Here is a 72,089-nt window from a genome sequence, read left to right as displayed (position 1 = left end):
AAGCAAAGGCACATGTGGTTGAAGAAGTCAACCAACAAGAAGAAACAAATCTTTGTTCTAGTCTCAGTATAAAAGATGTAGATGAGGAGTATGCTTTTTAGATTATGTCATGTATGTGGTTGAGTCAAGACTTATGTTGTTCCAACTAGACAAGTTGTAGAGGACAATACACTACCCTATGTTGTTGTTAAGGGGGGGCTCTTACTCATTGTGTCAAGGAGGTTTGTTAGACTTGATTTATGTTTTGTAAGAAGTTGGTCTTAAGGGGGGATTGTTGGATAAATCTAATCCCAACTCCTTAGTCCAAATTAATATGTGGTGGATAGGCTAGTGGTCAGTGGTTGTGGTGTGTAAAGCCTACAAATGGTTGGTGCATGTTGTTCATGCAACTCATGCAACTAAAAATAGGGTAGAGGAGTCTCTAAATAAGGTACAAGTCATGATCAAGATATTATGTAAGTTTGGTTCATGTCTAATCACAATTAGTGTCTTCTTGTGTTAATCTCATATCAATTTTCTGCATATACCAATTTTTGTCCCTCATCTTCATGATGTCTTGTACAATCTTTGATCCACCTTGAGTATGTTTTGATCAATCTTCATAGCTTAGTTATCATATCCAACACTTGTTTCCTATGTTCAAGGCCTCCTTAGCCTAAACGGCAAGGTCCTTCTTCAGCTTCTCCACATCCTCGTGCGCTTAAACCATGTCTTAGTTAGCTGCACACAAAATAGAGAAAGTTAGGTACTTTTTATCTTATTAATAAGATATTGCAAGTACATTTGTTCTTAGATACCTACCCAACTTTTAAACCTTTTGCCATAAGCACCCTCAACAAGACGCTTCATGTATGTCATCACATAAAAGCCACAATCAAAGGAGTTTGGCTGTAGTGGAACCTAACAATGAATTGTGTTAGTAACAACGCTATCTTAGAATAGATGTGAGCTCACGTTAACAACAGCTTCAAGTTCTTTGCCATACTTGTGGTGTCTCTAATGGTGCTAGAGTCTTTCTAGGACTCTCCATAAATTGTTTCAAAGAGGGATCCGAACAATTTGGAGCTTGTTAACCACATATTGGTTAACACATTCCTATGACAACTATGTCGGAACACTTATGTAATGGACGCCCGTGCTATATTGTAAATCCCTTTATTTGATGAGAGAAATGCCCTAAAGATGCTCCTAAGTATTGAGCTTCAAAGGACATACAAGAGGATCTTGGTCAGTTGGCCAAACCATAAAGAAAAGCCTTGTAACTATGTTTTGGGTGCCCCGGGTCACTTACTCCCGACGAGCAACTATAAAAGCCAAGTTCTCTTGTTTGTAACTCATTCTCCCATTTATGCAAGACAAGTGGAGTGTGTCTCTCTCTCCCTCTCTCTTGCAACTCTAATCTAGCATGTGTGGTGTGCTTAGGGTTAGGGTTTGGAAGTGACTTGTTCCCTCTTGCTTCATCTCTCTCTCTCTCTCTCTCTCTCTCTCTCTCTCTCTCTCTCTCTCTCTCTCTCTCTCTCTCTCTCTCTCGTTATTAGTCTAACCAACATGATCCTCTTTCGTGGAGATCCCACACGATCTTCGTGATGAGAGAGCTTGCTCACCTGTCAGATTAGAGCAACCGCCTCGATGTGACACCACGAGTGCAGGAGGATGGCGATGATGACGAGCGGCTATGGTGGAGCTCTTGAGCCATACTCGAGCTCGGCGGATAGGGAACTTCCCACAACACAATTAGGGTAGGGTTTCCTTAACATTTTTGGTGCCGCTCTGCTGCCGGGCAGCGCCATCCACTACCTATCTACGCCATCTTTGATTCGAACAGGTAGGCTCTTTGGCATGTGATTTTTTAATTTTTGTTGTATTTTGATGTTTTGTTTGGTTGTTTTGATGTTTTTGTTAAGATTCATGTATAGCTTTGTGTTTAGAGTAGGATGATCGCTTGTTTGAGTAATTAAACTCGTGATTTAGGTGATTAGAGAGCCTAATCAAGAGAGCCTAATCGTGATTTAGGTGATTAGAGAGCCTAATCAAGAGAGAGTAGGATTATCACTTGTTTGAGTTAAAAAAACTTATGATTTAGGTGATTAGAGAGCCTAATCAAGAGGATTTTTATTTAAACCTAGACTCTTTTTGTTAATTTTTAGCTTAATCTTATTTTTCTTGCTTGATTCCTTTGCTTAGGTAGGTTAGCATTACTAGAGAGAACACTAATCAAACAAAAAAACCATAAATTATCTCTTAATTTTTTACTAATTATCACTAACCTATTGGTTAGTGTGATTAGTGAACTTAAATTAGACTAATTGAAGTGACATTAGTGTTCTAAAAACTTGCCTTGACTCAAATCTATGCATAGTTCACTCCAATTAGGCCCTAATTAGCAAGAATTAGCACTAATTTGGTCTCTTTTATCTAATTTTTCCACTTTTGACTGGATTAATTAGTGACCTAATTAGTGAAATTATTTTGGAATAATCATATCTTTGGATTAACATAAACATTGCTAATCCACCTATCAAATCTCCATGCTTAAACTCCTCACCAATTAGGAGTAATTTGAGGGCAAAGAAGAGGATTAACGAGTGAATAATAGTGGGATTAAGAGAATTAATCTTTAAGCTAGAAGACCTCTAAATTAGTCAAAATCCACTAATTTAGAGGTAGTCTCTAACTTTAGCTCGATCCCACCCACCTAGCATTAAAGAGGGGGTCTTAGTTGTCTCCCATTCACTTCCCTCTAATTTGAAATTCAAATTCAAATCCAAAATTTCAAATTCAAATTTGCCCACGGCCATCGTTCCATACTTGCCACACGACCGTTTTCCAACCTAAAGCCACGGGCATTCACTTGTAAGTGTACGACTGTGCCGAACCCCCCAAAAAAACTTTTTTTTTCAAAAGAAAAGTAAAAAAAATTCGGATGGTCGTTCACTTGTGAGTGTACGGCCATACCAAACCAAAAAAAAGGCTTAATTTTTTTTAAAAGTTACAAGAATTTAAACGGCCGTTCCAACCTAAAGCCACGGGCGTTCACTTGTGAGCGTACGATCGTGCCAAACCCAAAAAAAAGTAATTTTTAATTTTGTAAATTTTTTTTAAAATTTCCATATCTTTAGAGGTGCTTTTGGTCTAGCTCCCTGACTCACTAGGGTCATTTTTACATGCATATAAAACACCTCAAAAGACCATTTTTTACCTTAAGGATGCGTTCACATGCAAGGCAAAAGTGAGCTAAAACTCATATTTCGGGCCTACGCACGCACTGTTGAAGCTTCTTTAACCTTACCCGCACACCATGAACACCTTTAGTTCATGGTCGAATGCCCCCAATGCCTCCATTCCATTCGGCGGCACCCTGGCCTCAATTGCTCATTCACATGTGGTCGCCATGCCACCCATACTTAGCCGGGAGGGCGAAACGATCTTTGAAGAGTCCTCATCTAGTGAGGACTCTCCCTACATGCACCCCAGCGTGGATAGACGCCCCGAGCACATTCACATATCCTCTTCTCTATCCACCACACAGATCTATTCCCACCCCCCACCGTTGCAACACCTCCCCTTACGCCACAACTTGACATTCCAAGCTTAGCACAAGCTCTAGGAAGGGGAGTGTCACAACACTTACACCCACAAACATCACATACAAAACCTATGTAAGTAAAAATTTTCAAACTTCTGCTAAAATTCCATGGAGTTGGAGACCCCATATACCACATCGAGGTCTTTAATCAAATCGGTCAGGCATTTGAAATTTTTGACGATGGAACCAAAGTCCATCTCCTTGGACTCAACCTTGAAGGCAAGGCCGTGCAATGGTTTCAATCCTTGGACCCTCAGCATAAAAGTGCTTTCAACGCAGTGAGGGAGGCCTTCATTCTCGGATTTGCACCCTACGGGCCCAAATGGAGCCCCATCATCCAACTGTTCCAATTGGAACAAAAACCAGAGGAAACATTAATCGACTACATCGCACACGTCAAGTACCTTGATTCGCGTTGCGAAGAGAGGAAAAATTTGAGTGATAAGAAATTAATGGATTTCTCTTGGGCTTGCACAATTCACAGCTTCACGACCACATGTTGGTCAAGGAGCCCTCCATCTTTGATTAGGCGTGCAAATTGTGATCTTTCTCGATGACAACATGCGAGAAAGCTGTTCCATGCAATTGGCCACCGCACTGATGCCACCCCACAGCTCATTTGTAACATTACCTGCCTCTTCTCTCGGGCCCCAAACCTTATTGGTGGCACCACCACAAACTCACGACTCACACATGGTGCCACCATGACCTTCTCTAGTGCCCATCTTTCCACTCCAACTGTTGCCTCTTCAGGCAAACCCCATTGCTTATGGAAAGATCCCAATTAGGTCCATAGCTACAGCTACCCTCAAGCTTCCCCAAGGCAAGGTAACAGTTGCGCTAGGATGGGGAGTGCATGATCTTCTACCCCCACCAACTGCTTCTACAAAGGGTACCCCCCACAATAACTGGTAAGTCTTCCACTGCCCTAGAACTACCACCAGAACTCAACCCACCATGAATATGGATTGGATTTCTGACCGATAATAGTCTACAATGGTGGCAAGACCACATATATCCTATGCTCCACCCCAATCTCATATTCTTGGAGGCATGGAAAGCTCTTGGAAAACCCACACTAACAAAAGAAAACACTTATATTCAAATTTCACATGAAATGCGTTTAATGAGTGTTGGGTCTTTCATTCCTAAAATTTCTATTGAAAATAACCAGTTGGAGTGCAGATTTCATATCATTGATGTAGGGGCACTCTAAGGCCGAATTATCATTGGAAAAGAGTGGATTGATGCCACTCACTGTCAAATCAATTGGCGTGAAGAAATGGCTACCATGGAAATCAACGGCAAAAAGGCCATCGTCCTCTTGTGTCCCTAAGAGGAAATCATCCACACACCCTCACCTTAGACTGCCCTACCACCTCATGCCCCCTCCTCATCACTGGCAGTCTCCCCTATTCCCCCACCCCATGCCTTACCTAAGCTAATCGATCAGCCACTATCGACACCATCCACCAATGACAATCAAGCCTCGTTCGTCGACATTGCCCCTCAACTCTACAATCTCGACCACCCCCACTGCAAGCACCTTGACCTCGTATCTTTATCATGACAATCAATGGTGGGTGCCAAAGAATCTTCTTGCCGCTTAGGGATTCTACGATGGCTACACAAAATATGGATCCCAAACAACCATCTCTAAAACCTAAGCGCAAAAAGACAACTAAGCCAACACGCACCAACCCTAAGACAAAGCTTCAATGTTGGCTAGTCCCCAACCACCTGTGAGCACAAGGCTACTATGAAGGCAACAATCGCCTCTGGCTACCCAAGCATGCTGCTTGTGCTCATCCACCACAACTTCCCAAGAAGCCACGACAAAAGGACCCATAACCACAAGTTCGGCAACCCCAAGCACAACGAAGCTAACAATGCTAGGTGCTTACCAATGTACTCAAAGCACAAGGCTTCCATAAAGGCAACACATGCCTGTGGCTTCCCAAGCCACAATCAAAAGCCTCTTCTCCACGTCGACAACCACCTCATAACTCAAAGTCTCATCGACAAAAAAGCTGGAAGCCTTGCCAACCACGAACCTTCATCACTCATCAGCGCTGGTGGGTGCCCAAATGTCTCTTAGAATCCCAAGGATTCCATGATGCAAATTTTATCATTTGGCTCCCAAGGCATACCCCTTAGCAGTTCATCCAAACCACACCCACCACATAGTACCTGCCCAATCGAAAAAGATGGTTTGGTGACCAACAGGCATGCAAGTCCCCTCCTCCTCCACAAAATCTTCCGGACTTGCCCATATCCAACACATGGGCACTCCAAAGATTAATTTGCCCAACCATTTTAACCCACGGAGCCTCATCCACAAAGCTCCACCTTGCCCCTTGACTTCATCACCAAACCAAGGGACAGTGCTACACATGGCTGAGCTTATCCAACCACTCAAAGATAAACTCAAAGGTAGCTCACAACTCTAGCCACATGGGCCACTCAATACAAAACCCTCTTTAGGGATGCTGACCAATAAACACATGTTAAACAAAAAACAACCCATGCACAACACCTGCAAATCTCACTGGGCTTTGTCCTATGCACACACACCGCATAAATCTTCATCATTAATAGCCATCCAGGTACATCTCTAGATGGGGGGACCATGGTGGGCACAATCCTAGTCAATGGTACAACCCATTGCCTGGATCTTCTTATTCACCCCTAATGCACTTGAATAATTGCGCTTCATGTCTAATCAATCCTAACCAAATTTTCTTCTTCGGCTCAACACCTATGGATCCTCGCCATTGACTACCACTCCTATCCACCCAAGATCCTAGAGCTCCAATGGCTAACCAACACGATCCTCTTTCGTGCGGAGATCCCACACGATCTTTGCGTGAGAGCTTGCATCACCCATTGGATTAGAGCAACCGCCTCGGTGTGACGTGTGCGGGAGGACGGCGGTGACGAGTGGCTATGACGGAGCTCTTGAGCCATGCTCGAGCTTGGTGGATAAGCAACTTCCTACGACACAGATAGGGTAGGGTTTCCTTAGTAAAGCCATGATTTGAAGTGCCCTAAAAATAATGATAACAATGATAAGAAAAGCAAGAAAGCATGAAATAAGACAAAATATAATAACTTCCCTTGCATTGGTCTTACCTATGGATATTAGGTAGATACTGATGAGGCAAAGATCTCGACAAGGAATTAAAGGAAATCTTCTTTGAGTTGGTGTCCAGAGTTTCCAATATTCCTATACTGCACAATTGTGATATATACCACACTACAGTTGCCTTCAATATTAGTCAGCTCCATCTAAGCTCAAACTTGAAACATTTTGATGCATACTATCAGACAATGTCATGAGCTAACATGTAAACCGACTAGTAGGCCTTATCATCATGTCCTTGAGTACTCCTCATTATTCTGGATGTAGACTTTTTTTCTGTGGAAAGACCCTTTGTATGTCGGTGAATGATTTTTCATAATCTCCTCCATATATCACTTTCATATGTACACGTTTATGAATTGTTTTGTTTTTGTTTTGTTTTTGAGCTGGGAGGTTGCAAAGGAATCACCCTCTACCACCATTTGCTCGGGGAAAAAACCTGTTACCACCATGTCACCATGTACACGTTTATGAATTCCAATGTCCCAACTCAGCACAATTATCTCACATGTAACCCATACTACAAGTGCCTTCCATGATCCTCCCATGGCAATATTACAAGTTTTTTTATTGTGTTATTATATAGCACAAATAATACCCAATGATCCCTTCAAAGAGAAAAGAATTAAGACTTAAAATCACACAAAAAGATATGACTTTTTGCAAGAACACAATTTTTAAAACATACCTACAAAACAAGTGTTTTCTCACATCCACACACCCAAAGTAGTTTTGAACCTTTTTGCTATCTTCATGGAGACCTGACTTAAGAAAGTCATACCACAAACTGTCAAAAAACCAAACCTTTTCAAGCACGTCTTTTGTTAGTGTATTTTCCAACCACCTCTGCAAATTTTAAAAAATACAACGTTTGTTTTTGAAATCAAGAACAACAATGCTATTCTAAAATGGGCATGCACGAAAAGTAAAAAGAAACCCACATAAAGAATAGGTTCATGGTCTTAGTGGATGCTTTTTCAGTTGTTATTGAGTCGACAAGGTTGATGTCAACCTCAATGAGCAAGTTAAATCTTTGAGACATAATGCATAAATGGGAAAAAAAGTGTTGTTTCTAAGAATCAAGAATAGAGGTTTCCCAAAATAGTTCTATCACACTATGGGTGATTCAATTTTAAGAGTCATTTAGGAGACCACGTCCCCTGCAGGATAGAACTAGGTTTTACCTATTAATTCAACATGTACTTCATTTGTGAATCGGCTTGCCCAATTGGTCTCAGAGCACTTGTTTGATCTTTAGAAGAAAAACATGTGGGAGAAAGTCCTCGTCACATACTTTCACAATGATCTTGCCATAGGGACACGCCTAACATAGAAGCTGAGCCTACATAGAATGCCCTCATGGACAGAATTTCAGCCATTTATATGATGGTGATTTCATGGTTTGATGCTTATACATGGTGTGATGATGTTCAACCATTCCAAGAGCTGAATGCTACGATTTCGAGGATGAAAGCAATGGGTGGGAATGGTTTGTAACAAAGGGGTTATTTCAAACCATGGATATACTTGTTAATAAGGGGCCATGGGCCAAGGAATAAGTGGGAACTAGGGACCAAGGGCCTAAGGCTTGGGCCTAGGCACATTTTAATAAGTGTGAACCCACAACCAAGTATAAATACCAATTATAATACTAATGTGGTAGCTAATCACTTTTACTAATCATAATTAATCCAAATCTTGGAGATCCCAAACTTTCCATGGATTCTTGGCTACATTGAAGCAAACTTTCCTCAATCTTATGCCCATCTCAAGCTCTAATGGGACGTCTTGTCTTGCAGTTTTTTTATGTTAGTGGGGATTCCATGGCTTGTTAGGAAATGGAAGAGAAGGAATGGTTCTGGAGGAACATAGATGCATGTGAACTCACTTCCAACATCAATGGGGCTCCTAAAACTGGTCATAACAGAAAATTCCAGCAAGCATGTTTTTCATAGATGACCCATTCATTGACCTCCATATGCATCCAATAGCCCTTGGAAACCATCCAACATGGAGATGGGGCTGCCAAGTAATCTCCTCAAGAGGTAAACCCTTCCATTTGACCAATTACTCCACCATTGTACGGTTGTAAAGCACTCTTTCCCTCTTGCCCACAAGATTCTCGAGCACAGACTTTCCTCATTCATGGGAGGAAGTTCATCCATAACTTGCACATCTGACCCCAAGTATGCCTTCAAGTTAGAAACATGGAATACATCATGGATTCGAGTAGTTGAAGGAAGAAAAAGTTGATAAGCCACTTCACCAACTTTCCTCAACACTTTCTATGGCCCATAATAGTGGTGTGCAAGCTTTGTATTTGCATTGCCTTTGAGTGAACCATATCTACTCTTGGGAATCCTCAAGAAAACAAGATTCCCCTCCTTGAATTTGAAAGGTCTTGTATGGGCATCGCTATAGTGCTACATCCTCTCTTGAGACTTCTTAATGTTGTCTTTGGATTGTTGGAGTAGCATATGTAACTTTTCCACTTCTTCTTTAGCACTTGGATTCACATCATCATGCTTGAAGACCATCATGGAAAGATTGACTTTGTATCCATACATCGGTTCAAATGGAGACATCCCCATCCTAGTATGATAAGTGTTGTTATAAGCAAACTCCACCAAATGCAACCACTGATCCCAAGCATGTTGAGTCTCAAAGCAATAATGTCTCAAGTAGGTCTCCAACCATTTGTTTACCCTCTCGGTTTTACCATATCAGTCTCAAGATGATAAGTGGTAAAAGGTTCCAATTTTGTTCCCATGCTCTCAAATAGTGTGCACCAAAAACCACTCATAAACCTAACATCCCGGTCATTCACTATTTGTTGTGGCATCCCATGTAACTTGAATACATTCTTCATGAATTGAGCTACCTTAGCTACCGTATGCTTGATGTTAGTGGGTATGAAATGGATTGCCTTTGTTAAGCGGTCCATCACCACATAGATGCTATCCCATCCCCTCCTAGTAGTAATAGGAAGATCGGTAATGAAGAATGGGTAAGGGCTAAAGTAAACCACCCTCCTTATGTGTGGGATCCTTATTCATTTGATATGCAAACACTTTGATACATATTCATGCACGTCCTACCATAACCCTTTCCAATAGAACCTCTTTCTCACTCCATCATCATATGTCTTAAACAAGCCCATGTTACCTGCCCCATGAGTGAAGAATGCATCTTATCCAACACCTTTTGCTTGAAAGCTGAGTTGGGAACAAGATAGACCTTATCTTTGAAGTACAATAGGTCATTATGCATGGTAGAATGAGGCAAATAATCACATGCACCATGCTGTAATTTCTGCATCATTTGGGCTAAATCCTCATCCAACAAATATTCCTCTTGTAGATCCTTTATCCAATCCTTATGAAGCTCCGATATGACTGCCAATGAACATTCCCACATTTTACATAATGGATTAGCAACCACATTGTCCTTCCCTTTTGTGTAGGTGATATCAAAATCATAGTTTTGGAGCATAGCAACCCATCTTCTTTTCTTTGGCAAGAGTGTAGGTTGACACAAGAAATATTTGAGCACCCTATGATCACTACACACATAGAACTTGGTCCCATAAAGATAATGATGCCACTTCTTGACTACATGCAAAATCACTATCATATCTTGATCATAGACATGCAGCTACATCTCTTTGTCACTCAACTTTCGACTCTCAAATGCAATCACCCCATGATCTTGGTATAACATGGCCCCGATTCCTCTTCCACATGGATCCGCCCTCACAGTAAATGGTTTTGAAAAATCTCAACATACAAGAATAGGGAGGACTGAAGTAATCATTCTTTTGAGCTCTTCAAAACTCTTATGAGCAATAGCATCCCAAAAGAAAGCTTCCTTCTTGTCTCACTGGGGTTGCAATTTGAGCATCTCTCTCAATAAACCTCCTATATAGAAGGATGTGAGACCCACCAATAATCCTCTTAATTGTGTGATATTGGAGGGCATTGGCCAATTTTTGATGCATTCCACCTTCTTAGAATCCACCCTAATACCAGCCTTGCCCACAATGTGTCTATGGTATTCCACTTCACTCGCCATGAAAGTGCATTTGCTCTCTTTGGCATACAATTAATGTGCCCTTAATGCATCCAAAACCTCTCGTACATGCTTTAAGAGCCCTTCTTTGCTTTTGTTATACCCCAATATATCATCAAAGAAGACCAACACTGATTTGAAAAGATAGGGCTGCAACACCTTATCCATCAAATCTTGGAAGGTCACCGGAGCATTGCATAAACCAAAAGGCATAACCATATAGTGAAATAGACCCCTTTCGATTATAAAAGCTATTTTATGCTCATCTCCCTCCTTCATCCTTGTTTGGTGGTAGCCCGATCTCAAATCAATCTTGGAAAAGTAGCATGCACCCTTGAGCTTATCCAAGATATCATCTATCCCTTCGAATAGGCTATCTATTCTTCATGGTAATCTTATTGACATCCCTATAGTCAAAACAAATGCGGAAAGTGCCGTCTTTCTTCTTCACTACTAGTAGGACTAGTGATGTAAATGGAGAATGACTAGGTTTTCCCGACCCATGCCAAATAACTCTCGCACTTGCTTGGCCAGTTCATCTTACTCAATCTTTGAACGCCAATATGGTGGTTTGTTCACGGCCTTTGCATTTGGCTCAAGCTCAATAGCATGGTCCACTTCCCTCTTTGGAAGTAGGAACTTTGACATGTCAAACAGATTTCGATACTGTTCTAAAAGCTTTGCCATATCACTATCCACAACTTGCTCATTGTTTGCATTGACAACATCATTGGAAAGTTGTAAAACATATATGTGGCCCACTTTCTTCAATTCTCTCTTACGTTGTGTGGCATTAATGAGTGTTAGCTTTGAACCATTAATTTCTCTCAAAGTGGCCATCTCCTTGGCATGCATGAAACTCATGAATCCCTTTTGAATATTCATGGCAATTGTCCCAAGAGTGGACAACCAAGCACATCCCAAGATGACATCAATTGGACCCATTTCCATGATTAAAAAATTTGCTTTGCAAGTGACCTCTTTGTCAAACATGAAGTCCACATCCCGGCACACATTGCATTCTGGCACCATTAGCCACTTGAATAGCATGCATGGAAGACAAAGATAAGGGTTGTAATCTCAAGTTATGTAGAGATTTGGCATTGGAAAAACTATGTGTACTCCCACAAGAACATATGCCACCCTTCCATTGATGTAGGTCTTCAACCTCAATGTATTTGCATTTTTTGCATCCCACATAAGCATCATGTGATAGAGTGAAAATGATGGCATCCTTGCATGAATCATCCAGAGCACACATAGGAGAAGGTAGTCCATCATCATACTCTTCATGATTCCCACAATGATCACCATCGGGGTTGGAAGGAAACTCACCACCAAGATCACAATCCTCTTCATCCTCAATGGTATCATTGCATTCCGCATAATCTTTAAGTTCATTATTCTTCTCCTCTTCCATTTTGGTAAGAATGACATTAAGACTTGTACCTCTCACCTTGCAAGTCTTTGCATGCTCCTTATCCCATTTCTCACCACATTTGAAGCATAGCCCCTTGCTTCTTAACTCATTTAAGCAGTCCTATTTGACAGACTTTGTCTTGTTGATACCCACATTCTTTCCATCACCACTCAAAGGCTTTGTAGATCCACTACCGAATTTGAAGTTATGTTTCTTGGTCCAATCTTTTTCATAGACGGTAGGGTATCTAGGAATAGCCATGGTTGATGAAGCATTTGGGTTTGTTTTGACCAAAGTAGGGGGTGCTTCACTCTTCTTTTGGTCTTTTAATCCACCTCTTGAAGGGTATTTCTCTACATAAATCTTGGCCAACATCATTGCCTCTTCAAGGGTGGTCGGCATTTGTGCTTTGACATCCGCTCCTTGACAACCCTTTGATATACTTCACAGTCTCATAACCGGCATCAAGTCCTTTGACATAGGGCATAACTTTCACAAATTTATGATTGTAAACGGCATCAAGTCCTTTGAGCATAAGTTTCAAAAATTTATGATTAAGTCTTGCACACTATTGGATTGAGTAAGGTTATCTCATTCGGTGTTTTTCTGAGCATCATGTAATTTAGACATAAAAGCATCTCTCATTTTCTCCTTGAATGCATTCTAAGAAGTAATGACATAGATGTCCTCTTGTGTGTTTGAGCATATCCTTTGGCAACTAATCATGCCTTGTACTTGCCAATAGACCCATCTAAATTGTGCTTCACTTTGAATACCCATTTACATCCAATTGCCTTCTTATCCTTACGCAATGGCACCAAATCCCATGTCATGTTAGCATCTAACACAACCATTTCCTCGTCCATGGCATCCTCCTAATTCTTATGTCCAAGTGCCTCCTCAAAGAATGTGGGATCTATCTCTTAGATAACTCTAACCATATATGCATAATGATGAGTTGTATATCTATCATATCTCAATATGTCAATACGATATTTGATCCTTGTAGACTTGCGTACTCTTAGATCACTTTTTGGTGTCTTCAAAATTGCTTTTTTCATTTGTACACCATGCGTAACCTAAAATACCAAACTCCTCATCAAGGCTCTATTCTGAGCCATTAGAGTCACCATCAAAGGAATGCCTCCTCAATACATCGAGCATCACAAAAGGTTGATCCATATTCTCTTTACCCTTGCGTGAGACATGAGAGCTTGCTGAATTTTCAGCACCTACATTTTCACCAAATGATGTGGGAGACTTCATGACATTGTATCTCCACCTACTTGACCATGGTCTAATAGTAGTTCCATTGCTAGGAGACTTGTAAGGCCCACTAACTGCCTGTTATTGTTGTTCTACAAGTGGCATAACCACATTGTTCTCTGTTAATCCCATTTTAGATTAACAAACATGATCCTCCAATTGAGGATATTAATAAGTGTCATGAAACGGTACTACAAAAGTTGTACATTATGAGATATTGGCTACCCAAGTCCTAGTAAGTAAATTTTGGGTGCCCAAGTGTGAATAAGGGCCAAACGTATATAAGGCATTTTCTCATAATGGAAAGACACAATCCCCTTTGTGCTATATAGAGAGCTCTCCCTTATGTCTTGAGAGAGATTGAGAGAGAGAGAGAGAGAGAGAGAGAGAGAGAGAGAGAGCATTCTAGCATTGTTTCTCTTTTATGATTGTGTGATTCATGCTTGTATGAGAGAGTGATTGCCTTATGCGGTGACGGTGTGAGCGACTCTACGGTGACAGCGTGGAGGTGGAGCTTGGAGGTTAGAGCTTAACAAGCAAGCTTGGAGGCCTCAAGGGACTCAAGTTTGAAGCATTGGTAAGTGCCCTACAACAGCTGTGATCTATTGCTCATCCTTTAGGTGAATGTGTTGAGTTCCCTCTTGGAGATGTGGTAGCCCATAACATTTTTGGCGCCACCGGGGAAACACCTTTGTTTCTTCCATCTCCCATTTCATAAGATTCATGATTGCCTTTGCAATCTAGTAGTGTGTGGTAGAAAGAAATCACGAGAAATTTGTTTTTGTGATGTTGTGTATGTTTGTGGTGGAGTGGCCTTAGGATAGAACTTCATTATTTTTTCTTGTTAATTTTGATATTTGCATCATTGAAAGCACCAATGTGAATACTCGGTGTTGTTTTGTTTTCCTTATTTTTTTTAAATTCACAAAAATAAAAACATAAAGAACTATTGACTGTGCCAAGAACTTGCATTCTATTCCTTAGGCGTGGCACAATCAATTTGGGATCAATTGGATAAGTATTACGCACCCAAAATCATAACTTTCGACGTGAAAAGTTCCACGTGAAACTGCGGAAAAATGTTCATGTCATGAACATTTTCTGCAACTTCAAGCCGTGAATCGCTCCCGAAATCAGCGCTATAATTAAAGCCAAAAATCATAGGATTGCCTTGTCAAAAATAGGTAACCTTATCCTGACACCTCTGACGCCATGAAGTCTACCAAAATTTTTGATCCTGTGAAAGTTCAGCAAAACTTTCACAACGTGAACGTTTCCAAAAAATCTTTATGATGTGAAACCTTTTGAAATTCTTCACGGCGTGAACCCTTTTTTGTTCACGATGTGAACTTTTTCTACAGATTCATGGGTTGGCCAAATCCAATGAATAGTCAGGCCAAGGCCACAAAGGTCGGTAAGAGAGGGTAGCCTATATCAAAGAGAGGATCTGACCCGAAAGGCAAAAATCTTTGAGCACGTGAAAGTGCAAAATAATGTTCACGCTGTGAACCTTTTTTTAACTTTTCAGGTCGTTAACCATTCTCTACAGTTTCATGGCTTCAAAACATAGCGATGGAGTCGGAAGAAAAATCAAATTGGGTCGAAAAGTAGCTTATCAAATCGTACATACATGCACATAAGATCTAGAAAACTAATCAGAGACGATCTTACACCTGACGATAGTGCATCGAATCACCCAGGATCTTCCTATCAAAGAAGTGTGGGATCAGGACATTCCGCAAGCACACACCTGAGTGTTTTAAGAAACCTGACCACCGTTGAAACTAGTAGCGAAGAGTCCATGGAAGAAGGGCTGAGATACACTGGGTTTGGGAAGAGGAGAAACCACCCTCCCTAACTAGGTCCAATGGTATCATATTGATATCGCCCGGGGATTTTTTGGTCTCCAATCCAGTCATGAAGAAAAAGCGCAATCTGCGGGCATGGGTTCATTAACCAGCGCTAGACTCGGTCCACGACAAGAAGTGTCCATCTCCAAATGTCGAATTCTAGGTTGTCGAATACCAGCACCCCCCGAATAAGACGGGACATAGAAAGTGTGGCTAAGAGATGGGTCAATTATTCTTCCCCACAACCGAGGAAGTAGAGTAAGACCTCAAATGGAGCTAGGTGGAGCTTAAGGAAACAAGAGCTCGATACTCGAAGAGCGAGAGCTGAGCAAAAGGAAACGGGAAGTTTTAACCCACTCCAATCACGAGGGAAGGAACTATAATTGGTTATGGGAAGAAATGAGGGAGAAATTCCAAACTTGGAACCCATAAAGGAGGAATCCAGAGCCGAGGAAGGGTTTACAACCATAGAAGAGGAGGATAACCTAGCAAGAGTGGTGGGTGAAGGAGAGGGCCGTCTGTACACCAAAAAGGATATTGAGCAGATGATCAATCACCCTACGTTCCTACAAGACATGGAACTTCTGATTCTGCAATGACGTATGGAGGCGACTAATGATGAGTCACTCCAAGGTACAGAGGCTGGACCATCCCATGGACCATAAATACCTAAAAGAGCCAATACAAGAAGGGGACGAGGTCTAGGAAGGGGGGAGCAATTCCTCAAAAGCCAAGGATAGATCCAACCATGGACCTTAATGCAGCCACAAGGACAGACTTGCTAAATATGGTGGCAAAGATGGGCTGGGGGATGGTCAAAGAACTAGGCACTCCTCTAGAATCCCGACCCTCCCAGATGAAACTGCATATCATTTCCAAACTTGTCTGAAAATTCTCTAGGGACGTGGATCCTATCCAACATGTCGAGATTTTTGAATTCACATGTGAAACCTGCGGGCCAGTCAGTGATGTGACAATGATTCATGCCTTCTCACTGACCTTGGAAATGTGATGTGACAATGATTCATGCCTTCTCACTGATCTTGGAAGGAAAAGCTCATCAATGGTTCCAAACCCTCAAACCTAAGGATAAGGTTAACTTCACAAGACTCAAGAACGTTTTTGTGCCAAGTTTTACCTGAAGTGGTGACAGATGGAGCCCTGTGGCACAGTTATATAATATCAAACAAAAGGAAGTTGAGTCAATGAGAGACTATGTGTCTTGTCTTAAGCAATTAAATTCAAGGTGCAAACTTCAGGAGAGGTTAACTGGTGATCAGTTATTGCCTTGCTTCCGGAGAGGGATTAGAGACCACAAAATGCATGATTACCTACTAGTACTAGCTTGACCTGCTACTCTTGATGCATGTTGCAAATTTGAAATCGAATATGAATATAATATGTCGGAATTGCTGCAAACCGGAACTACGACTTCGTGTGTCTCGAGCCACCAAGAAATTGGAACTCGAAGCAAGAAAGTCAGAAACATGACAGTGGATGAGCTTAGTAATGCCATATTAGAGAAATTGAAAGTAAGGGAGGGAAGAGAAACATCTGGGCATGGGCATAATCATCTTTACCCCTACAGGGAATCGGTGTGGTGCTCTATGCATAGATTAAATCACATTACCACACCGAGTGTCCACAATTAAGAGCAAGGCCATTACTCTATTGTGCCCACTGTGTAAAATTAGAAAATCATAACACTTCAATGTGCAGATATCCCAAATTTCAAAATGTTGCTCAACTACAGCCCCATTAGCTTTACCTGCGCCACCTGTACAGATCACCGCTACTGCTGGACAACCCAACTCTTTCTAATTACCTAGGAGGATGTTTTGGGTACAAGACACTTCATCTTTGCCACCACCACTTCTACCACCGCAACCACCACAGGCTAAAATCAATCAAGTATTGATTGAAGAGCCGCGTCAGAAGATGTTGATATGGTGCGGGAAATAGAACTTAGTAGAGAGTACTACGAGAAAATGGTGGAGGTCACGCCAAAATATTACGTCCTACATAATGCCAGTACCTATGTTTCAAACCACGGTACAATGGAAGGGCAAGGACATGAACTCAAACTTGAGAAGAGGACCGCTAAAATGCTTTGGCTGTGGAGGGTGGCATCGAGTCGCCGAGTGCCCAAACAAGAATATGGTTCATACACACCAATCCCAACAAGTGGCGGCTCCGCCCAATGACATGCCAATACTCACATGTACTAAATGTGGGATTGATCATTTGATCAAGGATTGTCCATACCGTGCAAGTGGTTTGACTTCTACTGTTATTCAGGCCACCATCCAGACCATTAGTGTACAGCCTGGGAATATCACACCACTCAACGTCCTAAAACAAGAGCTCAAGCTCAATTAGGAGACACAGGAAAGAATCGAGCGGATGTGACTGTTTCTTGAGCTGGCCGTAGGAGAAGAGTGAAAAAAGTGGGTAAGGGTGACACAAGGGTCACAATCCAAGATAGATCCAAAGAAGATACAATCGACAACAAATCCACCCAATTGAAGGAACAGTGGGATCAAAGGATCAATCACAAGGGGTCGGACCAAGAAGAGCAAAGAGAGCAACCAACAACTCCTAAGAGGGTTGGTGAATACCCCAATGCCGACGAGGAAATAAGAAATCTTGAAGATGCCAGCGCCTTAGTCAAAGAGTGCCAACGGCTTCATGAAGCCAAGCTAAGGCCAATCGAGTCAGGGATACAGTTTATCCCCACGAAACGAGCCAACCATGAATAGGGAATTGGGTGTGCCTACCCCAATTCTAGAAGAAACAGAAGAGGAGTCCCAAGCAAACACACTGTCCAGAATGTTTGAGAAAAATGTGTTGGGGGAATCCATCCATTACTTCCCTAGGGAGGAATACGAGGCACATATATGGGAAGAACCCTCTATCTCCAAAGAACCCAAAGACATAGGAAGTCTTGCAGCTGTGCTGTCCATGCCTGTATAAATGCCATTAGGGAAACTGTTATGCAATTCACCAACCCTATGGATAGACATAAATTAATGGGTAGAAGGCGGCGGACTAAAGCCAGCTGATACTATAGATGAGACTCTGCCACCTCTGGCAGAAAGAACCTTGAGACATACAAGGAAAACTCTAGTCTTTAGATACCAATTAATCAACTGGGATGCTACTACGAAAGCGATGCAAATGCTACAATCGCGATCCATCATAATGGGTACCAAGCACTGGCTATCTTGGATGGTGGGGCGGGGGTAAGCATCATCACAAAATGTTGCTGGGAAACCTGATCTAAAAAAACCAGATCTAATCGTTAAAATGGCTGACTAAACATCTTCGAGGCCCATTGGGCTTTTAGAGAATGTTAAATTCAAACTCTTTACATTTTGCTACCATCATACATTTGTGGTCATGGACTTCCCTGAGCCAACCTGATTCATATGACATAATATTGGGGAGACCCTTCATGAGGGAATCCAAATTGGTGCATGATTGGGCCCTAGATCACGTGTATGTACACAGGAATTCGCAAATCTTAAAGATTGATATGAGAACATGGAAAGCACACCCCATGGAAGAAAAATTGTTTGGTAACGATTCGGTCACAAATGGAATGGACCACCTCTATACAAATATGCCAGCCTCTTCGGTGGGAGATCCCAAGGATAAAGAGGAAATGGAAATGTATGCGTCACTTCCTCCTCTGGACTTCAGTGAAAATTGGATGCATGTGTTGGCCACCATTGATGTGATGCAACCCAGGGGGACCCGGTATGTGGAGTCTGGAACCGTCGACCTCTATCTGTATGGTTAATTGGTAGACCATTGATGAAGAATTAGGAGAGGAGACATCGAGTACAAAAGGTACCATAGCACAAAGCCGTACCAGTGCTAAACACCTCAGACGGTGGCGAAAACAGAAATGATATATAGCCCAACGAAATGCCCTATTATATTAAGAAAACCCACGGATGCCCAGTGGTGGCTGAGATACCTTAAGGCCACTAAGGTACACGATGAGTTCTCAAAGGATTGGGGTGAGGAGTTAAGATATCGCTGGAGGGAAGACACAAGGAGAAAGTCATCCTTCAAGAGCTAGAAACAACCAAGCCTACAAAAGTTAGGCACCGAAAATGAAATAAAGCCTTGGCGGAAGCAGAACATGAGGCTAGAAAGATCATGGCTAAAACCAAAACTGAAAATGAGGACAAACCAGACTTGCTCTCAGTACTACCCAACCACTTCAAAACCAGACTTGCTCTCAGTACTACCCAACCACTTCAAAACCTATACAATTGGCGAACTGAAAGTCGTTCGACTGATAGTAACAAGGGTGAAGAAGGATGGGCTGTCCACATCATACAATGGCCCGACAGAAGTCAAGGAAGTGGATATTGCAGGACCAGGGGAGGAAGATCAACCCGTATACATTTCTAAGGACTTGACTTCGGCTGAAAAGGATGAGCTCATGGCTCTCCTCAAGGAATTTAAGTATTGCTTTGCATGGAATTACAAAGAGATGAAGGGGGTAACACCTAAGATAGTACAGCATACCCTTCCAATCATGGAAGGGTCGAGACCAACCAGGCAGAAACCATACCAGATGAATCCTAAGTATGCGAAAATTGTATAGGAAGAAATAGACAAGCTCATTGCTACGGATTTCATCTATGAAATTGAACATACGGATTGGTTGTCACCGATCGTGATAGTGCCAAAAAAGAATGGAAAACTTAGGGTATGTGTTGATCTTAAAAAGGTCAACGCAGCCACTAGGAAAGACCATTATCCACTACCATATATAGAACATGTTTTGGAAAGAGTGGCTCTGGGAAAGAAACTTCTTGGATGGATTCTCCGATTACAATTAGGTGTCCATAGCACCAGAGGACCAGCACAAGACAGCTTTCAATACAATGTGGGGGACATTTGCATACAAGGTTATGCCGTTCGGCCTCACCAACGCCCCATCAACCTTTCAACAGTTGATGTGCACAGCCTTCAAGGACTACTTACAAAAGTGGTTGGAGGTATTCATTGACGATCTGTGTGCACACTCTCGATGGGCAGGCCATTTGGCCTGCTTGAGAAAAGTGTTCGAGCGATGTCGATTATATCGTATATCCATGAACCCTTTGAAGTGTCAGTTTTGGGTCAAGCATGGTGTGATATTGGGACACACTGTCTCAAAGAATAGTATATCCACGGAGGATAGCAAGGTCAAGCTGATATTGGAGCTGCCACCACCTAATCAACTACAAGGGTGTGCAAAGATTTATGGGCCATGGGGGGTATTATTGCTGCTTCATAATTTTCTATGCTGAAATAGCCAGACCCTTGTACAAGCTCATTGTCTTTGAATGGACTGAGGAGTGTCAGGAAGCTTATGATCGACTGAAGCAAGCATTGGCTAGCGCACCAATTCTACGATCCCCCAATTGGGATCTCATATTTCACGTGCACATTGATGCATCAAATTTTGCTATTGGTTGTGTACTAGTCCAGCTTGGTGAGTTCAAATTGGACTATCCAATCTGCTTCGCTAGTCGTCAGCTAAATGATGCAGAGGTGAACTACACCACCATAGAGAGAGAAGGATTGTTGGCCATGGCTTACGCCGTCAAGAAATATTGACATTACCTCTTGGCCAACACATTTGTATTTTTCGTGGACCATTAAGCCTTACTATACTTAGTAAATAAACCTTGCACCATAGGGAGAATCACATGATGGTTGCTATTATTGTTGGAATTCGACTTTACAGTCATGATAAGAAAGGCAACACAGCATTTGTTAGCCGATCACATGTCAAGAATTCCAAATGGAGAACCAACAACTAGTGTTGATGATGATCTCCCTGATCCTTATTTATTCAAGTTGGACATGGTATAGCCAAATGGAGTCAAGAAATCTTAGAGTATAGAGCTTATGGTTTTCCACAGGAAATAGATTTGAACAAAGATAAAATGTGGTGGCTTATCAATCTTGCTGCACCTTATCAACTGATTACGGGAGAACTATATAAGCTAGGAAAAGATAATGTGCTCAGAAGATGCATTAGAGAAGATGAGTTCCTCACCATATTGGAAGAAGCTCATTCAGGGATAGTAGGTGGGCATTTTACTAGAAATCATAGCTCGAAAAGTGCTTCAAGCAAGACTATGGTGGCCTACGTTATTCGGACATGCAAAGCAAGTCGAATAGACTGGGAACATAAGCTGACAGGCAGCCCTATGGGCCTATCGAACATCATATAAGGTAGCGACGAGATATACTCCCTTTCATCTAGCTTATGGTGTTGAAGCAGTTATGCCCATGGAATACCTAGTCCCAAGCTTAAGGATTTCCCTACAAGAGCGTCTAACGGAGAATGCATTAGCTAAAAGACTAATTGACTTAGAGAAACTGGATGAGACCAGACTGATAGCATCACATGGACTCATGGTTGAAAAACTACACGCAGGAAACATTGGTTTGATAAAAACCTTAAGCAAAAAGAACTGGAAACGGGGGACCTTGTCCTCATGTATGGTGTCGAAAGTGCCAGGAAAAAGAAACTCAAATACTGAGGCCTCGGACCATTCTGAGTATTGAAAATCACACCTCCAGGGGTCTGTTCGAATTGAGACAATTGACGACATCCAAATGGAGGATTATGTCAATGGAAGTAAATTAAAAAAATATTTCGGACTACTGACTCAAGAGATGCTCTTACAAGAACATCTCTTAAAACAACAAAAATAGCTTGCAAAAGAAAAAATCCAGCAAGCACAAGAAGAGGCTAAGGCTAGGGAGGCCAAAGCCAAACAATTATTGCACAAAAGAATGATACATGTCAACATGGCTTCTATGACCCTTTTGGACGAAGGGGAACTAAACATTGAGCATTGAGCCAGCACGACTCAAGGTAAGACTTACTACAGCTAAAGGCCATGCAACAGGCATTGCATTAATAGATACGGGGTCAAGTCATTTGATCTCATATGAAACCTGGGTAGCATTAGATAGACCACACCTTGAACCCACCACTGATGCGCAAGTTCGTAGTGTTCACTTGATAACCACAAAAGCCGAGGGCTTTTTAAATGTTAACATTTCCATCAGGAATAATTCCTTGGTCGGGAAGGTGTTTGTCATGCATGCAGGTTCCATGGAAGAAGAAATGATTCTAGGATGATCTTGGATCCGTGTGCAAGTAAATGCATGCAATATCCAATGGGAAGAAAGAACATCATTGTCAAGCATGGGTGACGACGAGGTCATGTCCATACCCTTATGAAACTTGACAAACACAGGGAAGCATATCATAACTGATAAACAAACGAGTGCAGTGGCAACACCTCAAAAAACAGAACCAGCTTCCATTCCGCGAAGCTTGCCCACACAATACCCAACATCTAAGGGTACACAGAAGTGGGTGCCCAAGAACCAACTAAAGATCAACCAGACGAGAAGTACACCATGATTGATATAAAGGCCCCAAGAACCTGCAAACAATTCAAAAGTTAGACCTTGCTGACACAAACCGATTGGCAGAACTCCAAGCATCTCAAGAGACCTCAAGGGTTCCGAAAGCAATGGATCTGAAAGGACTTACTGTCTGCGAGCACAAGGATACTATCAAGGCAATACGGCAATATGGGTACCCAAACCCCACTCAATGGCCAATACCACAAGCAATTCGAATCATAAAAAAGAGGATGGTAAGAGCATACAACATCAACTCCCAAGTCAAGCAAGCACCATGCCAACCCTTGTGTGGAGGAAGAAGAAAACTCAACCAAATGGGTTGGTAATTGCCAAAGCAACGAAAGTACCCACTCGGGCTATAGAACTGAACAAAAAACCTAAAGTTAGTATAGCAAAGAAATTTAGCAACAAGGAGACACAGATAGAAGCCCTCCACAACCAGGCACAGTGACAACATTATTCAGTTGAGTGGAAGGAACAATAAAAAACTCCCACATAGAGCTAAAATGACTGCATCAACAAAAGCCCAAAAGTGCCCAGGTGACCCCTTGGTTCTCATGGCAATAAAACAAAAGGGTGTCCAATGATTACACAATGGGTACGAGGTAAGCAAGGTATCATTCACTCATCATGTACAAGTTTGACTGCTTGAGCATAAAGGAAAAAATGAGAAGTATTTGATCTTATGCATTCCACGTGAAATTGCAAAAAAAACGTTCACGCCATGAACAAAATCCAAAACCGTTCGTGCTATGAAACAAAATTACAAGGGTTCACGCCATGAAAAAAGTCAAAAAAGTTCACGCCATGAAATGGTAATTTCTCATGGGCCAATCACGTAGTGCCATGTGGCATTCTTCATTAAGGTAGCCACCATGTCCGACGGCTGCGTTATTAAATTGATTTTCTTTCCTCTTTTTGTTATTTTGCATCGTGTGCATTGTTTGATCGACTGCGAATCACCTCCGCTTGCATCTCCCGAGCTCGCTATCTCATTTCAACCTTCTCGACTATCACCTTCGAGGTGGGAGCTTGATTTTCTTCTTTTCGTTTTCTTTTTTGTTTTTTGTTTTATTTTTATTTTTGTAAGATTCATTACATCTTGTATATACACTTAGTAATTAGTATAACCACACCACGTGTGCATCATTCAATAAAATTAACAAATGAAAAAATCCTCATACATGAAAAAATCATAATCTCAACGATTAACAATACATCCTGCAGTTTCACGAAAACTCAGGTTCGTGTTTCACGAAACCTGCAATTTCACGGAAACTATGTTTTCACGGGCCTAATGTTTTCACGGCCACACACTTTCACGGTAGAAACTGTGTTTTCATAGCCTAACATTTTCACGGCCTGTGTTTTCATGACCACACATTTTCATGGAAACTGACCTTTTCATGGCCACACATTTTCACAAAAACTGATGTTTTCACGGCCTATGTTTTCACGGCCACACTTTCACAAAAATTGAGCTTTTCACGGCCATACATTTTCATGAAAACTGACATTTTCATGGCCTGTGTTTTCACGGCCACACACTTTCATGGAAACTGACCTTTTCACGGCCACACATTTTCACAGAAACTGATATTTTCACAGCCTATGTTTTCACGGTCAAACACTTTCACGGAAACTGACCTCGGCCACACATTTTCACAAAAAGTGACCTTTTCATGGCCACACATTTTCACGGAAACTAACATTTTCATGGCCTGTGTTTTCACGGCCACACACTTTCATGAAAACTAACCTTTTCACGACCACGGCCAACAACCACGACCACACACTTTCACGAAAACTGACTTTTCATGCCTCCCTTTTCATGCTTGACCTTTTCACGACCTGCAGATTCACGTACTCACTCCTACCTTGCACCTCCACGCCATAGCGTGACTATTAACACACCTAAGGATTGCTCCTCCACTCACAAACTCTTCAATCCAACTAACCTATTCCCCATTTTTAAAAAAAGGATAAAAAGTAAGGGAAAAGATGATATCAACCCCACCAGTTAGACTGATCCGATGTGCGTGTACAGATGTCAGCCTCAGAGTCAAAGGCTCATGAGACCCCAGCTGCAACTCAAGAAAGCAGCGCTACAGGATTCCCAGCAAGTCAGAGAAGGAGGACAACACAGTGGCCAAAAATGGAACTTTTTGGGTCCTTATGCCCAAACCTTCCATGGGACCATCATCAGCAAGGAAGCTCACACGGCCCATGGAAAGGTAGCCCTCTAGTACCATAGCCTGGAATGCCTACAAATACTGGAAGAGGCCAAAGTTAAAGTAAGCTGGACAAAGTTGGTTTAGGTAAGATGGTGCAGATACTCTCACGAAGTATCGACACAAAACTATACGCAGAGTACCTCAAGACCTACGACAAGGGGACCAAAAGAGGAACAATCACCAAAGAAAACGAAACTATCGAGCAACTCCTCATCATAGAGGAACTCATACGGGAGGCTCTGCAACTTCCAACTGCAATCAGGGTCCGCCAACACATCATTGATAAGATGCCTCTAGATGCCATGTTCAAGAAGAGTTCATACAATTCGAATGGGGCCGAGTATGAAAATATACAAGATGAGGCTATAGAGAAAGCTTGCAGGGCCATGTCCTTGATGATGCAAGTAAAGCCAGTGGACAGATACAACCAGAGTCGGGGTCTCAATAGGATTGCAAAAGTCCATGAGGAGAAAGAAGACGATTGGGCATACTATCTACATAAGGAGATGGAGAATTACTTGAAAGCCCACCAATCTAAAATATGTAACCCATAACTCCTCACACAGGTTCTCAATCACGTAGCAAAAAGGAACAGAGGAACACATGCAGTTGGCACTAATACCAGAACAACCCAAATTAACAACAACTGAAGATGTATAAGAAGGGCAAGCTATCTTGATGGAGACCAAGGAGATCATAAAGCAGATCAAGAAAGAGTGCAAGAAGACAACAGATAAGAAGATGAGGGGAGTGCTTCAAGATGTAGTTGCTATGCTGAGTCGCAAAGACTAGAGGCGAAAGTGGCCAAGGAAATCCGCACTTACCAACAAGAGGCACTTCAAGAGAATATTCTCAGCCATACCACACAAGAGCCCCTGCATCAAATCACTTCTCCGACAAGCCCAACAAAACTCATATTTATAGATTTATCTACCCTCAAGGAATCAAGTTTGGCAGACATGCCAACAGAGACAGCTCTCGAACAAGCAACACTAATACAAGCTAAGGAAAGACAAGATGCTGAGGTGGCCACAGCTCTAGTACAGGAACTAGGGGCCTCGATGGAAGCAAGCAAAAGACAAAGAACTCCAGAGCCATCCCGTCCAAGCAAGCGAAGAAGATTGGAAGATGAAGAAAGACTACCTTAGCTGGCCTCCCTACTGCTGCAGAACATAGACTATCAACAATTCTTGCAGGAGACCATGGAAGGACTTGACGAGCTACCCAACCAACCACACACTGGGCTGAAAGCCAAATCAAGAACACGAATGCAATGTGGGAGCAAGAACAAAAGGAGGTTGGAGCTTAACAAGCGAGCTTGGAGGCCTCAAGGGACTCAAGGGACTCAAGTTTAAAGCATTGGTAAGTGCCCTACGACAGTTGTGATCTATTGCTCATCCTTTAGGTGAATGTGTTGAGTTCCCTCTTGGAGTTGTGGTAGCCCATAACATTCTCTCCACCACCCTCTATGGAGTTCTTTATGGGTGCATACCAACTACTCATCTCATTAAAGACAACATCCCTGCTTACCCTCATTTGATGTGCAGTATGGTTACAGCATCTATATTGTTCTTGTTTAAGAGGGTATCCAATGAAGATGCATTTTTATGCCTTGATATTCAATTTGCTTCTCACTTCATCTAGTACATTTACGTAAGCAATACATCAAAACATAATGAGGCATATTCTTCTCATTCATTAATGCGAGCAACACTTCTACAACAACTCCTCAATAACGATGTGCAGTTGAACAACATCCCGACATGATAAGCAAAGATACCTTGTCTCTCTCCAAGCAGCAGCAGCTAAAACATCCCGACATGATAAGCAAAGATACCTTGTCTCTCTGCAAGCAGCACTGAAATGTTCCGACAGCCTTCAGCTGTCATCGCCCCTTTTTCTCCACTCCTTGAATTACTAAGCAAAGCATGACACTGCATATAGTGTTTGATCATCTCAGGCATTGCACTCATCAGGGAGGCATTGGATGTGACCCAGAGGTGGCCAAAAAGTATTAGCAAGACATGAGAAAAGATTGAAGAAGAGGGAAGCATGGAAGCCCCCTATAGATTTGAAGCCCCCACTCCCTCTGTATACCAGAGTTTTTGCCAGCAGGTTCTGCTGGCGCAAAGCCATCGGGCGTGCCAGGTGTTGGCCATGAGTTCGCCACGTCAGATGACTGGTGGGACGTCCGTAAAAGTGGCTACTAGAAAGTTTGCAATGGCCACTAAGCCATGGGTGTTAGCCGACCGAGAGTGCATCCACTAAGCACTTCTTGTAATCATGAATGCAGTGTTGTAACTATATATTCTTGTAGAAGCAGTTCGGCACAATAGCCGCCGTCGGATTTTTTTGTATAACAAGGTGAGAGATAGCATTAGGAAGTATGTTAAAACCGTAAAGATCTCTCTAGCTAATCACTATACATAGACATGCATAAACCAAGCATATACTCATCCACCCAACCACCCCCAAGCCCAATGGTGCACACATAAATATAATGAAGATCCACATACCTAACCTTGGTGTCCCACACCACCAAGAAGTATGCCTTCAATCCAGCAGCTCATAGCTCTAGCATGAAATGGCAAAAGAGTATATACAATGCTCTACACAAGAGAACATCCCTTGAGAGTGTCCCATGCCCCTATTATATAGGAGAGCACTCAAGTGACTCTTGACTCTCCATTTCCATGTGTGACCCTTGGTTGCTTGACCCTAACCTCAACCCAAGGTTAGACCTAACCCTTGCCCCACTAGAGCATGTTCCCATGCTTCCATGCTCACATACCTAGGGTGGGTTAGCCTCCTAGTTTATGCACATATAATTGAATCCTCAATTTTTGTGTCTTTTCACTTAATTTTAACCTCAAGGATTAAGCGACTACGAAGTTTCCTTTCGTTGAATTCAAGTACCTTTTTAGGTTCATGTGGAACATAGGATAAATCTTTGACTCTTCAATGAGTTCTTGAGAAGTAACTATGTTCTCACCTACCAGCTTCCCTTTCAGTCTATTGACATGAAAGACTAGATGAACTCTCATATGTGGAGGTAGTCTTAGCTCATACGCAACCGTGCCAATCCGACGTATAACTCGGAATGGACCAGAATATCTAGGAGATATTTTTGAGCACTTTCTTGTTGACAAAGTCTGAGAATCTTTAGGAACTTTCAAATAACCCATGTGGTCTACAATAGATACAATAATATTTTTTATGACTTGGAGGCCTTACAATCATATGCTGTTCAATTGTTTGAAGTTACTCCTGAAGAATGTGATGGTGTCCTCAAATTTGTGCTAAAGCTGATGAGTGTCAAATTGTGAAGGAGAGAAAGTTAGAAAGGGTTACCATCACACTGATGAATAGGCACTTGATACATCTATTCTAAAAGATATCCTAGATGGTTTAGTGTTCAATCTGAAAACAATATATTGTTGTTGGGATCGTTTGAGGTAAAATTTATTAGACTTAGATATGTTTGTGAAAAAATAATTACATATAAAAAACACTAATGGGTGTTTCATTCCTATGTTTCTTATGTATTACAAGTAGAATCAGAGAATTTTGATGTTCTGCATTGGGTCTTTCATAAGACATCGATACCCGAGATCATCAGCGAGAGCAGAGAAATGGCAAAATCTTGGATGTGGAAGGCATGGAACAATATAAGGTGGAGTGGCATATGGTGGGTGATCTTAAAACTCTGAAATGTATGCACAATGTGTCAAAGAGTGCCAATTCAAAAAGTCCCTGCTTATATTGCATGTGTAGTACAAAGGTGTTTGATAAGAGGTATTGGAAGAAGGCACTTGAAAGACCCAAACTTCAAGCCAATTCTCGATATTCCATTGTCGTGACCACATTTGTACAATGCATGCTCTTTACAGAATCATTGAAAAACTCTTGTTTTTATACATATGTTTTGCATGGACTCTATAGCCCAATACAACAAAGGTTACATCCATCAAAGCACTAGAGAAAGTTCTATCAGACATTGGTTTGCATGGTGGATATGCAAAAATTGAACAAGATGAAAAAAGGTCTAAGGATGGGAAGAATGTACCTAAGAAACCTTCCATTGGGGTTGTTAAAGCAAGAAGGTTTCTATTTGAACCAACACCAGAAGGTCATAGAAGAAGACGATCAGTGCAGATCATAAAATACAACAGATGGAAGTGCGTTCACAATGCAGTAGTAGACCATGCAGACAATGGTCAAGCAAGAACACGGGAAGCCAAGGTGTGGAAATCTCTAGACACTATGTTTAAGCTATGTGAAAAGAAAGTGTGGACGAAGGAGGACCATGATATATTTCAAAGAGTGCTAAATGAGTTCAAGAGATTAATGATTGATGCATGGACGGATCAACACATCACCCACTATATGGTATTAGATTGATTATGCATTGAACTAGTTTTTATACTGTATATTGAAAAATATACTAATTAATATATTCTTTCATTCTCTTGAAGCATATTATATACCATCATACCCCTTGGTTTGCAAAGAAGTATGGTAGTTTATCAATATGGTCAACCCAGGGAATGGAGAAAACACATTATCACGCTCCAGGTATTTCAATCATACAAGACATGGTAGAGGAGCAGAAAAAGCTAACAGTTTAGAGGAATTACATCAGTGGACATATAGGAAGCTTGTACACAAAGCCAAAAAGAAGCAGCAGTTCAAAGCATCCGAAATTAATCAAGCAATAAAACTTGTGAATAAAGAAAGAAAGCAAGATATATGGAGGAGATCTAATGCAAGTATTAAGCATGCAGAATGGCGAGGAACAAAACAAAGAAATGGGAAGATTTGGATATCCATAGATCCATGATTAACATTTCAAATTCAAAAATGATCATATGCAAAACTGTCATGGCATTACATGAGAGAGAATATTATTACAAGAGATAGGAATATACTACTACTCCTTAACCTGCTCACTAACATCCTCATGTGCATGAAGCCTTGCCCTTTTTGAAGATGGCTCTGCAACATCCTGTAATTGGCAAACTAGAGGAACCCTCGGTTTTGTGAATCTGAGAAGCTCCCTTTTGCCATAATCACTTAGCATATTGGGATCCTTAATTCCACACACCAATCCATAAGCAGTATAGGCTAAGTAATATTTACTCCTTAGTGCATAGACTCCAGGGCCCTGCCCAAAGATTCGCAACGTTAACTGCTTCTCCTAACTGCTTCTCCAAAAGCATGACTTTGTCTGCATTCCACCTGATGGGATATGCCCCAAGGTATTTGGATAATGTCTTGATTGCAAACAAAGGAAATTCTGCATTGTCTTTTGATAATTTCTTGTGGAATATAATGAATTGTGGAAACTTCAATCGGTTTATGTCACTCTCCCAGTGTTGAGTTCATTCCGAGGCCTCCCATGCGTTTGCCTGCTCCATGCCCGAGAAACTCATCCTCAAACACAACCAGCTGCAAAATAATATTGTCGATGAGCCAACATAACAAATAGAATAAGCTACTCAGCACGATAAAAGTAATTAACAACAAGTAAACACACCTTCTGATTTTTGTCATTAACAAGTAAATCATCTGTCCATATATTGATTGTTGAGTTAGTGTCCTGGACTGCCAATGTGAGGACGCCCCTTCCTTTCCCATGTGTGAAATATTAAGTCTTTTGCTGAATAGCCTAAAATTCCCCTTCAGTGGGAAGGTTGGATTCATAGCTTTTTGCATCCTTGTACATCATACATAATGTGTCGGCGGCAACAGAATGGAACTCACTATCCTTGACATTTGAATCCAATAAGAGATACTTATCCACATATAGATCGACAAAATCTTCATCTTCCTCAAGATTATGTGCAATGATGGCTAGACAGTAGTCTTCCCTTATGTCAAACACAGCTTGAATATCTGTAGTTAACAAATATTCTTTGTCACCAATAGGAAATGTGGGGAGTAGTGGGATTGGAATGTCCCTTGCTTCCTCTATCATAGAGGGCTGCTCGTCACCTGTAACCACTAAGGTGTCTTCTCTTCTGAGCGCGTCAATATCCAACTGCTCACTTAAGTCCCTCTTCGCCACAGCCAAGTTTATCTCCTCTGCAATCTCTTGAACTTCATCTTCTGCTCTTGGAGGTTCCTCTTCCTTCTCCTCAATTTCTTCATTTGTAACTTTTTCATCCTCAAGCAGCACATGCAGGTAGCAGATAAATCCATAGTGGTAAGCAATGAGACGACACTTGCGATTGTGAATGGGGAACTTACTGTGTGTCTTCTTCTTATCATCTGGCACCTTTAAAACATCCCTGTTTAACTTTTGTCTCAGGGTTGTTACACGTATTGGATGTCGTCAAACATGACTGTACCACTCAAAGTGATCTGCTGAAATTGTTGCCCTTTCTCCTTAAGATATGAATGAGCAGAAACGATCATGTCTTTGATAGAGAAATTGAAATTAAACATGCGTGAGATTTCAGGATGGCGATGATGCTGTCAAACTTTATAAAGGAAGTCAAACAACTTTTAATCTGGGGTTTCTTGAAGGCCAGCATCATCAGACTCAACCTCAATCCTCCCGAAAGTCTCTATCTACAAGCCAGGAAATATGTCAGGGTGACGAAAGTTCTGTGTATGATAATAAAGGATTAGGCAAGATCAGTATAATGCGATAAGCATTGGAGAAATCTCACCGACATTGTTTGGGGTAGGATTATTTTTCAAGTTATATGTATGGATTTTGGTATGTTTGGAAGTCGGTTAGCTTTGGGATCTTGGAAGGTAGAGAGTCGTGGGTGGGAAGTCTATATAGCTGGAGCCATTTTGTTTATTGGTACACGAATATAGTTCTTGGTGGATTTTATGTGTAGCTATGGCGGATTCTATAATGACAATATAGTTTGACAGATTTTGTGCTTCGTCTCTTCTAGTCATTTTCATTTTGTATTCTGTGTATTGAGAGTGGTGCAAGTGCAGCTGTGTTGTGTGAGACATGTGTGTAGAGTTGTAGTGAGTTTTCGGAGTAAGATGAAACTGTGTTGGTTTGTCAGAGTGAGTGTCATTGTGAAGTGTCAAACCTAGAAATGGAGAAATACTGCTCTGCTCAAGCAACAATAAACACTGGCGATCACGGTGCTTATGATGGGTGTTCATGGTCGAGTTCGCTTTCTTCTGTTATTAGAAGGACGGGTGCCAAGAAGATGCAGAGCAGCAATAGAAGTGATGGTTGTAGAGGTGGTTATGTTTTCTTGGAAGTCAAGTGCTAGGCGGTAGTTCGGGCTGGAGAATTCGCAACAGTTCCTTCATTCATATTTTACTAGGTGGGTAGCAAGGCAACGAGGTTTGCAGCAGCATGACCCGAATGCAGAAAGGCATGAAGGTGGTGAAGATAGTGGGATGCAACGTGATAGTCCTAAGAATGAGTTAGAGCCTGGTGCAGAGGATTTAGCAAAAATAGAGGAGTATGGAGGCATTTTCAATGAGCCAAGAGAAGAAAGGCAATGGGATCCGGTTGTGATAGGAGGAGTTTTGTTACAACATTTGTTTCTAGTAAGGAGGCGATTGGATTTTGATCCACTGCGGATTGGGGGGGGCTTACCGGCACCACCTCCATCACCAGTATCGTCCTTAACATCTTCTGCACGGCATTTGACCCCCCCTAATACGCTAAGGAATATGGCAGCAGCATCGGCTAGTGCTGATTTTTGCATCAAATTCGGGACCTTTTCAGGGAAGTCTAAACAGGACCCCGATTGCCATGTAGCTTAATTCGAGACAAGATGGCAGGCCAGAGGATTCGATGGAGTGTATGATGCGCAAGCCAAGATGCGACAATTCCAAGCGACACTAGAGGGAAGATCCATGCAGTGGTTGAGCAATTTCAATGCAGGTTATTTTGGAGATTATTTGGCATTAAAGAATGCATTTTTGAACAGGTTCAGAAAAGGAGAAAACTCCGAATGATGTTCTTGCAAAGATTAAAGCAATTAAGCAGAGGAAAATGTTTGTGGAGGATTACACTCAGAAGTTCAATCAGTATCTCAGAAGGCTTGCAAATGCGGAGAGGCCGACAGATGAAATGTTGGCCAAATACTATATGAATGGTTTGAGGAAGGAACTGCAGAATGCAGTAGAGCAGGTGTGGATGTCAGAGCAGGTTTGGATGGTTTGATAGAAACTACCACAAGAGTAGAGAAGCGCTTTGGAGTAATCAATCCGAGTCCTTCAAAGCGGAGTTCTCGGGAATCCAAGAAGAAAAAGAAGGGGAGGAAGAAGAAGAGATCTTCAGATGACAGTAGTGATCATGATTCTGATTCAGACACAGATTCAGATTCTGAGTCAGAGAGACAAGTAGTGGTTCAGGTTCTGATTCAGATTTCGATTCAGATTCGAGTTCAGACAAGGGGGATAAGAAACGGAAGCATAAGAAGAAGGATAAAGAAAAGTCCAAAGGAAGTTTGGTTGAAAAGATGGTGGAGAAAAAGTTGAAAGAAATGGGGGTTAAGCAGGAGTCAAAATCAAGTAGCAAGAAGCCTTGTGATATTTGTGACATTGATGGTCATAAAACAACCAATTGTTGGTACAATCCTAATTTTAGGGGACCAATTCCGAAGCGCATTCAGCAAAGGATTCAGCAAAATTTGGCACAAGCAAGTGGAGTATTTCCGGATGCTGCAGGACAGCAGAGAACATTTAATAATTTGGGTTGGCGTGGACAATAGCAGTAGTGGAGGCCACCTTTTAATCAAAATAGGTCATACAGAGGCAATTTTAATCAGGGTTACCGACCCCGATATGGCCGTTATCCAAATTTCAGGCCCTGGGGGGGAAATTGGCAGCAACAGCAGGGATGGCACCAACCCCCAAACTGGAGTCAGCCAAATTGGAATTCGCAAGCATGGGATCAACAGTCACCAAATACGCAGTTACCACAGTTACCTGCACACCATCTGTACAGTAGGGGGAGGCAAAGAAAACACCTCAGAGTAATTTCATTGATGTTGAAGTTTCAGAGGATCAGGGGACAAATCAAGTGTCAAAACAGAGTGTTCTCCGGAGTGTGATTGTTCACAATGTAAGTCCAGTGAGCCAGAGGCAATGGCAGTTACACGTTCAAAGAAGGCAAGGCTTAAACCACCGTTTGATTGGGAAGCACATCGAGATGAGGCAGCGGATGAAGTGGAGCAGTTCGGAAAGGAAGAAATGACATCTGGACAGAAGCAAAAGCAACTCAAGATAGTGGGGAGTTCAGAATTAGCATCAGGGGCATTGTTTGAGGAACTCCTGAATACTCCTATGTAGTTTACATTGGATCAGTTGCTTTCATTGGTTTCAATTTTTAGGGACAGACTTTATTCAATAACAAGAAAGTCAACCATTCCTGACATTCCGAGTGCATTGAAGGAGAGTGTTGAGACTTATCAGATTAGTCCAGATGATGTGGATTTTACTATCCCAACTGTGAAACTGGAATTTGATGGTCGTATATTTTCTGATGTTCTGTTAGATGGGGGATCCGGTGTGAATATTTTGTCTAAAGCTAAATTTTCAAGGATGGCAGATGTTAAGCTTGAGCCTGCACCATTCCAAGTGCGGATGGCGGATCAGCGGAGAGTATAGCCAATTGGGATGTTGCGAGGTCAAATCCTCAAGGTGCATGGATTGTCATTTCAAGCAAATTTTGTTGTTTTGAAGATGCAGATGTAGGGAATGCTTATTCAATGCTATTAGGGAGACCGTGGTTTAAGTTCGCAAAGCTTAAATAGGATTGGGAAAGGAATGAAGTGAATTTGAAGAAAGGTAAACATTCTGTAAGGATTCCAATGACTGCAAAGAAGAAATTGTCAACGTCAGTAAAGCCAATGATGGCTCAGACAATTAATTTGGCTAATGAAGTTGAAGATGATAAGTTGAAGAAGCATGTTTTATGGAGGCAAATCCTACTGTCGTTCCAGTCTTTGAAGTTCATGTAGAAAGGATTGTGGAGAAGTATGTTTTTCAGGAGGATTCTGCAAAGTCCGACAGGAAGTCATCTATTAAGTCAGGTGAAGTGGATACAGGTCAGGGATCAATTCAGGAATTAGGAGACAGTTCTGTCTCCAAGATGAAAGAGGATTTGGAGTATTTAGATGAGGAAGTGACACCCAAAGAGGCAATAACCAGAGCTGAGTTTCTATATGACAAGTTGATGGAAAAGGTTTCAAGAGTGAAAGAAGATGATTTGCAGGAGTTCAATCTAGGATCTGAAGTTAATCCAAAAGTGGTCAAAGTCAGTGTCAATTTGGATGAGAGGTTTAAGGAGGATCTTAAGAGGTTGCTGCAAGAGTTCATTGATGTGTTTGCCTGGGATTATTCGGATTTGAAGGGCATGGATCCGGAGGTGTATAAACACCAGATCAATCTAAAGGAAGGTGCAGTGCCGGTGATTCAGCAACATTGAATCCAAATTATGCAAAGCAGGTGAAGGAAGAGTTGGATAAGCTTTTGCAAGTAGGTTTCATTATACCAATAGATCAGGCAAAATGGTTGTTACCAATAGTTGTCGTACCAAAGAAGTCTGGCAAAATCCGGGTGTGTGTGGATTACAGAAAGTTGAATGCAGCAACTATTGCTGATCCATTTCCATTGCCATTTATGGATTCAATCTTGGATGATGTCGCAGGCCATGAAATGTATAGTTTTCTTGATGGTTTTTCAGGATATAACCAGATCCGGGTGGCGGAGGAAGATGTTGCTAAAACTACATTTATAACAGAATGATGGGGTGCATTTGCATATACAGTGATGAGTTTTGGATTGAAGAATGGGCCACCATCGTTTTCCAAAGCAGCTTTCAAAGCTTTTGAGCCGTATTTGACGGAATTCATGCGGATTTTCATGGATGATTTTTCTGTATTTGGCAAGAAGGCAAAACACTTGGAGTATCTTAGGAAATGTTTGAAAAGGTGTCGGCTGTTTCGGATGTCTGTGAATCCATACAAATGTGCAATTGCAGTGCAAAGAGGGAAGCTATTAGGTCACATCATCTCTGAGAAGAAGGTATGTCAATTGACTCTGACAAAATTAGTGCAATTCAAAAAGCAGTAGCACTTGACAATTTGAAGGCAATATCAAGATTTATGGGGTAGATATAGTGGCACAATAGGTACTTGAGGTATCTTGCAGATGTCAGTGCACCTTTGACTCATTTGACAAAGAAGGATGTTGAGTTTGTATGGGGAGACGCTCAGGAGAAGGCATTTCAGGTTATGAAGAAGATGCTTGTTGTTTCTCCTATCATTCAACCACCAAATTGGCAGCAGTTGCCATTTCATGTGTTTGTGGATGCGTCGGATATGGCGGTCGGAGTTGTTTTGATGCAGGAGAAGATCCGCGAGTGGTTTCAACCAGTGTACTATGCAAGTCAGATGCTGAAACCGGCTGAAAAGAATTACACAGTTACTGAGCGGGAAGCTTTAGGAATGATTTTTGCATTGGAGAAATTTCGGCATTACTTGCTTGGGAACAAATTAATTTTTCATTTTGATCACCAAGCGCTGATTTTCTTAGTGAAGAAGCCAAAGCTGGAAGGCAGATTGGCAAGGTGGATGCTTTTGCTACAGGAATTTGACTATATGGTGTTGCATACACCACGGAACAAGCATGCAGTATAGCGGATTACCTTAGCAGATTGGAAAATGTGCAAGAGATGCCTAGGGTGTCGGATCAGCTTCCGGATGCGGAATTGTTTCATGTACAGGGACAAGAGTTTGACAACTGGTATGATCAAATGTTCCAGTTTTTGACAGATGGAGTTTTGCCTTCTAGTATGTCAACAGATCAGAAGAAAAAATTTGCATTGAGAAGCAGACCATTTTTTATTATTGCTGGTGCACAGGATCAGATCATCATGAGATGTGTACCGGATGAGGAGCAGAGAGCTATTTTGCAGGAGGCACATTTTGGAGCAGCTGGAGGACATTTTTCAGGAGAGATTACAGGACGGAAAATAATGCAACCAGGTTTGTGGTGGCCATTGTTGCTCAAGGATGCACATCAGTTTGCCAGGGAGTGTCTGCAATGTCAGAAGATTGGGCAGCCAACCTCAATGGATAGGAGAAATACTGCTCTGCTCAGGCAACAATAAACAGACATCTCTAGTTGCGTTGTAGTAATTTGATGAAATATTAGTGAGAAAATGAAATTGCAAAGAAAAATGTGCCAAAATCACTGTAACGCGATACATGTGGAAGAATTCCTAAGGAGCCCTCTCTTCAAATGATAGTGAAATGATGCAATATTTCAAAGGCAATGACGATTGTAAGAAAAATCACTACAAGAATAACAGTAGGACAAATCACTATAACGCGATATGGGTGGGAGAGTTCTCACCGACTCCCCTCTTCTTCGCGCTGTAGTAATTTGATCAAATATTTGTAAGAAAAAAAATCAATTTCTTAAAAATCTAAACAACAAAATCTTTGAAAAGGCAAAAAAAAGAACGGCAGTAGGACAAATCACTATAACGCGATATGCTTGAGAGAGTTCGCACCGAGACCTCTTCTCGCATTGTAGTGATTTCAAGAAATTTATGTAAGCAAATTACCATTATGTGCAAAATCACTACAACGCGATATGGGTACATTAGTTCCCACCGAGATCCCTCTTTGCGTTGTAGTGATTTGATGAAATATTTATGAGAAATAAATTAAATTCTTAAAAATCTAAAAGCAGCAATCTTTGATGGAATATTTATAAAATAATTATATAACTTTGGCCAAATTGAAACACGGAAATATTTAAAAACATACCACGAAATTCACTGGGAGAGCAAGAAGCAACCAACGAAGTTAATTGTAGGAGAGCAAGAAGCAACGTGAAGGTGATGATTGTGAGAAAAATTGCACAAGCAAGAAGCAACGAATAATGAATGTTGGTCACCTTTATCCACACGGAAACTAATGGTCTGTATATGTGGCAGACATGCATGATGGCACACCACGTGCTTCACGTGCTCGCGCACGTATGATGACACTTGTCAAAAATTGATGGATCGTAATCATCATGAGTACGGCCCCACGTCCTCCTTTGCACGTGTTGACATGCTCTTTCGCACGTGTGTCGTGCTTGTCCTCGATAAATGTGATACTCGTCCTCGATAAATGTCAAGTGTCCTTATGTTTTGGCCCCATTTTGTTCGGCCTCCTTTAGCTGCGTGTATTCCTCTGCCATGCCTCATCTACACCATCTCTATGATTTATCATGCAAGCGTCCATCACTTCAACATTTTTCTTACGTAATTCTTTGGTGAGTTATCAAGCAATCACTACTGGTCTTAAATGTTATATTCAATCATATATATCATGTTTTACCTACGTTCATTAGATATTGGGTCAAACAAAAGGCAATGTCTGACAAATCACCACGACGCAAAGAATGAATTACGATTTTTTCTGATGTAGCCATATCGCGTTATAGTGTTTTGGACATACTTTCTTGTCCTATACATTGTTCTGTGTCGTGTATGTTATCTATGACTTATTTCCATGACCTACTTTGTGAAATGAAACGCTCTGTGCAAGAAATCGCTACAGCGCGAGAGGAGGGTATGACGATTGGGTCTGATGTGCCTGTATTGTGTTGTAGTGATTTGGACCTATTTTATCGTCATAGGTGTTGTTAGGTGTATTGTTCTTCTGTTATTTTGTCAAATGAAAGGGCCTCTTTGAGAAATCAATACAACGCGAGGAGTTGATGTAGATTTTGTCTGAAGTACCCATATCACGTTGTAGTGATTTGAAGCTAATTTGTTATCAATGTTAACTTTTTTAGTAGTTTTGGTATTATTGTCCTATGTATTTATTGAGAAACTTATCATGTAACATTATGACTATTTTCAGATGGCGCGTACAAAGAAGACCGCAAGGCTCTCATCTACAGATGATCCTCAATTAGGTAGAGAAGCTAGTTCGGGAAAGAAAATGTCTGCACTACCCTCAATGAGGAGACGCAGATATGACCAACATAGATCCGTCCTTGTTGAACTAAGGAAGGTGGAGAAACATATGCATTGCGTGATTCTAAAGTTGCCATTCGAGCGCGTAGTCCGATCTACATGCGAGAATTTTGGCATTAATATGCGTTGGCATGCCTCTGCCCTAGGATGTTTGCAAGAGGCTGCGAAAGACTGGCTTGTCGAGTTTTTCAGGATAGCTATGTCCTTGCCACGCGCATGTACACAGAATCACTGTGATGCTAAAAGACATGAACTCACTTCGTTTGCTTAGGTTGAAATATGATCGTACGCTGGAGCCCGTCCTACTTAGTGACAAGAGAATGAAACGAATTTTGGAAATCCCTCCTTTGATGAAGAAAGTTAAGATCACAGAAGTGATAGAGGCTAGTCATTCACGTGACACAAGGCTAAACGCACAAAGGATTGGCGACCAAGCCAGGATGCAGGAGCTCCAAGAATTATGGTTGAAGAAAGCGGCTATTCGGGACATGCATAAGTCAAATGTGAGAGCTTTCAATTATTTTGTCCCCTCGTTTCACATTAGACTTTCGGTACGAGGCACCGGGCAATTTTTCCCTTTCGATGCGGAGGAGATTGATGTTTTATCCAATGTTTTAAGGGAGGTCAACGATAGAATTATCATAGCAGTTCTAAGGTTTGCTACGTCCTTTTCATTATCTTGATTGTAAAGTGGTTTGCTTATCCAAAGTAACTAATATAATATAATTTTCTTGTACAACTTGGTTATATCAAATCTCCAATTCGATGTTCAAAATCGTGTATATATTGTAGATTCCCTTCTTTCCTCGGTTCTTACTGCACAACATACTTCATTGGTTGATGTATGTCCATGGTTTAGTTCGATAAATTTTGATGTAGCTCAACTAATTCTAATGGCATCATACAATGAAGAGTAAGTGACATGTAATCTCATTCATAGTCTTAGTATTGTGACCTAAATTTACTATATATTTTTTATGTTACTTCGGATACTCCTAATTGCATGTTGTAGTTCACACTAGAGTTTGATCCTTTACAATATGGAATCCAAGACTTGTTACTTGGTCGATTCAGGTGAAGAATTCCATGGCACCGTGAGACAATAAGTCCACACATTCATTATTTATATATCGTAAAACGAGTTGGAGAGAGAGAGAGAGAGAGAGAGAGAGAGAGAGAGAGAGAGAGAGAGAGAGAGAGAGAAGGAGTAGTTAGAGAACTTTCAGTATTGACAACAGTATTGTTTCGTGCAGATCGATTAGAAAGCTAATAACTGCTCTCTCGAGGCCATAATCCAGGACACACTGCTAGAACACACAAGGACTGTGAGATGTAGAGTCCTGCAGCAACGGGATGGCCATAGTTTTGTGGTTGGAGGGTGTGCAACAATGCAAAGTTGTTGCTACACTTAGTTCTCTCGTTGCCCACAAAAAATGTAGGCACATTCCTTCCACATTCCTTGTTGCTCCTTTTTTTTAATGATATCTTACTTTCCTTCCTCATTCTTTGACGGCACATGTGCTTTTTGTAGAATACTCCGATGTGAATTTAGGGCTGTTCAGGGAAGAGGCCATTGAGCATATTATTGTCAACATTCATAACAGGCCACCTAATATCCCTGTTGGGTTTGTGCCCCCTCCTCCACCACGGCCGCGACCAGGACCACCGCCATCGGCAGTACCCCCGAACACAAGTCGACCGGTTTGTTGTCAAGCTTCCAGAATCTGATGAGTCTGAAGACGTTAATTTAGAAGCTTCAACCCCGCAAGACCCCAAGAGCGTCCGGAAGAGCAACCACCCCAACAGCGTCCAGAAGAGCAACCACCCCAAGAGCATCCCGAAGAGCAAGCACCGCCCCAACAACAAGAATCATCCCACACAATAGCACGCTTCATAGGAAAAAATAAGAACATATCAATGTTTTAAATATCCAATAAGAAAATGTAGAATATTTGTCTTAGTTTCTATTGCTCTGAGAAATACAAAATGTTATCATGATTGATGTAACTATATGCTATCAAAAATACATTTATCTCCATTAATCTCTATGTGATGGTCGTTTGTACCACGAAAACTTGCTTCCTTGTAATTTCTTTACATTGAATGGTCCTTTCTTTTCTCCTTGGTACCTATTTCCAAAAATCAAAGTAATGTATATAAGTAATAATGATTATGGCGTAGTTTTGGAATGAATACTTTTTTGAGGTTAGATTGAATAACATACCTTATGGTCGTTGCACTTGAACACATAATCATCAGGCACTTGTAGGTCATCCTCATTTGCCAAGTCTGTTCTCACTTGACGCAGTGAGATGTTTGACCTTGTTTTGAGTACTGTCAAGAGCTCATGTTCAAACCATACCTCTAATAACATCAATGGATTTTCAATGTCATCCTCCAAGTCGTGATCAATTGCTACAAGTTTTCCATTGACATAATGCCATCTCATATAATGAAAGGCCAAAATAAAATTCTGGGAGCCAATCATATATTTACAGATAATAGATTTCCTATGGATTTTGTAGGTAACCCCATTTAATTCTTTCACATCCTAATTTTGACCTAAGAAATCCAAACATTTCTCTGATTTACAGATAAACATTGACGATGTTTTTTTGACCTCCTCATTCCTCGTTCATAAAAGAAGTCGACAAAAACATGCAATGGCATAAAGACAACGATTTTCACTTGACGATTTGCTACATTTGGTCTTATACACCTCTGCACGTCTTGGTATATCTTTAATCTAAAGCACTCACTTGTTTCTGCTATTGGTATGGGCCATTCTGGACTGTCGAATGAAGGCAGTGGTAATTCTTTCAAAGATCCATAACCTGTAACCCTATGAGGTGCCGTGTAAAATTCATTATAAAAGAAAACTCCTCTCTCTGCCAAAGACCTGCTTGATGTTTCTTTGTGTATAGCTCCTCACCAATAGATGCATGAAAAACATCAAAGTTTCCCACAATAATATCTGTAGGCTGCCAGTCAACCAAGTTTGAAGGGTATATATCTATACAGACGAATACAAGAGAAGCATAAGTATAGAAATGAAACACATTACATAAACATAATGTAAAAACATTTACTTACAGATTGGTCTATGGAGTGGGATTCCATTAAGCAAACGCTGCAGACACAGTTCTAAGTGCATGTAGGCATGTTGTATAAGGACTTCCTTAATGCTCCTACCTGTGTCAAAGAGTTTGAAGTCTTGAACTCTGCCTTTGTAAGTGTCAATGAACTCATTCTTTGTTTTTTTTTGCTTCCTAGTCTGCAACATAATCCAACTACCAATAGAGATTGTGGTAGGAATCCACCTTTGATTATCCATATCAAAACTGTTGTAATAGCTCTAGTAGAGGAGCAAGGACGCCTAGGACATGTGGTTTCCATGGAAGCAAATAGAAAATAAAAGCAGATGGAAGAAGATGAGATGGCAGAGATAACCTCCAAAACGTTCGAAGAGGGAAATCCATTCATTAAATGAGCTAGGAACTTCGAAGAGAAAATTTTAAATTTTTAGAGGAAAAAAGCAGTTTTATTAAATGAGCTGAACGAGGGAAATTTTTAGATTAAAAACCATTCATTAAATGAGCTGAGATTTATTAAATGAGCTGACAACACTCTAATTTCCATTATATTAAAGAAATGACATTATAAAGGGTGGTCAAATGCATTTCGTATTTCTTTAATAATAATATATTCATATAAAGAATATATGAAAATCGTCTAATTATCAAAAGTTCCGTTACAGTGGCTCTCTTCCTATTGGTCGAAAGCCTTTCTCTCTCTAGAGGAAAAAGGCCCAAAGTTGAGTCTAAAATTTGCCTAATGTCCTCAACGAACTCCAACATCTCAATAAGTGTGGGTATGCAACAGATTACTACAAGCACAAGGGTACTACCAAGAAAATACCAAAGCTTGGATTCCCAAGCGCTTCAAAAGGTCTCCTAAGCCTGCACAAAGTAAGAAACCTCAACCCCAAAGGCATCGGCTCTACCAATTATGATGTTCATCAAAGATGGTGCCTGTCACGTGCTTTAACAACAAGGGTACTATGATGGTAATCCCATCATATGGTTGCCAAAATCGAACCAAGTGAAGACAGCCTCACCACCAACTTTAACCCCAACAACTTCACCTAAAGTTCGACAAGAATGCAAACCCAAGCAACACCAAAGCAAGCCACTCAACAAATACACAAGAGCTTGCATGTTCATTCAAACCCGATGGAAACCAACTAGAAGCTGTACCTACTGCCTCGACAACACTTGCACATATTTTGGGCACCTCAAGGTTTCTGTAGACGTTCTGGAGAGGTGTCATTTTGGATTGGTTCTGTTGTTCGATTTTGGGTGTTTGGGTTGTGTAGCAGTAAAGATTTGGTGTGCAACAACATCCATAGTGTCTTCAACAACATCGACCATCATACTTTCACCAGTAACCCTCTATTCTCTACTCTGTGTTATTTTTCATACACTTTGTAGGTGATTCACTCAGTTGGCAGCCATCTAGGGTTGCATTCAGTGAATACTGAGTACTTGTAGTGTGTTGAAAGATTTTGCATTTGCTAGAAAGTCATGGCTGGCAGTAGTAATGCATTCAACATGTTGTCTGCTGTGCTGCTGCGCTGAGGACAAACTTGATGGGACTAACTACCCATTGTGGTCCTATATGATGAGGCATGTAGTGGTTGCTAAAGGCCTTTGGAATGTGGTCAGTAGTAGTGAAGCTTGTCCTGTTTCACAAGTACTAGTGCAACCAAGTGCTGTAGAAACATCTAAAGTAGAATCTGATACAGATGTGGGATGGAAGAGATACACAAGCACATTCATTACTTGCACTTTCTGTAAAGCGAAGCATTATTCCTCATATTCAGTCATGTAAGACTTCTAAACAGGCATGGGATGCACTTGCTACATTATACCAGGTATGCAATGAAGCATGTGTTGCATATTTGCGTGAATAGTTAGAGTCTGAGCACATGAATGAGGGAGACTCAATGGACAACTTCTTGACCAAGATCAAAGATTTTAAGGAGGAGTGTGGATAAGATATATCCTGATAGTACATTGGTGCCCACAGTTCTCAATGCATTACCAAATTATTATCAGAGTTTTGCCTCTACCCTTAGACTCATGATGAAGGGAAATCCAAATTCCCTTACATTTGATGAGCTAGTTTCAGTACTCTTGTAAGAAGAGCAGTCTAGGCAAAAGAGATTTGTTATGTGAGTTGGTGACCAAGCTTTTGTTGCCAATCAGAAAGGCAAAGGTAAAGCTTCTTCGCATGGTGGCTATAAGCCAAAATCAAAATCCTCAGGTAAGAATGCAGAGAAAGAAGGTGATAAGCCTCAAAAGAAGGGCAAGTGTCACTATTGCAGGAAACCAGGGTACTACATAAATGAGTGCAAGAAAAGGCTAGAGAGGGAGAAAAAGAAAGAATCGAGCATGGTTGTGGGGGCTGTTACATGTGCACCAAGTGCACAGAAGAAGGAATCTGCAAGTTTGCTCAAGATGATTGGGCATGAACTGTACATTGCATTTATGACCTTCTGTTCATGATGTATGCATGTTAGCGGAAGAATCTGATGCTTGGTACTTTGACAATGGTGCTAGTAAGCACATTACTTCACAAAAAAAATTGTTCTCATCTCTGGAATCTGTCCCAAGTGTAGGAAGAACCATCACATGTGCAAATGGTTCCTCATATCCTGTCAAAGGAGTTGGTAGAGTTGTGCTTACTGCTGCAAATGGGGGCGCATTTACTCTTTCTAAAGTTTTATATGTGCCAGATATTAAGAACTTGCTGTCAATTTCAGCCTTAGCCTTTTCAAGCTTGACGGTAAAATCTATGGATGACAGATGTACAGTTCAAGATAGAAATGATGGCTATTCTATCATTGCCTCAGGTACCTTGTTTCATGGCCTATACAAGATGGATGTGTTTGAGAAGTTGCAGCATGATGCTTGCTTAGTCTCTATGACTCGTGCTATGAGTGATGTAGAATATGGCATGCACGATTTGGCCATTTGAATTATGGCAGTTTATTATGCCTTCAAAGGCATGAGATGGTGTCTGAGTTGCCAACTCTTGAGACCCCCACTAGACATGTATGTGAGGGGTGTATTCTTGATAAAATGCATCGGGCATCATTTTCAAAGGATGGATCTATGAGAGCTGTTAAGAAATTACAACTTATACATAGTGATGTATGTGGTCCTATGAGAACACCATCTATTGGGGGATATCTCTACTTCATCACTTTTATTGATGATTACTTATGCTTTAATGGATACACTTTGTATCCATGGCTTTAGGCACTTCGTATCCATGGATTTAGGCACTTCATATCCATGGCTGAAAATACATGTGAATGTAAAGTTGGCACCCTTCGTTTCAGATCAAGGGGGAGAGTACATGTCCAAGGAATTTCATGCATATATGGCTAAAAAAGGCATAAGGCATCAATGTATAGTGTTACACCTCAGCAAAATGGTGTGGTTGAGAGGAAGAACAGGTCTCTCATGGAGATGGCACGATGTATGGTGAAAGCCCAAGATTTTCCTCATGGTTTTTGGTTAGAGGCAACTATGTGTGCAAACTATGTGTTGAACAAATGCCCTACCAGGGCCTTGCATTCTAAAACTCCTTATGAAGCTTGGCATGGCAAGAAGCCTTCTGTGGCTCATTTGCATGTTTTTGGTTGTCTTACTTATGTTCTTGTGCCTGAGCAACAACGCAGTAAGCTTGATGATAAGGCAGTTAAATGCATATTTATGTGATATAGTTCAAAAAGCAAGGGATATAGACTCTACCATCCGGCCTCAAAGCGGATTTTGGTAAGTAGAGATGTTGTTTTTGTTGAAAACTCAGTTCAGCTCATACTTTCATGCAAAAAACAGAAAAATGTATGCTCACAAGACATGTTTGATTCGCTCTTACCTTTGTTTAATGGAGGGCAGTCATATGTAGAGTAATTGAATACTCAACCAAGTGCTGAAATTCAACCTTTGCAGGTGCAAAATTTGCTTTGATGAGGCAATTATTGAGGATGTAGTGGATGAGGAAAGACTAGCCATATAAGAATCTAGGCGTATGCCAAAATGGCTTGTGTAGACATTGAGGGATAGCAAGTTGACAACTCCTTTACCTAGTAGAACTCGTGCAGGTTCTCATCATGCAGATTATTCTCATGTTGATCATGTTCTCATTTCTACTTTATGTAATGAGGAGGAACTTGTTTTCTTTGAGGAAGCACATGATGATGATCATTGGATGCATACTATGCAAGATAGTATAACTCTATACTCAAGAATGACACCTGGTATTTGACAGATCTATCTCATGGCAAGAAGGCCATTGGTACTAAGTGGGTTTACAAGTTAAAACGCAAAGTAGATGGTAGCATTGATCTCTACAAGGCCAGACTTGTGGCAAAGGTGTATGCCCAGCAACACAAAAGGGCATTGATTATGATAAGACCTTTGCACCCACATCTCGTATGACTACCATTAGGTGTCTCATTGCTTTGGCAGCACATCATGGGTGGAATGTACATTAGTTGGACATTAAGACTGCATTCTCGAATGGTGATTTACATGAGGAGGTGTATGTATCATAGCCTCCTGGTTTTGTTATGAAAGGAGAAGAGTCTAAAGTATGCATGTTGAAAAAGGCTCTTTATGGCCTTAAGCAGGCTCTTAGAGCATGGTATGAGAAGATCCATAAATACTTGGTTGCAAATGATTTTTGCAACAGTCCAACAAAGAGTACCCTCTATGTGAAGAGGAGTAAGGACATATTTTTGGTCATCATTCTATACGTTGATGACATGCTGCTCATAGGACCCGATATAGATCAGATTTCAGCCTTTAAGGCTGATCTTGCAGTCATCGTTTAAGATGTTAGATTTGGGACCGTTGCATTACTATTTGGGGATTTAGTTTATACAGCACAATGATGGCACTGTTATGTTACAATCTAAATATATACAAAAGCTATTGAAGAGGCTTAATCTTGAACAATGTAAACCTGTGGCTACACCTATGGAGACAGGTACTCGACTTAGTCTTGAAGATGCAGGAGACTCTTTTGATGCTAGTTTATATCAACGGGCTGTTGGATCCCTTCTTTATGTATGCAACATGAGGCCAGATATACAGTATGCGGTCTCACAGTTGAGTGGATTTATGCATAGCCCATGTATGAAGCATTGGCTGGCTATTGACCGGGTTTTTTGCTATTTATAGGACACTCAATATTTTGGGTTGTTTTATCCAAAAGGGGGTGAGTCACAGTTGCGTGCTTTTAGTGATTCAGATTGGGCTGCTGGATGTTATGACACACGAGTGTCCACTAGTGGGTTTTGCTTTTGCCTTGGTGATTCATGTATATCATGTCTCTGTAAGAAGTAGCCTACAGTGGCCACTTCCAGCAGCAATGAACCTGAGTATATGGCAGCTTTTACAGTTACAGTTGAGTGTGTGTGGCTTAGACGTCTTATGACTGATTTGGGTGTTGGACAGTCGATTTTCACTGACAGCCAGAGTGCATTAGCAGTTGCCAGGAACCCAGTGTTTCATGCTCACACTAAGCGCATTGAGGTGCATTACCACTATGTCAGGGAAAGACTCTCTACAGCAGAGATCAGCTTGGTCTATGTGCCTACACATGACAACATGGCAGATTTATTCATGAAGGCTCTTCCTCATGAAAAGTTCGAAGCTTTTCGTAAAGCTTTGGGCTTACTGCCTTTTTAGGATTGATCGACTATACCCTGTATGTGTTCACATCATCACTCCGGGGGATTTGTAGCATTATATGGTAGTGATGTGTGTTGAACACACTTAGGACCCGGGGCACTTTTTTTTCATTAGGAGGTTTTTTTCCCGTGTGTACGTACACCCTCTTATCTACTCATTTTGGGGTGTGTACTTATCTTTTGTATTTGGCACACATTTGCTCATTCTAATCTAGTGAGTTTGTGTGCTCTCAAGCTTCTCTATCTTGTGTGTGTGCATTCCAACAATGGCCACGTATATAAATGAATATCTCTCATAATACAGGGAGACTCTCCCATTGTGCAATAATATTATCTTGCTCTTGCTAATCCTCCTGCTAATCTCTCTCTCTCTAATGCATGCTAGTGATGTGAGGTGAGAGGAGGGACGAGTACACGTAGTGCAACACGACAGTGTGTGAGTGATGTGAGGTGAGAGGAGGGACGAGTACACGTAGTGCAACGCGACAGTGTGACAACACTCACGGGGAGATGCGGTAGAATTGCTTCTCAAGGAGTTATAGAGCTTTGAGACCTCGAGGGTTACGAGCTCAGCCATTGGAAAGATCCTCACGACAGTTGCGGTTCACTAGGTAATATCTTGTTCGATGTGTCGATGTGTTTCAAGGGGGGTTAGGGTGAGCCATAACATTATCCTAGGATCCATGTCACCACTTGGCCAAAGGTGGTGGACAGGGTGCTTATGTGCATTATAGGAAGGTGCTTATGTGCATTATAGGAAGTAAGCATCGTTGCTATCTTTTTGGAGGTAGCTCTCAAGATGGCTGATGGGAACTATTGGTCTTCGGATTTCTTGGTCAACTTTGATGCTTCATTCTCCTAATCTAGTTTTCTCTGAGCAATTTATAGTAGTTGCTTATGCTAGGTTTGCTTCTTTGTGAGCAACGGATTCGTTTGAGGTTAGATAAAAATGTGTGGATGGCAGCTTTATTCTCCTATTCAAGTTTTCTCTCAGCAATTTATAGTAGTTGCTTATGCTAGGTTCATTTCTTTGTGAGCAATGGATGCTTTCGAGGTTCGATATAAATGTGTGGATGCCTTACCTATCTTGGTTTCAATGAACATAAGACTCATTTTTGGTAGTTCGTTTAAAAGAGAGTGCTCTCACTCAACTGATAGATTATCTCCAATCTTTTATATCTTGATTGATGTGTTATGGTATGTAGATACACTAGCATGCTTCATACTCAATCTGACTTGCAACCTCCCTAGAATTGGTTGATTTAGAAGACTTGAGTCTTATCCTTTTTTGGGTTTGTGTCCTTTCAACCTAATTCGTGCAACCCTCCATCAGGTGATGTCAAGTCTATCATGGAGGACTTTAGTTAGGAGAATCTTATGTTGCTACCTGCTCAAGTTATGGCTATCAGAGAGCCTTTTGATCATGTCTTCCTTGCTTCTGCTTTAGATGTACAAGATGAGGTGGCAAAAGCAAGCCTTGTTTCTTGTCAGAATACGTCATCTTGGTTGCCTCTAGGGTTGTTGTCTACTTTTCTTCATGGCTTTCTTGCATTTGTTTTGGGTATAGAAGATGAGGAGGTAGAAGCAGGGCTTTTTAATTGTCAAAATGCTCCCTCTTGCTTGCTTGCTTCTAGGGTTGTGCTCTTGGGCTAGAGCTAGATAATGTTTTAGATATGTAACTACTCATCAAAACTTGATGGATTTGTATGGTTTGAAAGTATCGGAGATTGTTAGAAAGATTTTTTCTTTTTAATACATTTTACACTTTTCAATTTTTCTTTTTAATACATTTTACACTTACCATTATTGGAAAAAGACATTGTGAAAGAAAAAGGTGCAATATTGTGACCCCAAGAGGATAGGATGCTCGCAGTTCTTGGTAAAGGTGCCAAGTTTGAGTCACACAAAGCATTCATGATGTTTTTTGTTTATGGTTTGATGCCTTATAAATAAAGTGCCACCACATGCTATCTTCGCATGTCCCACAATGCAATTAAGTTGTTGGTCTTATTGTCTCAATCTCACCTCTCTTGAAATGGTTAATACTGGATCAATTGTAGTAGCTAGTGGAAGACCTCTTTGTAGTGTTCGCGGAAAACATTTTTCTTAGCAAGTCAAAAAAATTGCATCCTCAAAATTTAAGGGTTTTCGTCAAAAATTTATTGACCTTTTGGGCAACTTATAACTACATCACCTAAAAATTTGTTGTTTTTTAAAATTGCAAATTTAAAATTTACAAGTAAAAACTAAAACGTTGCAAGTACATCGTAACTTTTTGCAGGTTTTCTATGAACACTGCCTCCATGCAATTTAAACCTTACACGATGTGTCCCACTTAAATAAGTACTTTGACCAAGTCATAACAAGTATTGTCAATTTCCTTCTTTTTTAGGACTCCCACTATCCTATGGAGAAAAGGATATCAAACTAGTTTGAGCTGACCACTCAGGGTAAGGGTGTACTTCTACATCAATGATTATGGAAGACTCTTGGTTAAAACAACTACACCAAACAACACAACACCAAAAAAAAAAAAAACTAAAAAAAAAACAGTTGCTGCACAACTCAGCTCTAAAGTCCTAAATTGGTGTATAATTGAATTACATAAAGGCTAAAAGAGAACAAATGCTTGACTTCAGCATATTGAAGAGTTCTGTCCGGCAATTTTCATCCTCATCTAAGTTGCACAATCGCTACCAGTATTCAAATTTTCATCACTACCATCACAATTTTCAGCAACAGCCAGGCGCACTACCATCACCAATATTCCTCACAAATACACTTTCCATCCTCGAAAATGTGAATGCGATTTGTGTCTTTGACCTAAATTTTGCGCTTCTCCATCTTTAATATGAGCCATGTAGCAAAATGGCAGTCACCACAAACCTGCATGTTCTTCATAACACGTATATGTCATGTGCACACACATGTACATGCTAATCTCAGGGCTAATCTTGGAGGCAACATGATAAAGACTCACTAGAACCAGATATTTTGGAGCATTGGAGTGCAAGTTTAGGCAAGGGATGGACTCGAGTGGACTCAGGGACCTGTCGGCTGCATGGAGAACAAGATATGGTTGTGTCGGCTGGTTCAGATAGGTCGGGATCTGCTTTAATCGACCAGCAATCGGCCAGATCTCTAGCTGTCCAAGGCCTATAAAAGTCATGTTTGCTCATTGTTTATTTCATTCAACTCCTTTTGAGTTGGGTCTAGACATAGGACTAGGGTTAGGGTTTTCTAACTTTTCCAAAAGGCAGCCCATGGCTAGAAGGGATTATGTACCTTACTGCACCATATGACATACTGAATTTCCAGCTCTCTCTCTCTCTTCTGTCTGCGTTTTTGCATCAGCATGTTCTAGATGGTGTTTAGGGCTTAAAGAAGCATATCAAAGCTTCCGCATGTAACATTGGTATCAGAGCATCGGGCTCAACAAGACTAAACCCTGATTCACTCCCATATGAAGGTGTACAGGTCCAAGGTATCAGAGCATCAGGCTCAACAAGGCTAAACCCTGATTCACTCCCATATGAAGGTGTACAGGTCCAAGGTACAAGAAAGGGCACAGATACAAGGCCCAAAGCAAGGAACACAAGACAGGGAAGAGCTCCCAAGAGGTTGGTTGGTGGTGTTCCACAAAGCCCAAAGGGGATGGCAGTCCTGTAAGCCAGGAAAGGCTTTCGGGCAACGGTTCCAAGGAAGGATGAACCTCCAAGGGGTGGAGTGAGAGTGCCAAACTCATTTCTTAGAAATGAAGACCAAGACGGTGTTCAGAGACAGGGCAGGAACAGAATGGGGACTGGATGGAACAGATGCATAGATCTTCTTCAGAGTTAGAGTGGATTTGGAGACCGGGCCGGGCATTCAATGAAAAGGTTGCCTAAGTAGGAAGGATGACAGAGGGACTTCGGGAATGGAATGGGATGATGACAGTCATCCAAGAAGCAGATTGGAATCCCGTCATCAAGTTTTGAAGAGCGGGATGTCATGTGCACACACACATACATGCTAATCTCAGGGCTAATCCTGGAGGCAACATGATAGAGACTCACTAGAACCAGATATTCTGGAGCATTGAAGTGCAAGTTTAGGCAAGGGATGGACTGGAGGGGACTCAGGGACCTGTCGGCTACATGGAGAAAAAGATATGGCTGTGTCGGCTGGTTTAGACAGGTTGGGATCTACTTTAATTATGTTTGTGTCCAGGCGGCTGGCCGACCAGATCTCTAGCTGTCCAAGGCCTGTAAAAGTCATGTTGGCTCGTTGTTTATTCATTCAACTCCTTTTGAGTTGGGTCTAGACATAGGACTAGGGTTAGGGTTTTCTACCTTTTCCAAAAGGCAGCCCATGGCTGCAAGGGATTATGTACCTTCTTGTACCATATGAAATGCTGAATCATCCTCAAGAAGATGCAAAATGGATGCCCAAGAGATTTTTCCGAGCTTATCCTGAGATCCTTCGTTCTTTTCAAACCCAGCAAACCTGCAATTGAGGGCAATTGCAAACTCAAGCAAGAGGGATGTCATGAGAATATATTTTAAGTCCTCTTTAAGAATATTATTTTTCCCTCTTGAGTAATTTGGGGACGCCTAGGTTACTCTTGCGTCATGCCGGCTAGGTTAATATTATGGGTGACACCACTATAAATATTAATACATGCGGTATATGACGTATGCTTGGGACCGTCTATGATTATTTCAGTTAGGTTTGTATTGGCAGGGTGATTCCTGGAGTACTTACGCCTGGTAGTCATGAGTTGGTTATGGTTTGTGCCTGTTTAATATTTGTGAGATTAATTTAATTATTAATTGGACTTATATTTTCAAGTGAAGAAGATTACGAGGATTGATAAATAATGTCAAGGAGAATGTTTCTTATGTGCATCATATTTATTTTTACAAGCGTAGCTTGTAACCTTAGTAGTTGATTTTTCCATTTTGATACATTGGAAAAAATACATTTATAATGTTAAATTTATTAAAGCCTAAAGGCTTTATCCTAGCCCCAATTTTTGGGACACTCTATTTTTGTTGTAGAAGAGTGTCGTGCTCTCTAAAAGCACACTTTGTATATTTTTGGGAGCTATGGCCTATTTTTGGTTGAAAGCTAATAAAAATACTCTTGTGTGGGGGAAGGCCACGCACAAGAGGGGGGAAGATTGCACCCAGCCTTGTGTTGATGGTGATGTTTTTCTTTCTCTTGCTTATGTTTTGTTATGTGCTTTAATTTTCAATTTAATTCAAGTAGTTGTTTTAATATTTGATATAATTTATGAGTTTTTGATTATTCTCTTCAAGAAGATTAAAGGGTCCCGTGACAGTAAAGTTGTGCTTGAGCTATGGTGATTTTATTGGAAAGTTCCAATCTAACCAAAATCCTAGAGATCTTTTCAGTAAGATATGTTGGAAGTTCCAGCTCCTCCAAGGTCTCTTTCTCCCATAATAACAATTGTACAATGCCTGCAGGAGTGTTCAACGTGAACTCTCTCTCTCTCTCTACTCTCCCTTCTGTCTGCGTTTTTGCATCAGTATGTTCTAGATGGTGTTTAGGGCTGAAAGAAGCATCTCGGAGCTTCTGCATGTAACGATGTAGGTGTCCCTTCAGGTGTATTGATGAGGGCACATGCGATGGCCAACTTCGCACTATGCCCACATAGCACATCTTCCTTTGCATCATCTGAAATGACTTGTGACACTCAGTGCAAACCTGGGGAATACCCTTCCAGCAGCGATATTTTTTGACCAATGTCTTTTAGCTTTGCATAGATATTTTTGCCTTGGGGATGACTCCCATCCCCCACAATAAATGAATGTACATTTCTACTTGCATCAATCCACCAACAACGTCCTGGTATCTTCCAAGCTCCATTTTTCCATCTCATATCTTAAACCTTGTCCGCTTCCTCTCCCATGCCAGCAGCTGCATATATATTACTCATGAGGACATATGCGGAAGCATTCTTTTCATCCAACCGTACTGCATGCTCAAAGACCCATCTTCCAAGCTTAACATTTCCCCATTTTTGACAAGCACCCAACAGACCATACCAAACCGGAGGACAATCAGAAGGTGGCATCTTCTCAATCACACTTATTGCCTTGTCAAAGTGTCCTGCACGACTGAAAAGATCAACCATGCAAGTGTGGTGCTCTAAAGTTGGGATGATGTTGTAGACTGTGCTCATAGTCTCAAAGTACATTTGCCCCTCATCCACTAGACCTGTGTGACTGCACGCAGTAAGCAACACAGCGAATGTGACCAGGTCTGGCTCTGTAAATTCTCCTATCATTTTGCTGAACGAGTCAAAAACACTTTCAACCTTTCCAAGCTGGGCATATCCCGCCATTATCGCATTCCAGGATACTACATCCCGTACTAAAAGCTTTTCAAACACTTCTTGTGCTTTTGCAAGCGCGCCACATTTGGCATACATATCCACCAATGCATTGCCAAGCACAATATCTTTCTCCAATAACCCCTGCCTGGCAATCTCAGCATGTATCTCTTGGCCCTTCTCAGCTGCTCCTATGCTGCCACAAACTTTCAAGATGCATAGAAAGGTCACTGCATTTGGGTAGAGGCCCTCATCTCGCATCCGTCCGAAGCAGTTCAGAGCTTCATCACCGTGCCCATGCTCAGCATATCCTGCAATTAGCGCATTCCAGGAAACTACATCCCGTGCTGGAAGCTCATCAAACACTTCTTGTGCTTTTGAAAGCACGCCACATTTGGCATACATATCCACCAATGCCGTGCCAAGCACAAAATCGTTTTCCAATAACCCCTGCCTGGCAACCTCAGCATGTATCTCTTGGCCCTTCTCAGCTGCTCCTATGCTGCCGCAAGCTTTCAAGATCCATAGAAAGGTGACTGCGTTTGGAAAGAGGCCCTTCTCTTGCATGTGTCCAAAACAGTTCAGAGCTACATCACCATGCCCGTGCTGGGCATATCCTGCAATTAGAGCATTCCACGCAACTACATCCCGTACTGGAAGCTCGTTAAACACTTCTTGTGCTTTTGCAAGCACGCCACATTTAGCATACATATCCACCAATGCCGTGCCAAGCACAATATCTTTTTCTAATAACCCCAGCCTGGCAACCTCAGAATGTATCTCTTCACCCTTCTCCGCTGCTCCTATGCTGCCGCAAGCTTTCAAGATGCATAGAAAGGTGACTGCGTTTGGAGAGAGGCCCTTGTCTCGCATCAGTCCAAAACAGTTCAGAGCTACATCACCATGCCCGTGCTGGGCATATCCTGCGATTAGCGCATTCCAGCAAACTACATCCCGTACTGGAAGATCGTCAAACACTTCTTGTGCTTTTCGAAGCACGCCACATTTAGCATACATATCCACCAATGCAGTGGCAAGCACAATATCTTTTTCTAATAACCCCTGCCTGGCAACCTCAGCGTGTATCTCTTCGCCCTTCTCCACTGCTCCTATGCTGCCGCAAACTTTCAGGATGCATAGAAAAGTGACTGCGTCTGGGTAAAGGCCCTCGTCCCGCATCCGTCCAAAACAGTTTAGAGCTTCATCACCGTGCCCATGCTGGGCATATCCCGCCATTAGCGCATTCCAAGATACTACATCCCGTATCGGAAGCTCGTCGAACACTTCTTGCGCTTTCGCAAGCGCGCCATATTTGGCATACATATCCACCAATGCATTGCCAAGCACAATATCTTTCTCCAAAAACCCCTGCCTGGCAACCTCAGCATGTATCTCTCGGCCCATCTCAGCTGCTCCTATGCTGCCACAAGCTTTCAAGATGCATAGAAAGGTGACTGCATTTGGGTAGAGGCCCTCGTCTTGCATCCGTCCAAAGCAGTTCAGAGCTTCATCACCGTGCCCATGCTCAGCATATCCTGTGATTAGCGCATTCCAGGAAACTACATCCCGTGCTGGAAGCCCATCAAACACTTCTTGTGCTTTTGCAAGCATGCCACATTTGGCATACATATCCACCAATGCCGTGCCAAGCACAATATCTTTTTCCAATAACCCCTGCCTGGCAACCTCAGCATGTATCTCTTGGCCCTTCCCAGCTGCTCCTATACTGCCACAAGCTTTCAAGATGCATAGAAAGGTGACTGCGTTTGGAGAGAGGCCCTTCTCTCGCATCAGTCCAAAACAGTTCAGAGCTACATCACCATGCCCGTGCTGGGCATATCCTGTGATTAGCGCATTCCATGAAACTACATCCCGTACTGGAAGCTCATCAAACACTTCTTGCGCTTTTGCAAGCACGCCACATTTAGCATACATATCCACCAATGCAGTGCCAAGCACAATATCTTTTTCTAATAACCCCTGCCTGGCAACCACAGCATGTATCTCTTTGCCCTTCTCAGCTGCTCCTATGCTGCCACAAGCTTTCAAGATGCAAATAAAGGTGACTGAGTCTGGGGAGAGGCCCTCATCTCCCATCCGTCCAAAACAGTTCAAAGCTTCATGACCGTGCTTGTGCTGGGCATATCCTGCCATTAGCGCATTCCACGAAACAACATTACGTACTGGAAGCTCGTCAAACACTTCTTGCGCTTTTGCAAGCGCCCCACATTTAGCATACATATCCACCAATGCAGTGCCAAGCACAACATCTTTCTCCAATAACCTCTGCCTGGCAACCTCAGCATGTATCTCTTTGCCCTTCTCAGCTGCTCTTATGCCCCCGCAAGCTTTCAAGATGCAAACAAAGGTGACTGCGTCTGGGGAGAGGCCCTTGTCTCGCATCCGTCCAAAGCAGTTCAGAGCTTTATCACCATGCCCGTGTTGGGCATATCCTGCAATTAGCGCATTCCAGGAAACTACATCCCGTACTGGAAGCTCATCAAACACTTCTTGTGCTTTTGCAAGCGCACCGCATTTGGCATACATATGGAGTAGGGTGTTGCCGACATAAATGTTCTTTTCAAGCAACCCCCTTTTGAGAATATCAGCATGTATTCTGCTGCCTTTGCACAGGTCCTTTTGCTTGGCACAAGCCTTTAGCAACGCCACAAGAGCAGTAGCGTCTCGAAACTCCTCGTGGTTGCCGTTGGTAACAATCAGCACCTCCTCACCTCGGTGGTGGATTTCCTTGGCCTTGGTCATCCGCTTATCCTTCCGTACACAGAACTCTCCATCTTTCACTTGGAGTTGCAGTCCCAACTGCTCTTGGACCCAAGGCGGATTGTGCCGGTCATCCATCCACAGCGGCTCGTTTGTCAGTTTGTGCCTGAAGTCTGGGGATCTTGGGCTTCTCTGTGATGCAAAACAAAACTTAGGAAAGCCAATAGCTCTCCTGTACTCTCATGAAATTGTAAAACAGTGCTTACCTTACTGTTCCGATTGTCCCAAAATTGGGAGGGATCCCTGAAGTACTCCTTCCATAAGAAGTCCATGTCTCTACATGCCATTGAGAGGGAGCCGAACAAGCCCTTTTCGGTTGTTACGAAGTGAGCGTTCCTGACTTTCTTTGGGGTTGTTAAGTGGTGAGCACTGCAGAGGAGTTATGAATTCTAGAAGAGGCAGCTTGGCAATCGTTGCTGTGGCACCACCTCACTTTGTCTACCGAGAGTGATGATTTTTTTTTTTAATGAAATTTTTTTTTTGTTTGTTTAGATGGTTTTTCATTTTTGGCTCAGAAGAAATACATTGAAGGGACATGATCATAAATAAATAAGGCTTTAGCGTCTGGTTTGTTTTTTTAGTCTATCTTGTGAATTAAGAAATTAAGGAAAAAAATGATTGGCTAAGGGTTCTCAAAGTTTGAGCATATCTCATGCATTGGGTGCTTACTTATATCTCATGGTAAGAACTCAATGTGGCTCAAAGAAAGTAAACAATATTTTTTTAGAATCTCTCCCCCTCTCTCTCATCATTCTCTCTCATGCTTCTTTTCTTTTCCCTTCCCTTGTATTCAAGTTTGTCTTTTGTGAAGATTTTCTTCTATGTTTGGAGTGCCAAATGAGGATAATCGACAAATTTGGGTACCTCGCAAAACAATAGTACCCACCAAAACCAAGCCTTGAGAATCTAGAAGCAAAAGAGGTCAAATTCTAAACCATGTAAAGCCGCTAGAGTTCAACAAATATCAATGCCGACTTAACAAGTTTGGGTTTCAAGGGCATTGCTACAAGTCCAAGCATACTTTGAAGCAGCAATTCAAGCATGGATCTAATGGCAAAAGACACAAACCTCAAGGAGGAATATACTTACACACTAAAGATGAAGCCTCTTTAGTCAAAGTACCAAAGAAGATGTCCACAATTTCATCAAAGTTGGATCCCAAAACATTTACTTCAAGTTCACAGCAGGTACTTTAATGGCAATAATCTCATATGGGTGCCCAAAAAGGTTTAAAGGGATCGAGTCTCTCCAATAGCTTCTGTATCAACTTCGACAGCATTAGCAACACGCAAATCGCAACAGATGTGGCAACTAAAATCACAACAATGTTTCAAATGAAGATAAGATCCATGGTCCAAACATTTGGCATCTCAAATCTATTACTATAAGCAAACAATCTTCAACCTCAAAGCAAGTGAGCATGTTTTATGCTCACTCATTATTAGTGGAAATCACAAACCATAGCCTCGTCTCATCAACACTTCCATGTACATCTCTGGATAGGGAGGGAATGGTGGGTGAAAATTTGGTCAATGGTATGGCCCATCGTCTGAACATCATAGCTTCTCCAAACGGGTTTCCCCAACATCAACCTCTTCACATTTGATAAACCTTGGTGTTAATAACAATGAAGAAGATGGATCGTAACAGCCTCGCAAGTCGACTAATCTTCCAAGCCTATCCAATAAACTTGAGTTTTCAACATGTACTTCATTTTTGAATCACCTTGCCCAATTGGTCTCAAAGCACTTGTTTGATCTTTAAAAGAAAAACATGTGGGAGAAAGTCCTCGTCACATACTTTCACAATGATCTTACCATAGGGACATGCCTAACATAGAAGCTGAGCCTACATAGAATGCGTATCTATGTTACCTTCTTAGAACCATCCCTTCTCTTCCATTTCCTAACAAGTCATAGAATCCCCACTACCCTTAATAAAACTGCAAGATGAGAGGTCCCATTAGAGCTTGAGATGGGCACAAGATTGAGGAAAGTTTGCCTCAATGTAGCCAAGAATCCATGGAAAGTTTGAGAGCTCCAAGATTTGTATTAATTATGATTAGTAAAAATGATTAGCTACCACATTAGTGTTATAATTAGTATTTATACTTGGTTGTGGGTTCACACTTATTAAAATGTGCCCATGCCCAAGCCTTAGGCCCTTGGCCCCTAGTTCCCACTTATTCCTTGGCCCATGGCCCCTTATTAACAAGTATATCCATGGTTGGAAATAACCCCTTTGTTACAAACCATCCCCACCCATTGGTTTCATCGTTGAAACCAATGCATTCAGCTCTTGGAATGGTTGAACATCAGCACACCATGTATAAGAATCAAACCATGAAATCAGCATCATATACATGGCTGAAATTCTGTCCATGAGAGCATTTGCAACCAATAATAGACCCATAAATGTATGAAATGCCCTCAAAACAACCGTTCAATGGTACCCCATGACATAGCATAGCTCCATGAGTCATCTCCATGCATGTGAACTCACTTCCAACATCAATGGGGCTCCAAAAACTGGTCATAATAGAAAATTCCAACAAGCATGCTTTTCATAGATGACCCATTCATTGACCTCCATATGCATCCAATAGCCCTTGGAAACCATCTAACATAGCCTTCTAAAGGGGTAAACCCTTCCATTTGACCAAGTACTCCACCAGTGTACGGTTGTGAAGTACTCTTTCCCTCTTCCAACGAGACTGTCTGGCACATACTCCACCATGCCTTCCTCATTCGTGGGAGGAAGTTCATCCATGACTTGCACTTTTGACCCCAAGTATGCCTTCAAGTTAGAAACATGGAATACATCATGTATTCAAGTAGTTGAAGGAAGAAAAAGTTGATAAGCCACTTCACCAACCTTCCTCAACACTTTGTATGGCCCATAATAGTGGTGTGCAAGCTTTGTATTTGCATTTCATTTGAGTGACCATATCTACTCTTGGGAATCCTCAAGAAAACAAGATTCCCCTCCTTGAATTCGAGAGGTCTTCTATGGGCATCCTCATAGTGCTTCATTCTCTCTTGAGACTTCTTAATGTTGTCTTTCCATCGTTGGAGTAGCACATGTAACTTTTCCACTTCTTCTTTAGCACCTGGATTCACATCATCATGCTTGAAGACCATCATGGAAAGATTGACTTTGTATCCATACATGGCTTCAAGTGGAGACATCCCAATGCTAGGATGATAAGTGTTGTTATAAGCAAACTCCATCAAATGCAACCACTTATCCCAAGCATGTTGAGTGTCAAAGCAATAATGTCTCAAGTAGGTCTCCAACCATTTCTTTACCTTCTCGGTTTGACCATCGGTCTCGAGATGATATGCGGTACTAGGTGCCAATTGTGTTTCCGTGCTCTCAAATAGCGTGTGCCAAAAACCACGGGATCCTTATTCATTTGATATGCAAACACTTTGATACATATGCATGCACGTCCTACCATAACCCTTTCCAATGGAAGCTCTTTCTCATATTACCATCGTCTAAGATGTCTTCCAAGTTATATGCACATAACATTTGAAGACATGATCAACACCGGGTTCATGAAAGCCAATATGGTGGTTTGTTCATGGCCTTTGGATTTGGCTCAAGCTCAATAGCATGGTCCACTTCCCTATTTGGTAGTAGGCACTTTGACCTTTCAAACACATCTTGATATTGTTCTAAAAGCTTTGCCATATCACTATCCACAACTTGCTCATTCTTTGCATTGATGACAACATCATCGGAAAGCTGTAAAACATATATGTGGCCCACTTTCTTCAATTATCTCTTGCGTTTTGTGGCATTAATGAGTGTTAACTTTGAACCATTGATTCCTCTCAAAGTGGCAATCTCCTTGCCATGCATGAAACTCATGAATCCCTCTCGAATATTTATGGCAATTGTCCCAAGAGTGGACAGCCAATCACATCCCAAGATGACGTCAATCAGACCCATTTTCATGACTAAAAAATTTGCTTTGCAAGTGGCCTCTTTGTCAAACATCAAGTCCACATCTCGGCATTCCATTGTACATTGCATTTTGACACCATTACCCACTTGAACAAAATGCATGGAAGACAAAGATAAGGGTTGAAATCTCAAGTTGTGTAGAGATTTGGCATTGAAAAAACTATGTGTACTCCCACTATCCACAAGAACATATGCCACCCTTCCATTGATGTAGGTCTTCAACCTCAATGTATTTGCATTTCTGCATCCCACATAAGCATCATTTGATAGAGTGCAAACGATGGCATCCTTGCATGAACCATCCGGAGCACACATAGGAGAAGGTAGTCCATCATCATACTCTTCAAGATTCCCACAATGATCACCACCGGGGTCGAAAGGAAACTCACCACCAAGCTCACAATCCTCTTCATCCTCCATGGTTTCATTGCATTCCACATAATCTTCAACTTCATTATTCTTCTCCTCTTCCATTTCGGTAAGAATGACATTGAGAGTTGTACCTCTTTCCTTGCAAGTATTTGCATGCTCATTATGCCATTTCTCACCATATTTGAAGCATAGCCCCTTGCTTCTTAACTCATTCAAGTGGTCCTCTTTGACAAACTTTGTCTTGTTGATGCCCACATTCTTTCCATCACCACTCAAAGGCTTTGTAGATCCATTGCCAAATCTGAAGTTATGTTTCTTGCTCCAATCTTTACCATAGACGGTAGGGTATATAGGAATAGCCATGGTTGATGAAGCATTTGGGTTTGTTTTGACCAAAGTAGGGGGTGCTTCACTCTTCTTTTGGTCTTTTAATCCACCTCTTGAAGGGTATTTCTCCTCATAAATCTCGGCCAACATCATTGCCTCTTCAAGAGTGGTCGGCATTTGTGCTTCGACATCCGCTCCAATGTCCCTTGACAACCCTTTGATATACTTCACAATCTTGTAACCGCCATCAAGTCCTTTGACATAGAGCATAAGTTTCACAAATTTATGATTGTAGTCTCACACACTACTGGATTGAGTAAGGTTATCCCATTCGGTGACTTTGTGAGCATCATGTAATTTAGACATAAAAGCATCTCTCATTTTCTCCTTGAATGCATTCCAAGAAGTAATGACATAGATGCCCTCCCGTCCATCAATAAAAGATGCAAATTTTCAAAGGAAGGTGGAAAAGAGGAGTACTTGCTCTCCCCTACTTCTCCATGAGTTTTCTAGCTTGGAAATAGTGCAAATTTCATCAAAAATCATAAATTCAAGGTAAGCCCAAATCCATTTGTTCAAATATTTCTTAAATTGGCTATTCATTACTTCCATTTTATGAAACATTGAGTAAATAAATGAGTCTCAAATAAATGAGGTAGAAGACTTAGGGTTAATTTTTGGATAAAAAGGATCCACTCTAATAATTTATAGTTAACAAAACTTATGTTAAAAATGTGCAGTTGTACAAAAGGTTTATAGGCCCGGAGATGCTATGAATGCAACAAACACAGCAAGTAACTCACCCAAACCCAATGCAAGAGAGAGAGAGATGGTGTAGATAATGTTGGACTAACAAGAACGATGTTACCAAATAGCACACAACTCCTAGAATAAGTACAGGTTATGGTCTACTACGCTTTCTAATCGCAAGGACCAGATACCCTCAAACAGTCACTCAAGTGTACTGATCTTAATGATTACAACGATCACACAATGATGATATGACAATTACTTAGGTGTCTTTAATCAGGCATCGACCGGTATAATGTCCAATAAAGTAGACACCCACTTTCCTAAGTCCTAAACCCTAACTTGCATAACTTATGAAACTTTCACGAATTGACCATTAAAATTATCCTAGGATCCATGTGACCACTTGGCCAAAGGTGGACAGGGTGCTTATGTGCATTCATAGGAAGTAAGCATCATTGCCATCTTTTTGGAGGTAGCTCTCAAGATGGCTGATGGGAACCATTGGTGTTAGGATTTCTATGTCAACTTCGATGCTTCATTCTCCTAATCGAGTTTTCTCTGAGCAATTTATAGTAATTGCTTATGCTAGGTTTGCTTCTTTGTGAGCAATGGATGCTTTTGAGGTTAGATAAAAATGTGTGGATGCCTTTGGTGCTTCATTCTCCTATTCAAGTTTTCTCTCAGCAATTTATAGTAGTTGCTTATGCTAGGTTCGTTTCTTTGTGAGCAATGGATGCTTTCGAGGTTCGATATAAATGTGTGGATGCCTTACCTATCTTGGTTTCAATGAACATAAGACTCTTATTTTTGGTAATTGAGAAAGTCCTAAATTGGTGTATAATTGAATTACAGAAAGGCTAAAAGAGAACAAATGCTTAAATTCAGCATACTGAAGAGTTCTGTCTGGCAATTTTCATCGTCATCTGAGTTGCACAAATCGCTACCAGTATTCAAATTTTCATCACTACCATCACAAATTTCAGCAGCAGCCAGGCAACACAATTGCACTACCATCACCAGTATTCCTCACAAATACACTTTCCATCCTCGAAAATGTGAATGCGGTTTGCGTCTTTCACCTGAATTTTGCGCTTCTCCATCTTTGATATGAGCCATGTAGCAAAATGGCATTCACCACAAACCCGCATGTTCTTCGTAACACGTATGGGTGTCCCTTCAGGTGTATTGATGAGGGCACATGCGATGGCTAACTTCGCACTATGCCCACAGCACATCTTCCTTTGCATCATCTCAAATGGCTTGTGACACTCAGTGCAAACCTGGGGAATACCCTTCCAGCGATATTTTTTGACCAATGTCTTTTAGCTTTGCATACATATTTTTGCTTTGGGGATGACTCCCATCCCCCACAATAAATGAATCTACATTTCTACTTGCATCAGTCCACCAACAACGTCCTGGTATCTTCCAAGCTCCATTTTTCCATCTCATATCTTCAACCTTGTCCGCTTCCTCTCCCATGCCAGCAGCTGCATATATATTACTCATGAGGACATATGCAGCAGCATTCTTTTCATCCAACCAGACTGCATGCTCAAAGGCCCATCTTCCAAGCTTCACATTTCCCCATTTTTGACAAGCACCCAATAGACCAGACCAAAGCGGAAGACAATCAGCAGGTGGCATATTCTGAATAACACGTATTGCCTTGTCAAAGTGCCCTGCACGACCGAAAAGATCAACCATGCAAGTGTGGTGCTCTAAAGTTGGGATGATGTTGTAGACTGTGCTCATAGTCTCAAAGTACATTTGCCCCTCATCCACTAGACCTGCATGACTGCACGCAGTAAGCAACACAGTGAATGTGACCAGGTCTGGCTCTGTAAATTCTCCTATCATTTTGCTGAACGAGTCAAAAACAGTTTCAACCTTTCCAAGCTGGGCATATCCTGCCATTAGCGCATTCCAGGATACTACATCCCGTACTAAAAGCTTTCCAAACACTTCTTGCGCTTTTGCAAGCACGCCACATTTGGCATACATATCCACCAATGCATTGCCAAGCACAATATCTTTCTCCAATAACCCCTGCCTGGCAACCTCAGCATGTATCTCTTGGCCCTTCTCAGCTGCTCCTATGCTGCCACAAGCTTTCAAGATGCATAGAAAGGTGACTGCATTTGGGTAGAGGCCCTCCTCTCGCATCCGTCCAAAGCAGTTCAGAGCTTCATAACCGTGCCCATGCTCAGCATATCCTGCGATTAGCGCATTCCAGGAAACTACATCCCGTGCTGGAAGCTCATCAAACACTTCTTGTGCTTTTGGAAGCACGCCACATTTGGCATACATATCCACCAATGCCGTGCCAAGCACAATGTCTTTTTCCAATAACCCCTGCCTGGCAACCTCAGCGTGTATCTCTTTGCCCTTCTCAGCTGCTCCTATGGCGCCGCAAGCTTTCAAGATGCAAACAAAGGTGACTACGTCTGGGGACAGGCCCTCATCTCGCATCCGTCCAAAGCAGTTCAGAGCTTTATCACCATGCCCGTGTTGGGCATATCCTGCAATTAGCGCATTCCACGAAACTACATCCCGTATTGGAAGCTCGTCAAACACTTCTTGCGCTTTTGCAAGCATGCCACATTTAGCATACATATCCACCAATGCAGTGGCAAGCACAATATCTTTTTCTAATAACCCCTGCCTTGCAACCTCAGCATGTATCTCTTTGCCCTTCTCCGCTGCTCCTATGCTGCCACAAGCTTTCAAGATGCATAGAAAGGCGACTGGGTCTGGGTAAAGGCCCTCGTCTCGCATCCGTCCAAAACAGTTTAGAGCTTCGTCACCGTGCCCATGCTGGGCATATCCTGCCATTAGCGCATTCCAGGATACTACATCCCGTACTGGAAGCTCGTCAAACACTTCTTGTGCTTTTGCAAGCACGCCACATTTGGCATACATATCCACCAATGCATTGCCAAGCACAATATCTTTCTCCAATAACCCCTGCCTGGCAACCTCAGCATGTATCTCTTGGCCCTTCTCAGCTGCTCCTATGCTGCCACAAGCTTTCAAGATGCATAGAAAGGTGACTGCATTTGGGTAGAGGCCCTCGTCTCGCATCTGTCCAAAGCAGTTCAGAGCTTCATCACCGTGCTCATGCTCAGCATATCCTGCAATTAGTGTATTCCAGGAAACTACATCCCGTGCTGGAAGCTCATCAAACACTTCTTTTGCTTTTGAAAGCATGCCACATTTGGCATACATATCCACCAATGCCGTGCCAAGCACAATATCTTTTTCCAATAACCCTTGCCTGGCAACCTCAGCATGTATCTCTTGGCCCTTCTCAGCTGCTCCTATGCTGCCGCAAGCTTTCAAGATGCATAGAAAGGTGACTGCATTTGGAGAGAGGCCCTTGTCTAGCATCAGTGCAAAACAGTTCAGAGCTACATTACCATGCCCGTGCTGGGCATATCCTGCGATTAGCGCATTCCATGAAACTACATCCTGTACTGGAAGCTCGTCAAACACTTCTTGCGCTCTTGCAAGAACGCCGCATTTAGCATACATATCCACCAATGCAGTAGCAAGCACAATATCTTTTTCTAATAACCCCTGCCTGGCAACCTCAGCATGTATCTCTTCACCCTTCTCAGCTGTTCCTATGCTGCCACAAGCTTTCAAGATGCAAACAAAGGTGACTGCATCTGGGGAGAGGCCCTCGTCTTGCATCCGTCCAAAGCAGTTCAGAGCTTCATCACCATGCTTGTGCTGGGCATATGCTGCGATTAGCGTATTCCAAGAAACTACATCCCGTGCTGGAAGCTCATCAAACACTTCTTGTGCTTTCGCAAGCATGCCACATTTGGCATACATATCCACCAATGCCGTGCCAAGCACAATATCTTTTTCTAATAACCCCTGCCTGGCAACCTCAGCATGTATCTCTTGGCCCTTTTCAGCTGCTCCTATGCTGCCGCAAGCTTTCAAGATGCATAGAAAGGTGACTGCATTTGGGTAGAGGCCCTCATCTCGCATCTGTCCAAAGCAGTTCAGAGCAGCATCACCGTGCCCATGCTCAGCATATCCTGCGATTAGTGCATTCCAGGAAACTACATCCCGTGCTGGAAGCTCATCAAACACTTCCTGTGCTTTTGCAAGCACGCCACATTTGGCATACATATCCACCAATGCCGTGCCAAGCACAATATCTTTTTCCAATAACCCCTGCCTGGCAACCTCAGCATGTATCTCTTCGCCCTTCTCAGCTGCTCCTGTGCTGCCGCAAGCTTTCAAGATCCATAGAAAGGTGACTGCGTTTGGAGAGAGGCCCTTGTCTCGCATCAGTCCAAAACAGTTCAGAGCTACATCACCATGCCCGTGCTGGGCATATCCTGCGATTAGCGCATTCCACGAAACTACATCCCGTACTGGAAGCTCATCAAACACTTCTTGCGCTTTTGCAAGCACGCCACATTTAGCATACATATCCACCAATGCATTGCCAAGCACAATATTGTTTTCTAATAACCCCTGCCTGGCAACCTCAGCATGTATCTCTTCGCCCTTCTCAGCTGCTCCTATGCTGCCACAAGCTTTCAAGATGCAAACAAAGGTGACTGCGTCTGGGGAGAGGCCCTCCTCTCGCATCCGTCCAAAACAGTTCAGAGCTTCATCACCGTGCTTGTGCTGGGCATATCCTGCCATTAGCGCATTCCAGCAAACAACATTCCGTACTGGAAGCTCGTCAAACACTTCTTGTGCTTTTGCAAGCGCGCCACATTTGGCATACATATCCACCAATGCATTGCCAAGCAAAATATTTTTTTCCAATAAGCCCTGCCTGGCAACCTCAGCATGTATCTCTTTGCCCTTCTCTGCTGCTCCTATGCTGCCACAAGCTTTCAAGATGCATAGAAAGGTGACTGCGTCTGGGGAGAAGCCCTCGTCTCGCATCCGTCCAAAACAGTTCAAAGCTTCATCACCGTGCTTGTGCTGGGCATATCCTGTCATTAGCGCATTCCACGAAACAACATTCCGTACTGGAAGCTCGTCAAACACTTCTTGCGCTTTTGCAAGCGCACCACATTTGGCATACATATCCACCAACGCATTGCCCAGCACAATATTTTTTTCCAATAACCCCTGCCTGGCAACCTCAGCATGTATCTCTTTGCCCTTCTCAGCTGCTCCTATGCTGCCACAAGCTTTCAAGATGCAAACAAAGGTGACTGCGTCTGGGGAGAGGCCCTCGTCTTGCATCCGTCCAAAACAGTTCAAAGCTTCATCACCGTGCTTGTGCTGGGCATATCCTGCCATTAGCGCATTCCACGAAACAACATTCCGTGCTGGAAGTTCGTCAAACACTTCTTGCGCCTTTGCAAGCACGCCACATTTGGCATACATATCCACCAATGCAGTGCCAAGCACAATATCTTTCTCCAATAACCCCTGCCTGGCAACCTCAGCATGTATCTCTTTGCCCTTCTCAGCTGCTCCTATGCCGCCGCAAGCTTTCAAGATGCAAACAAAGGTGACTGTGTCTGGGGAGAGGCCCTCATCTCGCATCCGTCCAAAGCAGTTCAGAGCTTTATCACCATGCCCGTGTTGGGCATATCCTGCAATTAGCGCATTCCAGGAAACTACATCCCGTACTGGAAGCTCATCAAACACTTCTTGCGCTTTTACAAGCGCGCCGCATTTGGCATACATATGGAGTAGGGTGTTGCCGACATAAATGTTCTTTTCAAGCAACCCCCTTTTGAGAATATCAGCATGTATTCTGCTGCCTTTGCACAAGTCCTTTTGCTTGGCACAAGCCTTTAGCAATGCCACAAGAGCGGTAGCGTCTCGAAACTCCTCGTGGTTGCCGTTGGTAACAATCAGCACCTCCTCACCTCGGTGGTGGATTTCCTTGGCCTTGGTCATCCGCTTATCCTTCCGTACACAGAACTCTCCATCTTTCACTTGGAGTTGGAGTCCCAAGTGCTCTTGGACCCAAGGCGGATTGTGCCGGCCGTCCATCCACAGCGGCTCCTTTGTCAGTTTGTGCCTGAAGTCTGGGGATCTTGGGCTTCTCTGTGATGCAAAACAAAACTTAGGAAAGCCAATAGCTCTCCTGTACTCTCATGAAATTGTAAAACAGTGCTTACCTTACTGTTCCGATTGTCCCAAAATTGGGAGGGATCCCTGAAGTACTCCTTCCATAAGAAGTCCATGTCTCTACATGCCATTGAGAGGGAGCCGAACAAGCCCTTTTCGGTTGTTAAGAAGTGAGCGTTCCTGACTTTCTTTCAGAGGAGTTATGAATTCTAGAAGAGGCAGCTTGGCAATGGTTGCTGTGGCACCACCTCCCGAGAGTTTTTTTTTTTTTTTTTAATGAACATTTTTTTTTGTTTGTTTATATTGTTTTTCATTTTTGAATTAAGAAATTAAGGAAAAAAATGATTCGCTAAGGGTTCTCAAAGTTTGAGCATATCTCATGCAATGGGTGCTTACTTATATCTCATGGTAAGCACTCCCTCATAACAATATTTTTTTAGAATCTCTCCCTCTCTCTCTCATCATTCTTCCTCATGCTTCTTTTCTTTTCCCTTCCCTTGTATTCAAGTTTGTCTTTTGTGAAGATTTTCTTTTATGTTTGGAGTGCCAAATGAGGATAATCGACAAATTTGGCTACCTCGCAAAACAACAGTACCCACCAAAACCAAGCCTTGAGAGTCTAGAAGAAAAAGAGCTCAAAATTCTAAACCATGTAAAGCCACTAGAGTTCAGCAAATATCAATGCCGACTTGACAAGTTTGGGTTTCAAGGGCATTGGTACGAGTCCAAGCATACTTTGAAGGAGAAATTCAAGCATGGATCCCATGGCAAAAGACACAGACCTCAAGGAGGAGGGTGAAAATCTGGTCCATGGTATGGCCTATCGCTTGGAATTCCTTGAACATCATAGCCTCTCCAAACGAGTTCCACCAACATCAACCTCTTCACATTTGATAAACCTTGGTCTTAATAACAATGAAGAAGATGGATCATAACAACCTCGGAGGTGGACTAATCTTCCAAGCCTATCCAGTAAACTTGAATTTTCAACATGTACTTCATTTTTGAATCACCTGCCCAATTGGTCTCAGAGCACTTGTTTGATCTTTAAAAGAAAAACATGTGGGAGAAAGTCCTCGTCACATACTTTCACAATGATCTTGCCATAGGGACATGCCTAACATAGAAGCTGAGCCTACATAGAATGCATATCTATGTTTCTCCAGAACCATCCCTTCTCTTCCATTTCCTAACAAGCCATAGAATCCCCACAACACGTCCCATTAGAGCTTGAGATGGGCACAAGATTGAGGAAAGTCTGCCTCAATGCAGCCAAGAATCCATGGAAAGTTTGGGAGCTCCAAGGTTCTGATTAAATATGATTAGTAAAAGTGATTAGCTACTACCATATTAGTATTAAACGCCGATTTGAAAAGATAGGGCTGCAACACCTTGTTCATCAAAGCTTGGAAGGTCACCGAAGCACTGGATAAACCAAAAGGAATAACCATGTAGTGAAATAGACCCCTTTCGGTTGGAAAAGCTGTTTTATGCCCATCTCCCTCCTTCATCCTTATTGGTGGTAGCCCGATCTCAAATCAATCTTGGAAAAGAAGCATGCACCCTTGAGCTTATCCAAGAGATCATCTATACTTGGAATAGGGTATCTCTTCTTAATGGTAATCTTGTTGACATTCCCATGGTCAACACACATGACAAAAGTGCCATTTTTCTTCTTCACTTAGTAGGACTAGTGATGCAAATGGAGAATGACTAGGTTTTCCCCAACCCATGTCAAATAACTCTTACACTTGCTTGGGTATTTCATCTTTCTCAATCTTTGAAAGCCAATATGGTGGTTTGTTCACACGGCCTTTGTATTTGGCTCAAGCTCAATAGCATGGTCCACTTCCCTCTTTGGCAGTAGGCACTTTGACCTGTCAAACACATTTAGATACTATTCTAAAAGCTTTGCCATATCGCTATCAACAACTTGCTCATTCTTTGCATTGATACAACATCATTGGAAAGCTCTAAAACATATATGAGGCCCACTTTCTTCAATTCTCTCTTGCGTTGTTGTCATGAAGCCATAGAGCTTGATTTCCACATGTACATAGGGGCCCATGGGCAAAAGGAGAAAGTGACTATAAATAGGGCTTGGGGTACATTGGTAGGATCTTTTGACACTTTTACTAATTTTGGTCATCTTGTACCTTTGAGCTCCATCAATGGAGATTTGGCCTTCCATGGTCAAGTTCATGGCTAACTTGAAAGCCATCCTCTTGGTGAGAGGTCTATTTGTGCATCTTCTCTTGCTACATGCACTTATAGATTTTCTCTCTCTTGTATATGTGATGAGCCATTTGATAACTAATCTCATGATTAATGGATACTAGATTCTTGCTTTGATGTGTTTGATTCAATATTTTACTCTAGATCCATTTCATTTGGTATCAAAGCCTTGATTTTGATCCATTATCAAGGTTTTGGGCATGAGATTAGTCATTTTCTTGATAATTTTCTGAATTTTCTCTTGATTTCTTGGAGTTTTGGCTTAATCTTGCTTAATTTCTACTTAATCTTTTGAGATTAGTGGAGAGGAGGCATCATTTCACGTGATTTCATGGAGATTAAGCTCAAATGGACCTAATTTGGGCACCCTGGATCAATTATTTGGGACGGGGATACAAAAATTGAAAAAAAAATTGAATTAATCACTTGTTAATCTCTCTATTAATCACGTTTATCTTTTTGTGCTTCTACTCCAAGCTTTCCATAGCCATTACTTCTCATCTTTCCCCCGTTTTGCTCCCATTTGCTAGGGCTTTTGTTGATCTTGAGGAGAGGAACACATAGAGTACCAATTTACATGCATTTTTCTGAAAATTTGTTTTCCTTTCCTTTCCCTCTTCGACCTCAAAGTATAGAACCTTCATTTTGAAAGCAAGGGCATGCGTGTGCCGGAGCAACCCTTAAACCAGAGCCATGACAGTGTCTGCTACTTCTTCTGCCCGCCCGGTGTCTACATGGAGAAGGTGAAGCCCCAATTCATTGGCAAGCGAAGAATCGGCCGCTTTGTCAATCGATCCGAGGCACAAGATGAGTTGCCATGGCTGCAGGCAGCGCTGTGCAACCCGCGGAAGAAAGGAGAGCGAATGCAAAAGGACGGCGATGGCGGCTTCAATTTTTCCGTCTGAAATCTGCGTAAGGCTAACGTTCTGAATGCAAGATTCTTTAATCACACCCATTTGGATGTCATGTGGCCATTTGTGAGACAAATGCAAGATTCTTTGATGAATCCATGCATAAATGGATGAAGGAATGCATATGCTTAGATGCATTGATTGAGCCACATGCATGGAGTGGATATTGGGTAGTAATAATGAGAAGGTTTTTGCTATGGACATGATGCTTTTATGCATTGGTATGATGCTATTGAGCATTGGAAGAGCTTGATGTGTAATTGGAATCAATTGGTAATGCTACGTTCAAATGCAAGTTCATGCCCTTGAATGCCATTTGATGCCAATTACTCATAAGCAATGCTTATGGGAGTGATACTAATTGGATATTGATGTCATTGGTATATGGTATTACCTCACTTGTGCTTATTGATTGATGTTGGTTGGATGAATGGCGGACATTTGGAGCTATGTGGATAAGCATGAGCTCATGCATAATGGTTTATGAGTATATTGTAATGGGCATGAGTCATGCCACATCCTTGTAAGTGATCCGCCTCATTTTCATATTCAAGCTATATGCACCTCAC

General features: G+C 41.9%; 3 protein-coding genes across 4 annotated transcripts; all 3 read right to left on the bottom strand.

Annotated features, from left to right (window-relative positions):
• Window positions 1–675: 675 nt before the first annotated feature.
• LOC147629537 (uncharacterized) lies at window positions 676–7,770 on the bottom strand. The gene is made up of 7 exons (XM_086812925.1): window positions 7,670–7,770; window positions 7,399–7,572; window positions 7,259–7,336; window positions 5,534–5,640; window positions 986–1,065; window positions 802–900; window positions 676–720 (listed from the first exon to the last, which is right to left on the bottom strand). Exons 1-7 carry the CDS (start codon window positions 7,768–7,770, stop codon window positions 676–678), a joined length of 684 nt encoding a protein of 227 aa, XP_086669051.1.
• A 45,315-nt stretch (window positions 7,771–53,085) lies between these two features.
• LOC147629536 (pentatricopeptide repeat-containing protein At2g39620-like) lies at window positions 53,086–57,331 on the bottom strand. The gene is made up of 2 exons (XM_086812810.1): window positions 57,091–57,331; window positions 53,086–57,016 (listed from the first exon to the last, which is right to left on the bottom strand). The coding sequence occupies exons 1-2, from the start codon at window positions 57,169–57,171 to the stop codon at window positions 53,654–53,656; spliced, it is 3,444 nt and encodes a 1,147-aa protein (XP_086668936.1). The 5' UTR covers window positions 57,172–57,331; the 3' UTR covers window positions 53,086–53,653.
• Window positions 57,332–63,130: 5,799 nt separating this feature from the next.
• On the bottom strand, window positions 63,131–68,623 carry LOC147629535 (pentatricopeptide repeat-containing protein At2g39620-like). Of its 2 annotated transcripts, XM_086812808.1 has the most exons (3): window positions 68,425–68,582; window positions 63,701–68,350; window positions 63,363–63,613 (listed from the first exon to the last, which is right to left on the bottom strand). In XM_086812808.1, exons 1-3 carry the CDS (start codon window positions 68,503–68,505, stop codon window positions 63,578–63,580), a joined length of 4,767 nt encoding a protein of 1,588 aa, XP_086668934.1. In that variant the 5' UTR covers window positions 68,506–68,582; the 3' UTR covers window positions 63,363–63,577. The 2 variants fall into 2 exon arrangements, with proteins under 2 accessions (XP_086668933.1, XP_086668934.1); XM_086812807.1 differs by having other exon boundaries at window positions 63,131–68,350; window positions 68,425–68,623.
• Window positions 68,624–72,089: the final 3,466 nt, after the last annotated feature.

This window comes from Cibotium barometz, chromosome 18 (assembly GCF_041138505.1).
Source record: "Cibotium barometz isolate CiBa-2024 chromosome 18, ASM4113850v1, whole genome shotgun sequence".
In the NCBI taxonomy this organism is placed as follows: domain Eukaryota; kingdom Viridiplantae; phylum Streptophyta; class Polypodiopsida; order Cyatheales; family Cibotiaceae; genus Cibotium; species Cibotium barometz.
This window is presented reverse-complemented; position numbering and strand designations above follow the sequence as displayed.

What these genes read in the sequence shown, in the direction of transcription:
- LOC147629536 (XM_086812810.1), bottom strand. Translation starts at nt 57,171, where the DNA reads ATGGCATGTAGAGACATGGACTTCTTATGGAAGGAGTACTTCAGGGAT. An exon ending in GGGACAATCGGAACAGTAAG is followed by an intron (nt 57,017 to 57,090) that starts GTAAGCACTGTT and finishes TTTGCATCACAG; the next exon opens with AGAAGCCCAAGATCCCCAGA.
- LOC147629535 (XM_086812807.1), bottom strand. Translation starts at nt 68,505, where the DNA reads ATGGCATGTAGAGACATGGACTTCTTATGGAAGGAGTACTTCAGGGAT. An exon ending in GGGACAATCGGAACAGTAAG is followed by an intron (nt 68,351 to 68,424) that starts GTAAGCACTGTT and finishes TTTGCATCACAG; the next exon opens with AGAAGCCCAAGATCCCCAGA.
- LOC147629537 (XM_086812925.1), bottom strand. Translation starts at nt 7,770, where the DNA reads ATGTCTCAAAGATTTAACTTGCTCATTGAGGTTGACATCAACCTTGTC. An exon ending in CCATGGGAGGATCATGGAAG is followed by an intron (nt 5,641 to 7,258) that starts GCACTTGTAGTA and finishes TGAGTGATGAAG; the next exon opens with GTTCGTGGTTGGCAAGGCTT. An exon ending in GCAAAAGGTTTAAAAGTTGG is followed by an intron (nt 721 to 801) that starts GTAGGTATCTAA and finishes TTTTGTGTGCAG; the next exon opens with CTAACTAAGACATGGTTTAA.